Below are 72089 nucleotides of genomic sequence, written 5' to 3'. Positions count from 1 at the left end.
GAGTCTGGATTCAGACTTGATGTGGCATCAACAGACGCTGTTCCCTGGCAGACCTGAGTGTTTGAGAAGGAGCACAGAAGTTCACTAGTGTCTCCATACACAAAGGTGCTGACTCATTGACTACCCTGAAGGCCAGCATCAGGGATTTGAACTTAATGCATGCTGCTACAGTGAGCCAGTGTAGCAACATGAAGAGAGAACTGACGTGCCCGCTTCGGCTGGTTAAATACAAGATGAACCACTGCATTCTGGATCATCTGCTGTGTCTTGATAGCACATGCAGCACATGCTGAGTACTCTTGTCGGGTAGGGTCTGATATTGCGGATGTCGTACAGCGTGAACCTGCATGAATGAGAAACTTTAGAAATGTGGTCAGAATAAGATAGTTGCTCATCAATCACCACCCAAAGGTTACGTACTAACTTGGCAGGTTTTAGCAACAGTGAGCCAAGCTGTACAGAGATGAGAAGTTGAAGAGAATGGCTGGCCAGGATCACCAGAAGCTTAGTGTTTGCCAGGTTGAGCTGTAGGTTGAGGTCCTTCAACCAGGTCGACATATCAGTAAGACATGCAGAGACTCTAGCTGAATCCTCAGAATGAAATGACAGGTATAGCTGTGTATCATTGGCACAGCACTGATACAAAAACACATGGGATTGGATGAATGTGAATGTGCACTATGAATGATAATATGATCATTGTGGGTTAATTGTTATGAATGATTTTTTTTTTTTTTTTTACCTTTTCATGGGTTTTCCATGTGGTATATCTAGTCATTAAGATGATCTAGGTGTCACTTCTGGGTGTTTTATACTAGGAGAATTTAATGCTATAGAATTTTCTGGATTGGAGAGCTCATTTAAAAGTTGACAAGTTGTTAATATTGTATTGCCATTCTTTGCAAAGGATATTATTCAATAAATTTTTAATGTAAATGAAAACATTTTTATCAACATCTTTTACTGTGGTCTCTAAAGTCAGATAAGTTACCTTCTTGCCTAAAGCTGTTGGAGCTAGAAATTCAAATTTCAATGAAGTGATTGCAGAAATTTTTTTTTCGAGCATTTACCTTCAAGGTAAGGTAGTTATTTCAGATAATGGAAACTTACGTTTTGAGGTAAGGTAGTAGTTGTACCTTAGTAGTAGTAGTAATCGTATTAGTAATCGTGTTGCTGGAGAGTAGTGACATGGTGTATGTTCATTACTACATGCATGTAAAAATTTCACTGATCTGTTCACATAGGACAATACTAGCCCCATGAATATCTTTATAAATGGTATGTTCTATAAACTAAACTCATTTCTGTCTAATTAAGAAGCCGATCAGAACAAAAGCTTGCAGCAGCCACAGCCCATGCTCTCTGTAGGGCTGAATTAACCATTAAGTAAAATAAACACCTGTTTTGGGCATCAAGAGGATGGGTGGTAGCACAGAAATTTTCCATTACCAGATTTATCATGGACCATATGATGCAAAACTGCAGATGGTGCAGCTGACCCAGGTTCCACAAAAAGGAGCTTCCACATTAAATGAAAAAATTACCTAAATATATACACAATTATAAAAATAAAATAGTAATAACAGAAATTGATGACATACTGTAAATTAACCTTGAGAATATAACAAAATATGGATCTGGAACTGCAACACTGTCCACCAATGCTCACGTGATCGCTCTTGTCATGGTCATGTTGGCTGTCCCGTTCAGTCAGCCACTGAGAGTGAGTGCAGCAGAGCGTTGCCAGATGTACAATAATTATCGTACATGTATGATCATTTTTATGGCATGTATGATAATACATACCATTATTGTATACATTTTGTATGATACTTTGAAAGTATTTTAATTTTGTACAATTTTATATGAAAATAAAATACATTTTTAATGCCATGTGTTTTGAATTTACACAGAGATTCCCCTTATTAATGTACACACGTGACGCATGTGGTGCCATCGATAGATTGAGCCATGTATAAACAAGCATGGGCTGGTGCACTGACTATGAATTTTATAATAATGTGTAATAATAAATATAGATAAGTGGTCGAGATGATTATAAATTTATGTAGGGCAATGTTTGATTGTTTATTCTGATTTTTTGCTATTTATGAGTATTTTTAGGTATTGATGTAAATATAAAACACTTAACTAAATGTAAGGATTTACTCTATGAACTCTAGCTCTGCACACTCATTATTAATAAAGTTGTTCATTTAAATAACACATTTTAGTTTTTATATATACAATGATTTATTTTTATAATATAATTTATAATTTAGTTTCCAGAGGAGTTGAACACGAATGTCTCAGCTGAGCTTCAGCAGTTTCACTCATATGTGTGTCATAAGTTCAGGGTAAAAAAAAGATTCAGTCGTGCTGAACTTTATAAAATAACTGTAGAAGACAATATTGGGTGTGTCTTTCCAAATGATGACATTTGCTTTCGTATATTTTTAACATTAATGGTCACAAAATTGCTCAGCTGAGCGTTCATTTTCTCAGTTGAAGTATATTAATAATCCCAACTATGTAACAAGACAGGCTGGATGCCTTATCTCCACTAAGTATAGAAGCAGATGTGTTATGTAAGGTTAATTTTGAGAATCTGATCAAAGACTTTGCAATTAGGAAAAGTAAGAGAAAACTTTTCAAATATAAATAAAGTGGAGGTATACAAAAATAAACAGCATTTTCCATCTTACTGTAAGTTTTATTTCATTTTGAAAAATTAACATTTTATTTTCTGCTTTATTATTGTTTACATTTTGAATTAGATATATATGGGGTCACCAAAATCTTTTAAGTGCTTATGGCCTCCAAAGGTCTTAACCCGGCCTTGACCATCTGCCCCGAAAACAAAACAAGAGCAGGCTGCTTGCATGGTAAATCAAAATATTGAGTATGGAAAGTCAGTCAGTCTGTCATTATCCAACCCTCTATATCCTAACATAGGATCACGGGGGTCTGCTGATGCCAGCCCACCGCAGGGCACACACAAACACTAGGGACAATTTAGGATCGCCAATGCATGTAACCTGCATGTCTTTGGACTGTGGGAGGAAACCCACGCAGACATGGGGAGAACATGCAAACTCCACGCAGGGAGGATCCTGGACGCGAACCCAGGTCTCCTAACTGTGAGGCAGTAGTGCTACCACTGCGCCACGGTGACGCCCAGTATGGAAAGTACTATACAGTACACTTTACCTAACCATAATATTACTCCAAAATCTATCATCCTACCATCAATGTTCTTAGCCCACTTATTGAAATCAGTGTCACGGGGAAGCTGGAGCTTATCCCAGAAATCATCGTGGACAATGCAGGACCAAGAGCTTAGGTCTCATTTATAAAACTTAGTGTGGAATCGAGCATGAAAATATGTATACATCAAAAGACAGGGAAATGTGCCAAAAAGTTTTGATTTACACAACCTGACGTACACAAATTTGTATGCAATTTAGCTTTATAAATCACAGTCATCATGTGCTTCAAACCCCACCCAGTTACCACCCTATAAAACCACATATGGGGCAGGCTAATCAACCTTGTACTTACATAATCAACAGATTTACATGGTAGGTGAAACAATGGCAACAAGAGAACAAAGGCAAAAAGCAAAATTTTGAAGAGTGCGAGATAAAAGTTCTCAACTCTGAAGTAGAGGCTTGCAAAGAACCTTGATCAGGTGGCCTAAATACAGACATCACCAACAGGTGCAAATAACTTGAATGACAACATGTTATTGCTGACATTAATGTTGTGCGCTCTACCAGCACCACTATGTCTGAAATAAAAAAATAAGAAATCTAAGACAAAGAAGAAAATCTCTCCTCACCGGCAGAGCATGAGTACAATGGGAAGAGGAAAAAACAGATCCACCCTGTCTAATTTCAATCTGTGAATCGCATTTGTAACTGGAGATGTCTTATTAATAATGATGACAGAGCAGTCCTGACATCTGCCAGTCTCATCGTGGCATAACAGATGACTTGTGCAACAATGGAATGTCACTGCTAATGGTCAACAAAGCAGCTTCATTCTCACTGCAACCCTTTATTCCAGTACTAGACATTGGGTGCTTGAACAGTAGTGCATAAACATTAGTAGGAACAGTCTATATTAAATGGCAATGGACCTTGACCTCATTCTGTTTCTTGTAAGACAGTAATACTGGCTTTGATGTCTGTAATATGCCTTTAATTTTCTGTCACAACAGTGGGCAATCAGCAGAGTCTCCGCAGCAACTGATGTAATGTGTGGCGTGCAGCTGATAATCGTGCCTGTGGCGTCTCCCCAGCAAGTACTGTGCAGTTCCCCAGCAAGTATTTTAATCTGTGCTGGCGTGCAGCTGATTATTGTATGTGTGGTATCTCCCGATGTGTGGCCCCGCGCATGCGCACTTCACCAGAAGACACACACACAGACACCCTGGATGCGCACAGGGGTTTTATTAAAGAGGATGAGTGTAGTCAGTTGCTCCAGTTACGTTACTGACCTGTTGGCCAATTCCCTCTGGTAAGTGTCTGCTGCTGTTGTTAAAACCTGGATATGAACAGGTGTAGTCCCAATTTCAGACAACCTGTCTTCCTAATGCCACGCTCAGTTCAGTATGCTGTTCCAACAGAGTGGTTCTTGGGAGCCTAAATTGGCCCATAAATAAGTCAGTCATCGTCACGGACAAATGAAATCCTGCCGGTCTCTCAAAGCTTGTTTTTTTCATATATGACCATTTGCATAGTCTTCAAGCACTGCCAAACAAGCCATGCTGTGTCAAACCATTAGGCTATATGGTTTATCAGGGTGGCAACTGGACAGGGTTTAATGTAAGCACATTTACAAGATGACATTATGCAATCAATAGTGCTTCAACGATCGGCCTCGATTACCCCGCACCTCCAAGATGATCCAGGCATTTAACGAGGAATGGGCACTAAAAAAGGCAAGAATGGGTCGTGATAAAAATATGTCTAAGAAACCCTGTTCTTGTGGAATTACCCTCTCTACTGTTGCAATGCATTTGAAGAAAAGTCTCCACCTCATTCTAATTCACAAAATTTGCATGGAAGTGTGCGGAGGTGTATGGGATTGTACCTAGAAATATGGTCATTGCGCCATTTTAGCAGTAAACAAAGTAAAAAAATTACTAACAAAACTGAAGTATTCCACTCACGATTAGTTTTCCTTTTACACCATTTACAAATAGTTTAACCCAATGTAAAAATCCAGAAACCCGTTAATCAGTAAAAACTCCAATTTCCGCTCGCGACCATTCTAGCGGAAGTAGGCCTCTAGAGAGCGAACACGGAAGTAGACGCGGGAGTGTCCCGGACGCTTTCACTCGAGTGCAGGCTTTTCAACTGAAATCAACACTCAAGCCGGAGCCTCCATCCCAAGAAACAAGAATGACTTATGAGATTTTCTCTGCTGCCTTTAAAGCGCATCTGGCTGTTACTATCGAGCGTGAGACGAGAGCGACTTCACAGGCTGTGCTGCTTAGAATATCCGACTTCATGGACGGAGGATTAGAAGCCCAGCTTGAAAAGCTTCGGGGGAAATTTGTAAAAAGCGGGGCTGAGATAGAACACCACCTCCGACTCACCATCGAGGAGGTGGTGCTGGCGGCGATGGAGGCGATCGTGACGGAGTTTACAAATCACGTAGAGCAAAGGTTCAGCGCCTTCCAGTCAGAGATGGCTGCGAAGAAAATGAAGAAGGATGTCGAAGGCCTGAAGCTGCAGCCGAACGCCTGTCGGAGTAGCCCGATCACTGGGAGAGCTAATGGCGCAGCCAACACACCTCAAACGCAGCGCTTAGGGGCAACGGAAACAGGTGAGAGGGGGCGGCTGGGGCGCCTATCTTGTCTTACTGGTGTTGTGTTCATCGGAGCGAAATAAAATGCCCAGTTAGTATCTAGTATGGCAAATAAGACGGTGATACGAAGAGCCATGCCACAGACTGGAGTTTTATTGTTAATGCATTATTTAAAAGCGCCTTTCAAAGTACCCACGAAACCTGTACAGAATTTTAATAAAGGATAAAATAAAGCACCTGAAACTACAAGACAAAATAAAAATACAACAATAATAACATGAGCAGTAATACCGTAAACTACACATGAACAAAAATATACTATATGACTGTTGAGACAGGAATAATTCTTGCCAAAAAATTGATGTTTTGAGCTGTTCTTAAAACAAGTCTTGTTTTTCCTATTACAAATCTGTATTGATATAATATCCAGTACAAAGTGTCAGAAAAAATTTCAAATAAGAAAACAAACTACAGATTTTTGTAAAATATGTACTTTTACACAATATTTAATAGTAAATATAAATTAAACTGTCTTTAGATGAAATAATTTACTATAGTTTGTAGATTTTTTCCTTAGCATTTTTCAATCGTTCCAATGTATTAATATAATGAATACAATCAATTTTAACTTCAAAAAACGCATTACAAATGCATATGTACTTAAAGTTGATGTGTTCCATGACTTGGGGCTTACAAGTCTGGAAAGGACAAAGTGAAGATGGGACTTTGAGGATCCCAGCAAATGAGATGCCTGATTGAATGAGACTGCAAAGATTACTTGTTTAATTTAATACATAGTTTTGTACTTTGATACAAATTTTACATATTTACAGAATAAAAAAATCCATACTTTGTTTTGACAAACTGATCAGAAGAATGCGTGAGGCAAGATTAATTTCATCTTGAAATAACCATGATTGTTTTGGATATTGTGCCTTTCATAAAGAACATGACCACTTTCCTTTTAGTTACTGTACATTACAGTATAGCCAAAGATCCAACAGAATCTATTTTTGGGGAATAGATTATACATCAGGTTTATCAGTTTAAAAAGGTCCAGTATACGCTGAAATTCAAGTCCCATCTTTCATAGCATTGTCGAGCATTTCACAAGTCTGATTCAATCCACACGTCAGTTATCCAGTTGAATATTGTTAAATATATGCTTCAGGAATTCTCACAGTGCATCACTGGAAAACTGAAGCCTCATGGGGATGACATTTTCAGTTAAAGACAGGACTTCTCACCTCATTCATTGGTCAAGAGTTTTGTGCTCTGATAATTTCCAGGATCATATAATTAGCAATATTTTAGCAAAGACGCATCACCATCCACTTAGTTTTGTTAAATATCATCAAGTTAAGATTCATCTTGTTCAATGTATCTGCAAAGTTTCTGTATGGGCTCTTCAATGGACTGGTGGTATGGCCATTTCCTCCCTTGCTTGCAGTGCTGTTGGGGCTGGCTCGCCCCACACAAACCTGAATTAGATTTGGCAGATTTTAGACTGTTGTGTCCTGTACCCATTTTATTTTTTTTTTCTTTTGTAATTAGCTAGCTTTACAATCAGTCACACTTACCAGGGCTTTTTTGTTCAGTTATAATGGTCTGTTATAAGTCCAAACTTATGATTCATTGATGTACTTAGTCAATAAGTTTAAAAATCCTAAAGACATATGTTAATTGTTGCACTTTTCTGTTCTAAGAATGCCTTCTGTAAAGTATTTGCAGCATTTTAATGGGTTTGCACCTTGTCATCTTTGTACAGGGAGAGTAGAAGATTCTCCTTGCTCTACTGAAGATTCCCACGATGAAATGTTTGACATGGACCAGGAACCGTGTGACCAAGAACAGCAGGGTAACAATGTTGTCAGTAAGGTTCATCAGCGGTGTGTCCAGACTGACATAACAAGTTGTGATTTGGGGGCAGAGCCAAAGACAGAACCAAAGGTAGAACCGGAGACTATTGAACTACAGTTTTTCCCAGAAAATGAACAAGAAGCTGTCCAGGACACACAGATACCCTCTGATTCTGTAGAACTAAGTGCTGACGCTGTACTCTGTGAAAAATTGAGAGGTGAGAAAAACACTCCTGGCAGACAACAGAAGGACCAATCAACTTCTACATCATTTCCACCTGTAACAAGTAAGAATAAACTGAATGTTTCCAAATTAGATACCTCCTACATTTATCAGTTTACGAGGAGCATTGTTTCCAGTAAGTGGGACTGAGGCATAACCTGGCATCAGTTTTCACAAGACAGAAACCAACCCTAGAGGAAGTCCTTATACTCTCACACTCTTGTCAGACCTGCATGTTTTCTAGCATAGGGTGGAATCTGGAATTCCAGGCAGAAATGTACAAGAAATGGTACTGTACCTAGCAATTAAAGTGAGGCCCAAATGCTGTGACAGGGTAGCACTAACCACTGTGCTATCAAGCTGCATGGATAATTTTCAGTACTATTCATTTTTGTCAGTGTAGATTACAGTTCAGTGAAAATTGTTTCTTACTAGTCGTACTGGTTCAGAAATAAAAATTCTGTGACAATTCAGTTCAAACGTGTAGTGCATCAGATTTGGGTCATTAAAGACAGCCAATGATTTCAGTAAATGTGTAAAACTGTCATATTAAAATATAAATACAGAAACATTCAACATGTATCAGACAGAACAGGCGCCAAGCAAATAATTCAAGTTCATAATTGTGTGGAACAACAGAAATTTGTTTCCATCATATAACCCACAAAATAGTAAAATGGCACACCTTTGTCTTATATTTCGTAGATTATGCTTCTATCCCTATATTCCAAAGCCTACATGCTAGTGTAATGGATTACTGGAAGAGTGTGAATGTACATTCTATATTGGACCACCATCCACTCATGATATTGAAACTGACTTGGCTCAATGCTGTCAGTGTAAGCCACAGGTCTCCACAACATAGCAATGGGGTAAAAGAAAAAACAATTAGTGCACACATGAATAGATTCAACTATTAATTTAAAATATATTTTTTTAACCTCTCCTCCTCTCGATTTACTGAAGAAGCCTGTGATTACTGCATTAAAAGCTGGAGTAGGATGAGGAAAGTCACACTATTTTTTGGCATTCATTTCCCTGTGGAAGAAAGCTGTGCATGATTACTGGCTCTGCTTCACACGTTACAGTTTGAAGTGAGGTCTATCATACTTTGCTTCATCGTTCTTTACACTGAAATATTAGGCGACTTATTATGCCACCTACACCCTACATTTTCTGTCTTGTTTTGCCTGATGTGGTTAACTAAACTTCTTAAAGAATGGAAGGGTTTGGATAGATAGGTGTACTGTATGTGATAAAGGCAGATGGTACTTTATTGGCCTTAAAGGGAAATATTATTTTTTACAAGAATTAATATACAAATATTTTAACAAACAAGAAAATCAACAACAACTCCCCTGAAACCGAGATAAGATTAGGGTTTTTGGATTTTAATGTTTATCACTGTATCACAAATCTGTTAAGTAGCTGAAGCAATTTTATCCTTACCTTACGAGTACAGGGTTATGTACAGGTATAATATAAGACATAACATAGATAAGAAATTTTGAATATGTATGATTATATACACACTACATGCTTTTATTCTAGTTGTAATTTATAATCTCTCTTTCCTTCCCCATTTCTGTCTCTCCCTCCTGGTGTCAGTAGCAGATAATATTCAAGATAGTGGAATCTCTTTTTTGTCTTCAGGTGATGTTACCTCTCCTCATGGCAGATCTAGCCACATGAAACAAGAGACCACACCACAGGATAAAAACACTAAAAAATCAACATCTCAGATGAATATATTAAATTGTTTGCAAGGCAGAGTTCAGCCTCTTGTGAAGCTCAGCAGAATAGATGCTGATGAAAACATGATGAACGCCCAAGGAAGCTGTTATTCCCGTACAGACTATGGGAAACGATTCAGAGATAAAGAGATTCAGCAGGTACACAGTAAAGAACACAAAACAAAGTCATCGTATATTTGTTCCCTTTGTAATAAGACATTTGACTGGAAACATCACCTTAAAAATCACATGAGAACTCACTCTGGAGAAAAACCATTTTCTTGTGATTTGTGTGGGAAAATGTTTGCACAGGCTGCTAATCTTTACCATCATTTAACAACTCATACCACAGAAAGGCCACATACCTGTACTGTGTGTGGGAAACATTTCAAACAGAAGCATTATTTGGAGCAGCACAAGAAATGTCACACTGGAGAAAAACGGTTTGCTTGTAGTGACTGTGGGAAGAGATTCACACAAAAATATTACCTTGTACAGCACCAGAAAATTCATGCTGGAGATGCACCACATTGCGATATCTGTGGGAAGAACTTTTCCAATATAAAATACTTTGCACAACACCAGAGAATTCACACTGGTGAACAGCCATTTTTTTGTCAGGAATGTGGGAAAGGCTTCTCATTGAGGCAGTCTTTTCACAGGCACCTGCAGTATCATTCTAATAAGGTATTTGTCTGTACAGAATGTGGGAAAAGTTTCACCCACAAAGACAGTCTTCAAAAACATCACCTAATACACACTGGCGAGAAGCCATTTTGTTGTAGTACATGTGGGAAATGTTTTGCTCAAAAAGTAAATCTTCGAAAACATGAAAAAGTTCATGCAAAAGAAGACTACAGTGGTGATCTGGATTGAAATGCTCACAGTGAACCGAATCATACTTCTCCAAAATTTGCATAAAAGTATCAGACTTTATAAGTCAATAAAATATGGAGAAATGTGAGGTTATTCACTGTTAAAAATAACCCTAAAACTACATTAGACCTGCTTGCACTCTCAGGATATTTATAGTTCTCTCTTACATGGGGGGAAAAAGCTGAAATGTAGGATATCCGCATTATTGTATCATTAGGCAACACACAAAAAAAAAATAAATCTTAGAAAAGATTTTGCACTATGCCATCCTATTAATTTAGTTGTTATGTTTGTAGTAGATGCCAATGAAGCCTTTTTATTGAATTGTTGTCTTCACCATAAGTAACTACTAATCCTTTTCATTTGATAGTTTGTCCACCCTTCCTTTTTTCAATGTGGAATTTATCTTGGCATCATCCGGTGCATGGTGGGCACCAACACAGGCTGGTAGACTGGTTCTTTTATTATTAACAAGTCGAAACATGTGCCTGTCATGCCAAAGTGTTCCTATGTTTTGTATTTTGTAATTTGTTTGAATGGGTTACAAAACCAACAAGAAGAGAATATGTGTCGACTTTTTATCATTATTTTAAACCATATATTGATTTCGAGCACTGGTAATTTTGCTTTGTGTTCGTTATCATCTTATACTTACTAGCAGGCATCTTTGTAGAAAGTTGACCTGCTTTTAACTGCATAGACTTGCATATTTAGTTATAGTAATTTTGATCAATGTACAAAATTGACTTCCTTAATAGCAGCATCTAATAGCTAATACAAAATTCCAGTTCTGTTCCTGTAATGCCTGAATTTTATTTTGTTATCAAACTCTAATTATATGTTTTAAGTTACTACCGATTTAAAAATAGACAAGGGAAGAGGCTAACTGACTTGATACGACACTAAATTACACTGAAAGGCACATGGGGTACGTTTGGGAACCCGAAAGATGAAAGGTAGGGTTATCTGTATCCTTTATGCTGTCTGTAAGGTTATTAATGGCTCCTGCCACAAAGGATTCATTTACTCAGTTGCTTTTTTTTATATAGTAATCTAATCTACATTAACAACTTCTCACATAACATAACCCACACATCCCTGTTAAGAAAAAGAAACTTGGCAAACTTTAAAAGAATTCACATCCTCCCACCCTTCTCATACTTTTTCTATTATAGTTTCTCAAGGACGCACCCAGTCATAATCAAGGCACCAGACTATCTCGGGGCACACTGACATTCACTTATGCCATGCATGATTTTAACTGGCATGCCTTAGGTATGTGGGTCATAACCAAAATACCTAGAGAAAACTCCAGAAGCTATGGAGGGAAAGCATAAACTCACAGAGAGTGCCCAACAGGGCAGGACACCTGCAGCTTTGAAGCATGAATTGCTTGTCCACTGTACTTGATTTTCAGTTTTTTGTAATTCATCACATTGAGCTGTTGGCTTACTTAAAAGTGTAAGTTTGTATTCTTTTTACCATACCTTTAGCATTAGATATTGTCTCCTAATGTTTGATCTCTACATTTTAATATGTCCTCTTTTGAACGCCTTCAGTAAAAGTATTGTTGAGCAGCTCAAACTAACAGCATACCAAAACAATGCAAAGCAAAACATGGGGAGCCTTGCCTTGGTTTTTGTTAAATTCCCTTGTTAAAACAGAAAAGGTAAGTAATTAAAAGAGAATTAATTAGCAGTCATAGTTGTAAGAATAGATCCTGCTATCATCCATCCTACAATACTATTTACTGTCAAGACAAACATACAATTTTTTTTAATTTAGCAAAGCTGTCACTAGTGTTTGTACTTGTTGTCATTCATTCAAAGGGCGATGTTGTGAAATTGTTCACCATGCTGTTCCTGTTGTTGGACAGGCACACAACGTGCAACAGCTTCATTCTTCTTAAAACTGTTCATATGCCCTGCAGGTCTTGCTTCACATTTTGTTGCAAATAGTTTGCTGTCCGGGACGTTAGAAATCTGGTGGTCACACTGGGTCTTGTGAGGAGCAGTTTTCTGTGTTTCAGGCTCCTTTTCAGTTTCTTTGTGATTTGGACTTCTCAGGCCTGCCTTATTTTTTTATTTTCTCTGCTTCTGGCCTAGTTTGACTTGGAGGGATGGAAGTTCCTGTCAGACTAGGCAGTGAATGTGATTGATGAAATGTGTCCCATGTTCACCAATCGTCCAAAGCAAAGAAAATGGAGTGGATGTAAGGAATCCCTGCCCAAGCATTTGTATTTGTTCTGTTTTTCACCCCCCAAGAATGTCTACATCTCAACACATTAAAGCTTCATTTACTGAAGTGCCAACTTGTACGTTCTTCAAGTTGAATGATGAATTTTGATTTATTTGACTCTTATTCCAATTAAACGCTTGTTCATTTCTTTCTTCATTTAAGTACCCCATAAAGGGTTTAAACCAAGCTTATAAAGCCCAATTTCAGGACTTTTGTTTTTGTAATAAAAATGTAAAGTTGCAGGACTTCTGTGTCATTTCAACAACCATACAACATTGGTTTTAGATTAATTTGTGACATTTAACTAAGTATTCCATTGTTGCTCTAAAACAGTTTGAATATGGTTGGAATGAAGGATCTTACCATTTGAAGTGATTGTAACAAGTATTTTTGTAATACTTTATTTGATTACATCTCAGATAGAGATGTGCTTCTTTCTTGCTTTAATGTTTTAAATAAATCATAATTTTGTATTGCAATGCTCGTATGCATTTATTATTTTCGACACTGAAAATGCACCACCAGACATATGCAAAACCATTATGGTCCATACAACTGTGCAGCACATCAGGACATTACTTAGAGAATCTGCTGTTGAAATCACTGGCCTCCTTTATACAGGACAAGGTTCTGGCACTTCTTTCACTATGGGATGTAATTGGTATTGGCCAAGCCAAGTGTGTGGAATTTGCCTGCCCAGAGTGTATTCTCCAACTTATATGTACGGGGCAAATATTAGCATCTCTTTAGCCATATGTGGACTTTTCCATACCTGAGCACTATAAAATGCATTTGTCTACAAGAAGGGAAGATAAAGTTTCTGTTAAACTTGCTAAGTCTAATGCAAAGTCTTTGGGAGCCAAATTCCATCCCAGGAAAAAAAGCAGGTACCAGCATTGGATCAGAATTCCTGCTTCCAACAAAGACATGCCTTATTTCTCTTGTGCTAAAGGATCGATAACGAATCCTTTGAAAGGGAACAGAAGAAGAGACGTGTTGATAAACAAATCTAGGATCATAACTGGGAATTCTAAAGCCTTACATTACAACCCAAGACCTGAATCAATCGAAGTCAAAGAAATTGAGCCTAAAGAAGAGTAACCAGTGAAAAATATTTTAAGAAGGAATTGGTAAGCAAATGTGGAAAATAAAACACCTTTTAACTTCTTGGATCAATGACGTCAGATGTTGTGATCTCAGAGAATACACTTCGGCAACCAGGAGCTACATCTTATCAGCAGGATTCCCAAACTCACCACATTCATAATCACAAAAAATGTTGACAGAAATATTGAAAAATAATTTTTCGTAACTAATAATACTTCCTGAAATCCAAAATTGAAGTCAGAATTGCATTCCTTGCATAATTTATAGTAGATAATATAAATATAACTCAAAGCCTTACAAAAATGAATAATGATCCATTTCTTAGTACATTACAAGTCTGGGCGCACAAGATAAGTCTCACCCTAGGCAGCCTAGCCCTAAACTTAACACAGGGCTAAGGCTTACAAATATCAAAAGTACAAAAATGTCCAGAAAGGAGGAGGGGAAAACTGAACCTCTGGTACCAAGGACAACAAAAACAAAGTTCTTTTTTATTTACAGATGTATTTACAGAAATAGGAATAATGAAAAGACAGGAAAAAGCAAGCAAATCCAAATCAGAAACCAATGGAGAGTGCCTTATAGTGAGTGCAGGAGTGAAAAGCCAGAGAATCAAGAACGGAAATAAATAATCATAAAACACATTGCTGAATCACCAATGTAACTGTAGCGGTGTCTTAAATACAGTTATGGCCGAAATTATCGGCACCCCTGGAATTTTCCCAGAAAATGCACCATTTCTCCCAGAAAATTGTTGCAATTACAAATGTTTTGGTATACATGTTTATTTCCTTTATGTGCATTGGAACAACACAAAAAAACAGAAAAAAAGCCAAATCTGACATCATTTCACACAAAACTCAAACACCGGGCTGGACAAAATTACTGGCACCCTCAACTTAATATCTGGTTGCACGCCCTTTGGAAAAAATAACTTGAAATCAAGCGCTTCCTATAACCATCAACAGGCTTGTTACTGTTACACCTCTCAACTGGAATTTCCGACCACTCTTCTTTTGCAAACTGCTCAAGGTCTCTCAGATTTGAAGGGCGCCTTCTCCCAACAGCAATTTTGAGATCTCTCCATAAGTGTTCAGTTGGATTTAGATCCGGACTCATTGCTGGCCACTTCAGAACTCTCCAGCGCTTTGTCTTCAACCATTTCTGCGTGCTTTTAGAAGTATGTTTTGGGTCATTGTCCTGCTGGAACACCCATGACCTCTGACGCAGACCCAGCTTTCTGACACTGCGCCCCAATATCTTTTGGTAGTCTTTAGATTTCATGATGCCTTGCACACAGTCAAGGCATCCAGTGCCAGAGACAGCAAAACATCCCCAAAACATCTTAGAACCTCCACCTTGTTTGACTGTAGGTACTGTGTTCTTTTCTTCCTAGGCCTCATTCTGTTTTCTGTAAACAGTAGAATGATGAGCTTTACCAAAAAGCTCTACCTTGGTCTCATCTGTCCACAAGACGTTCGCTCAGAAGGATTTTGGCTTCCTCAAGTACATTTTGGCAAACTCCAGTCTGGCTTTTTTATGTTTCTGTGTCAGTAGTGGGGTCCTCCTGGCTCTCCTGCCATGGCGTTTCATTTTGTTCAGATGTCGACGGATAGTTTGAGCTGACACTGTTGCACCCTGAGTCTGCAGAACAGCTTGAATATGTTTTGAAGTTGATTGCGGCTGTTTATCCACTATTCGGACTATCCTTCATTGCAGTCTTTTTATCAGTTTTTCTCTTCCGTCCACGTCCAGGGAGATTAGCTACAGTGCCATGCGTTGTGAACTTCTTGATTATGTTGCACACAGTAGACAAAGGAACATGAAGATCTTTGGAGATAGACTTGTAGCCTTGAGATTGTTGATGTTTTTCCACAATTTTTGTTTTCAAGTCCTCAGACAATTCTCTGCTCTTCTTTCTGTTCTCCATGTTTAGTGTGGCACACTCAGACACACAACAGAAAGGATGAGTCAAATTTTCTCCATTTTAACTGGCTTCAGGTGTGATTGCTGTATTGCCAGCACCTGTTTCTTGCCACAGATGAGTTCAAACAAGCATCATATGCTTGAAATAAAACAATCTACCCACAATTTTGAAAAGGTGCCAATAATTTTGTCCGGCCCATTTTTGGAGTTCTTTGTGACATGATGTCAGATTTGGTATTTTTTTCTGTTTTTTTGTGTTGCTCCAATGCACATAAAGGAAATAAACGTGTGTATACCAAAACATTTGTAATTGCAACAATTTTCTGGGAGAAATGGTGCATTTTCTGGGAAAATTCCAAGGGTGCCAATAATTTCGGCCATGATTGTACTAGATGGGGCTCTGCACATTTGGCTCAACATGAAGGAAACAGGGCAGATAACTGACAAAAATAAAACTTTCAAACATTACATAATAGAAAATTTAAAAATCAATGAACAGCTTAAAATCAAATAAATGAAACCCAGAAAAAAAACTAAAATAGAACTAATACCATCCATCCATCCATTTTCCCACTTTAATCAAATCTATATTTAAAAAACAACAACATGCTTACACAAGAATTAAATTTGAGTGAAGGCAGCTGTAATTGTAACTCTGTTGTGGGCTGGCGAGTTTCATCCCTGGCTTTAGTCTTTTTAATCTTTGTGCGCTCTTTTATCTGTTTTTGAGTGTTTTTTGATATATTGTATTAATTAAAGCATTTTTACTAATTTTTTTATATGTTTGTTTTTTTTTAAATTAAGTAATGTTCTGTTTATCAACAATTTTGTGATAATTGCCTTTTCTTCAGTACTGTGTCTCTTTGGAGAAGCCTTGGGTACCGCTGGTTTGACTTTGTGTTGAATAAGCGGTTGCTCACAGAGTCCTGAATGAGGCACAATACCTGTACTGTGAGGGAGCGTCATTTACAACACTACGGCCATCTGGCGTGATTCCCAGAGGGTGATCTGACTTGCAGGATTCTTATTGCTGAGGACTCGAGTGGCTGGACCAGGCCAAGGGGACACCCACGTAACACGTGGCTGCAGCAAATAGAGAGTCATTACTGGAGGGTGGGACTAGACTGCCTGTCTGCCTGGGGTGTTGCCAACCAGGATCCTGAGTTGTTTTGTCGTGTGTTGGGAGCGGCAAAGCACTGTACCAGTGCATGCTCCCCAACCTGACCTGATCTTTGTAATTGATAACATGTCCTGTCCTTATGTAGAACCAAACAGGATGGGGCATCCAGTGGCGCTCACCCTCTGCCATTTGAAACGTCTGTGAAGCTTCAGATCTTGTTCTTGTTGTTTGGTTTCCCATCTTTGAATTCCTTCCAGATATTGAAAATTATGTTTTTGGTTTTTCCTGTTTTTGTTTCTCTTTTTGATATGATTCTACCAGGCTCTCACAACTTAAAATGAGGCCTTAATGAATAATTAGGCCTCCGGGATCCAGTTGACATCAAAAATCAGTCCAGCCCAAAATTTGAGAAGCAGTCTTCATGGCCTGCACAGGTCAAAATGAAATGAAGCCAAGGTACCTGTATGTACAGTGCATCCAGAAAGTATTCACAGTGCATCACTTTTTCCACATTTTATTATGTTACAGCCTTATTCCAAAATGGATTAAATTAATTTTTTTCCTCAGAATTCTACACACAACACCCCATAATTACAATGTGAAAAAAGTTTACTTGAAGTTTTTGCAAATTTATTAAAAATAAAAAAAACTGAGAAATCCCATGTACATAAGTATTCACAGCCTTTGCTCAATACTTTGTCGATGCACCTTTGGCAGCAATTACAGCCTCAAGTCTTTTTGAATATGATGCCACAAGCTTGGCACACCTATCCTTGGCCAGTTTCGCCCATTCCTCTTTGCAGCACCTCTCAAGCTCCATCAGGTTGGATGGGAAGCATCGGTGCACAGCCATTTTAAGATCTCTCCAGAGATGTTCAATCGGATTCAAGACTGGGCTCTGGCTGGGCCACTCAAGGACATTCACAGAGTTGTCCTGAAGCCACTCCTTTGATATCTTGGCTGTGTGCTTAGGGTTATTGTCCTGCTGAAAGATGAATGGTGCCTGGTTTCCTCCAAAACGTGATGCCTGGCATTCACACCAAAGAGTTCAATCTTTGTCTCATCAGACCAGAGAGTTTTCTTTCTCATGGTCTGAGAGTCCTTCAGGTGCCTTTTGGCAAACTCCAGGCGGGCTGCCATGTGCCTTTTACTAAGGAGTGGCTTCCGTCTGGCCACTCTACCATACAGGCCTGATTGGTGGATTGCTGCAGAGATGGTTGTCCTTCTGGAAGGTTCTCCTCTCTCCACAGAGGACCTCTGGAGCTCTGACAGAGTGACCATCGGGTTCTTGGTCACCTCCCTGACTAAGGCCCTTCTCCCCCGATCGCTCAGTTTAGATGGCCAGCCAGTTCTAGGAAGAGTCCTGGTGGTTTCGAACTTCTTCCACTTACGGATGATGGAGGCCACTGTGCTCATTGGGACCTTCAAAGCAGCAGACATTTTTCTGTAACCTTCCACAGATTTGTGCCTTGAGACAATCCTGTCTCGGAGGTCTACAGACTTGACTTCATGCTTGGTTTGTGTTCTGATATGAACTGTCAACTGTAGGACCTTATAATAGACAAGTGTGTGCCTTTCCAAATCATATCCAATCAACTGAATTTACCGCAGGTGGACTCCAATGAAGCTGCAGAAACATCTCAAGGATGATCAGGGGAATCAGGATGCACCTGAGCTCAATTTTGAGCTTCATGGCAAAGGCTGTGAATACTTATGTACATGTGCTTTCTCAGTTTTTTTATTTTTAATAAATTTGCAAAAATCTCAAGTAAACTTTTTTCACATTGTCATTATGGGGTATTGTGTGTAGAATTCCGAGGAAAAAAATGAATTTAATCCATTTTGGAATAAGGCTGTAACATAACAAAATATGGAAAAAGTAATGCGCTGTGAATACTTTCCGGATGCATTGTATTTAAAAAAAAAACTTAAATGGGGACGGAGAGGGGAACTGTAATTACTCTTTGGCCATGACAAAAATGTCCCTTATGTCCCATATTAAGATTTATTTTACAAAATTTCGAAAGCAAGAACTCAAAAAAGGACTATCATAATGTGTGTCTAAAAGGATAGCCAAAGGCAACTAATACCAATCCCAACATGCAGAACTTGTAGTCTAAAAACAAAGCGACTGTAAAATTCATAAGCTAGAAATCAACAGATAGCTAAGCACTCACGATTTGCAAAATTCAAAAATCCAAAACACAAAAGAATAGCTAAGTTTAGGGCTCTAACACAACAGTGACATCAGGGTGCCAGCCTCCTTGGGCTCAACATATACAAGAGAAGGAAAATAAAGCAAAAATAATTGACACAATAATAATAACTAAGTCTGTGAAACTTAATGTGGTAATGCATGTAATTCATCTTGAAGGGTATAGTGTGTTACTTTCCCTTAATCACATTGTTCAACAACCCTTGTTATCTAAGCCAATGGTTTTCAAACTTGAGGCTCTGGGCCCAGTGGGACTGACATTATTAAACAAAAATCAGTTACAATTTCTAAGATTCTCTTTAAATCCCCTTGTTTTTCAGTAAACACAATGGCAACTGAAAATGTTCTTCAGTTGTTACTGAAAAGTAGTTATACGGTAATCCGTCGCTATATCGCGCTTCGACATTCACGGCTTCACTCTATCCCGGATTTTATATGTAGGCATATTTAAATATATATCGTGGATTTTTTGCTGGTTCGCGGATTTCTGCGGACAATGGGTCTTTTAATTTCTGGTACATGCTTCCTCAGTTGGTTTGCCCAGTTGATTTCATACAAGGGACGCTATTGGCCGATGGCTGAGAAGCTACCCAACCAGAGCGATTACGTATTAAATAAAACTCCTCAAATATATTGTGAGCACAGGGGCTGTTCGCACCCCTAGAGGATACAGCCGCTTCTCAAAAAACGCTGAAAGATTACCTTCACATTGCTGCCATCCTTGCTGGGCTTACATATGACTGCTTTGTCAAGCGACATGCTTCCTGCATGGTGCTTCGCATACTTAAAAAAAGATCAAACAGCACGTATTGATTTTTGATTGTTTACTGTTCTCTCTCTCTTGCTCTGACATTCTCAGCTCCTGACGGAGGGGGTGTGAGCAGGGGGACTGTTTGCACCCCTAGACGATACGGACGTTCGTCTAAAAATGCTGAAAGATTATCTTCACATTGCTCCCTTCCGGCTTTGTCAAGCGACATGCTTCCCGCACGGTGCTTCGCATACTTCAAAGCTTGAACGGCACGTATTGATTTTTGATTGTTTTTCTTTGTCTCTCTCACTCTCTCTGACATTCTCTGCTCCTGACGGAGGGGGTGTGAGCAGAGGGGCTGTTCGCACACTGGCCTAGAGGATATGGATGTTCCTCTAAAAAATGCTGAAAGACTACTTTCACATTGCTCTCTTCCTTGCAGCTGCTTTATACGGCGGTGCTTTGCATACTTAAAAGCCAAACAGCCCTAGTGATTTTTGATTGTTTGCTTTTCTCTCTCTCTCTCTGACATTCTCTGCTCCTGATGCGCACTCCTTTGAAGAGGAAGATATGTTTGCATTCTTTTAATTGTGAGACGGAACTGTTATCTCTGTCTTGTCATGGAGCACAGTTTAAACTTTTGAAAGAGAGACAAATGTTTGTTTGCAGTGTTTGAATAACGTTCCTGTCTCTCTACAACCTCCTGTGTTTCTGTGCAAATCTGTGACCCAAGCATGACAATATAAAAATAACCATATAAACCAGATGGTTTTTACTTTGCGGATTTTCACCTTTCGTGGGGGGTTCTGGAACACAACCCCTGCGATCGAGGAGGGATTACTGTACATCAATGTAGGTATACTTGAAAGCAGCAGTTCTCGGCCTGTGTGGCCCAGGTGGTACACGAGGAAACGAAAAAATGGGTAAAAAGTGGCACTTAAAAACAACACCCAACGATCAAACTTGAGTCTTCATGCTCAGCCGTGTTTCAATTTCACCACTTTGGCTCACAGTGCTCCTGCTGCAAGACTGCACTCCTTTCTCTCCCACCCCTGTTCTCCTCTTCTATGTGCAATGCCTGTGCCAAATAAGAGTCTTCCAATGCACACGTTGGCTCTGAGAGAACATATCTCTCTCTTGCATGAGCCAAACCTTGCCAGGATGGAGACTGCTCAGGAATCACACACCAAGACTGAAGGATTTTTGTAAAGGAGAGCATTTTAACAGGTGAGTGCTGTCTCTCTTAGCCTCTCCTTTGCATGAGCATGTGACACAGGATCTCTCTGTCTCAGGGCCGCTCCTTCAATATTTCAATGTTATTGTTCTAATTTTGGTGACCTTATTTTTGTGCCAATGTTTTATAACCTTAATCCTTCCTTTAAAATAAATCCAGGAATAGGTTAAAGTTAGAAGGCGCTTAAAGTTATCAAAACTGAAACCCAATATGGACAGTAGCGGCCGTATATTATATATAAACATCTACACGTAGAAGAGTGTGTGTCTGTCTGGCCTGGAAGTGAGAGGTGGAGTCGAGGTAAGGGCTTTACCTCTGAGGATACACAAGCAAGGTCAGCACACCGGCAAAATGAAACCTCAGAAGAAAGAGTCACTCGCTTAGTGGCTAATACAGAAGCAAGGCGAGCACATCGGCAAAACGGTATTCATTTTTCTTTTCCTCCCGCTGCTAATACACAAGTGAGGCAAGCACGTTGGCAACATGAATCCTCCTAGGAGAGAGATGCTCCGAGTAGTTCCTTTCAATTACCTGACATCTCTACATTTCAGTTTTTTTTCTGATGATTTCAATAGTTTCTAGGATCCCGGGCTTTTTACAGCAAGGGCTGACACAGCTAATAAAATATAAAGACACTCAATCTTTACAACTGACTTGAGTTATTTGCCTCTTTGTTTTTTGACCTGTAGTTATATGTAACTTGAGTTATTTTTCTGCTTCTTTGGATTTGGATTCTTATGTAACTGTATACTTTTTGTCAATTAAAAAATGTGAACATATTAGGTGTTCTAATTGTATTCCCTATTAAACCATGCTTCTGTTCTTACATTAAAAAATAATTTAAAAAGTATTAGACGTACATAAAAAAAAACTAAAAGACACACAATTACACAAAAGTCTCTCTGTAACCATTTTGTTGAAATCACCAAATGCAATGCAAGTGGGAACGGTGGGAGTTAAGACATCTCACTTTCGGTTTTGCCTAGTAAGACTTCAGTACTTAACAACTTAGAACTGATAGAAAATGGGGGTACTTCCAAATATAACAATCCCTGGATTTGCTACATCAAGAAAGAGGATTGAAAACTCTTGGCCTGGAGATACCATGTGACACTTAATAATCCCACAGGTATCCACAGTCTTCTGTAGTCAAACATTTGCTTTGATGAATAAGTCTACTGTTATACAAAATCAGGCGGCGTGGCTACGGTTAGCAGTAACTGAGATCTAAGGTCATGCTCCATTTCATCAAGTGGGGTATATTTTGTGTGTGTGTGTGGGGGGGTGTTTCTGAATCAAATTATGCAACATTTTGGAGGGCCTTAATTTTAAAGTTTAGAAATCCCTGAACTAAGCTAATCCATTGATGATGGTCAAGAAAGATGAAATTTATGATGCTTGCTTTTGATATAAAACTCTCCAAGATGGTTCAAAGGACAAAATTATCGATACCTGTAAAGTTTATTGTGGGCAAAAAAAAATCATATCACAGAAGCACACCATCCTTGGTGTATCACTTAAGAGCAGAATATGCATGATGCCGCTGTTAAAAATTCTTCATGTCATGCAACAAAATCTGTGGCAGACTACAATCCATGAAAGTACAACTTGATTTGTGCCCATGAATTAGATAGATAGATAGATAGATAGATAGATAGATAGATAGATAGATTGCATCTGGAAAGTATTCACAGCGCATCACTTTTTCCACATTTTGTTATGTTACAGCCTTATTCCAAAATGGATTAAATTCATTTTTTTCCCTCAGAATTCTGCACACAACACCCCATAATGACAACGTGAAAAAAGTTTACTTGAGGTTTTTGCAAATGTATTAAAAATTAAAAAACTGAGAAATCCCATGTACATAAGTATTCACAGCCTTTGCTCAATACTTTGTTAATGCACCTTTGGCAGCAATTCCAGCCTCAAGTCTTTTTGAATACAATGCCACAAGCTTGGCACACCTATCCTTGGCCAGTTTCGCCCATTCCTCTTTGCAGCACCTCTCAAGCTCCATCAGGTTGGATGGGAAGCGTCGGTGCACAGCCATTTTAAGATCTCTCCAGAGATGTTCAATCGGATTCAAGTCTGGGCTCTGGCTGGGCCACTCAAGGACATTCACAGAGTTGTCCTGAAGCCACTCCTTTGATATCTTGGCTGTGTGCTTAGGGTTATTGTCCTGCTGAAAGATGAACCGTCGCCCCAGTCTGAGGTTAAGAGCACTCTGGAGCAGGTTTTCATCCAGGATGTCTCTGTAAATTGCTGCAGTCATGTTTCCCTTTATCCTGACTAGTCTCCCAGTCCCTGCCACTGAAAAACATCCCCACAGCATGATGCTGCCACCACCATGCTTCACTGTAGGGATGGTATTGGCCTGGTGATGAGCGGTGCCTGGTTTCCTCCAAACGTGATGCCTGGCATTCACACCAAAAAGTTCAATCTTTGTCTCATCAGACCAGAGAGTTTTCTTTCTCATGGTCTGAGAGTCCTTCAGGTGCCTTTTGGCAAACTCCAGGCGGGCAGCCATGTGCCTTCTACTAAGGAGTGACTTCTGTCTGGCCACTCTACCATACAGGCCTGATTGGTGGATTGCTGCAGAGATGGTTGTCCTTCTGGAAGGTTCTCCTCTCTCCACAGAGGACCTCTGGAGCTCTGACAGAGTGACCATCGGGTTCTTGGTCATCTCCCTGACTAAGGCCCTTCTCCCCAGATCACTCAGTTTAGATGGCCGGCCAGCTCTAGGAAGAGTCCTGGTGGTTTCGAACTTCTTCCACTTACAGATGATGGAGGCCACTGTGCTCATTGGGACCTTCAAAGCAGCAGACATTTTTCTGTAACCTTCCCCAGATTTGTGCCTCGAGACAATCCTGTCTCGGAGGTCTACAGACAATTCCTTTGACTTCATGCTTGGTTTGTGCTCTGACATGAACTGTCAACTGTGGGACCTTATATAGACAGGTGTGTGCCTTTCCAAATCATGTCCAATCAACTGAATTTACCACAGGTGGACTCCAATGAAGCTGCAGAAACATCTCAAGGATGATCAGGGGAAACAGGATGCACCTCAGCTCCATTTTGAGCTTCATGGCAAAGGCTGTGAATACTTATGTACATGTGCTTTCTCAGTTTTTTTATTTTTAATAAATTTGCAAAAACCTCAAGTAAACTTTTTTCACGTTGTCATTATAGGGTGTTGTGTGTAGAATTCTGAGGAAAAAAATGAATTTAATCCATTATGGAATAAGGCTGTAACATAACAAAATGTGGAAAAAGTGATGCGCTGTGAATATTTTCTGGATGCTCTGTAGACAGATAGATAGATAGATAGATCTAAAGCATTTCATGAATTACCTCATGTGAATTTCCCCCTGGGATTAATAAAGTATCTATCTATCTATCTATCTATCTATCTATCTATCTATCTATCTATCTATCTATCTATCTATCTATCTATCTATCTATCTATCTAGACTGCAGACCTTTAAATATAGCTGAAGATACAGGGCTGAAAGACATCATCGTCATAAATTGTAACACTAGATGGCGCTATACCAGCGCTTACCCCAACACACAGACACTGACAACACAAGTTAAAAGCACCAAGAAGTTGTCTAATTTTCTTTTGCCTTCTTATACAGTGCCCAAAGCACCTCCACCACAATAAACAGGTAATAAGAACAATAATACACACACATTAAGCACAATATTTTCTCCTCCACTTCTCCCCGCAAGCTCTGTCACACACCTTCTGACTCTGGCTCCCTTGCTGGGTCTGCCATGTAACAGCGCCGACACTTCCGGGTCAAATGGAGGGCTTGAGTTTTCTTCAGCCCAGAAGTTCTTCAGGGCTTCCGTCCCCGTGACTTGGGAGTACTTCTGGGCCCCTGTCTCCCTGCAGCGTCTCCTGGCGGCAACCACAGTTCCCAGCATGGCTGTGAAGCCGAACTCCATATCCCATGGTGCCCTGCGGGTATCCGGGTCATCACTATGCTGCAAGAAAATCACCATCTAGCATCCTGGGGGAGGCAGTGTCCCAAATTAGCTTCCTTTCCCCATCTTTCTGATCTTTGGATATTCTGGCAGGGTTGAGCTGCTGGCCGTCCATCACAAAATACAAGTTAGATCTAATTACTATGTAGAGAGTTGAAATTCAGAATTTAAATTTTAAATAAATCAAGTTTTTTTCTGATCACTGCTTAATAACATTTGATGTCTTTTTGCCCTTATCAGTGCACTTGCAGATCACTACAAGGACAATGTGACATCTAGATTATAACTCTGCAACAAAATTTGAAAATATTTTTAAAAACGAAAGCATAACTGTAGGAAACAACCCAGATCAGTTAACATAAAATTATAATGTGTCTTTCCTACCTTGAAAGGCTTTGGATACAGCATCTCCCATTAAAATAAAAGTGATTAAAGTGCATAGAAAGTCACTGCTTAAAACTGGAGTGCTCAAGCTTGAAAGGTGGAGTGTAGATGAAGTTGTACACTGAGACAACAGACAAGACACCCAGAGAGTGCCGTAATAATACATTAATTGAAAGGAGTGACAACAGACATCATTGGAAAGAGCCGATCTGCCACAGCAACAGCTACTCCCTGAATATGACAGCCATCAGAGCAACTGGACCAATAAAAGGTGTACCCAGCTATAGAGATCTGGCCAGTCACAGGTCTGCGAACCTCAGAGAGTTCCACCACTGAAATGTGGACTTTTCGAAGCTCCTCCAACAACAGAGGAAGATGATAATCATAGTGGAGAGACAAGACGTTCCACGCGCCTACCTGGATGGGCCGCCTCAAATTGGGACCCAAGTGCTGCTGTGCAGTGGGTGACAGCTCAGCACCACACCAGTTTTAACCCCCAGTAGGCCTGACTGGATTTGGCTTTCCAGCAGTTTTGACTCTTCTGGGGATGAGGCTTCCGAGGGTATCTGTGACATCTGGAGTGAACTTCTCCAGGCTGTTGGTAAGGCTGTTCTTCTTGCATTGCAAGCAATCTTTGCTTCCATTTGGGAGATAGGCATTGTCCCAACTCACTGGAAAAAGGGACTTGTCATCCCTAACTGGAAAGGGAAGGGTGATCGCCTGGACAGCGGCAACTACAGGGGGATAACACTGTTCTCAGTGTCGGGTAAGCTCCTTGTTAGGGTTATCCTCAATAGGATCTGTGATCACTTGCTCACCAGCGACCAGAGCACTCTGGTTTTATGCCTAAGAAGTCTACCATCGACCGCATCTTGGCACTGAGGGTTCTCATGGAGTGCAAACACAAATATCGGCAGAGTTTCTTTGCAGCCCTTTGTTGATTTTCGTAAAGTGTTCAACTTAGTTGATCGAGCTGCCCTGTGGGACACCCTGAGGCTCTGTCTCTTCAGAGAATCCTTGGGTATCGCTGGTTTGAATTTGTGTCACACAAGTGGTTACTCACAGTGCCCCGATTGAGGCATATTACCTGGATTGTGAGGGGGTGTCAGTTTATGGCACTACAGCCATGTGGCGCGATTCCCAGAGGGTGATCCGGCTCGCAGGATCTTTATTGTTGAGGACCCAAGCTACTGGGCCAGGCCAAGGGGACGCCCATGTAACACCTGGCTGCTGCAGATAGATGGTTATTTCAGAGGGGTGGGACTGGACCATGTGTCTGCCTGGGGGGTTGCCAACGGAGGTCCCGAGTGTTTCATCATGTGATGGGTGTGGCAACGTGCTGTACCTGTGCAAGCTCCCCAACTTGACCTGAACTTTCTTTACTGGTATGCTACTGACTGCTTATAGTGACAATCTATGTGGATATGGTGATAAAAACAAAAATGGAATGTCCTATACCTGTTTGAAATGTAGAATTTTTATATTTTAAATGAGGATTTGAACCTAGGATGCTGGAGTTTTGGGGCAGCGGAACTAACGAATGTCATTTTTGGGTGCAATATAACATAATTGCTTCAACATATTTAAAGTATAATTTTTGGTAGGTACTTTAAGTGATTTGCTGAGTGCTATACAGTAAGTATGTAGTGTGGTTAAAGCTTACAACTTGAACCGTTCGTGCACTGAGCAGTACGTGAAGATTGACTGACTGCCCAGGTAAGCCTTTGATCGTCAATTTTACTTTCTTAACATTCATTCATATAACATATATAATATACACCTATGTATGTATGTGTGTGTGTGTGTGTATACATACATACATGCACCAAGTTGGTTTATATGCGTTTATAGTTCTTATATTTCGTTAATCGATATTTTTCTGATACCTGTACATTGCAGATCACATCAATAAAGATTTTTAAAAAGTGCTCGAACAAAGTTTTCAAATATCACGCGATACAATAATCGGAAGTAGTTGTTCGTCACTTCCTGGTGTCACACTTCTCCACCTTCCCCTTTGCTGCCCGTCAAGCGGCTGGAAGGAGACGCGAGACTATTGTCGCGGTTTTAACTGACAAAAGATGGCCTGCGAAGTGTTTTCTTCCGCGTTTAAGAAGAAATTTGAGACCACAATCGAGCGCGAGGTACGAAGTGCATCGCGGGCCGTGTTCATAAAATGTTGCGACTACTTGGATGGCGGATTGCCTCCGCAAGCTTCGAAACTTCAGGAGAGTCTTGTGAAGACGGAATCCGAGATGGAAAACCATTTCGCGTTGGTCATCGAGGAGGAAATGCTGTCAGCGGTAGAGGTGATCGTGACCGAATTTACGGATCACGTCGAGGAAAAATTCGCGTTTCTTCAGTTCAAAATGTCGGAGAGAAATAAAGAGATTGCAGATTTGAAACGGCAACTGGGCGACGTGAGCGCGGAGCGGAAAACTCCGTACTCTGCAAGAGAAGTGGCCGCACGGACAGGTAAAGGGGGGTGGGCGTCGTACCTACTTGAAACAGGATTTGGAGAAATGAAGCACCAGTAATCATCTGAATGGTTTGGTAAAGTCCCCGCATCACTGCAACTACTTTGCGACTTGTTTATTAACGGCAGCCCAGTAATGAGCGGCAACTCTTGCATTGCCGTAAACAGTGCAGGACAAGCGACCGCTGCACTTTTGGATGCTTCGGACGCAACATTTTAAAGTTCCTTTATGTTAGCAAATATTATCACGGTTGCTGAGCAGGAACCCCAAGTCGAGTAAGGCCACGCTTCGTGTTTCTAGAATTGTTCCCCTATGGGCACCTTCTTAAAATGTCAGTGTTCGTCCCGCATTGCATAATTTTGGCCAATAACTTTGAATTGGCCAGGTTTGACTGAGTGTGGCCCCGATGGCAGTATCTTCTCTAGGGTTTGTTTCCAGCCTTATACCGTCCGTGCCCGATTTATTACGAAAACGGATGGATGGGTGATTTTTTTCCCAATTTACTTTAAAAGGCCATTTTCTTTACAGCTAAAGTTTACCAAACAGTGTTGTACGTGTGATCCGTTAACATAAAAGTTTTGTGTTTACTGCCGTATTCCTGCACCTGATTTCCTCAGGTGTCTTTCAGTTGCTATCAGGTTCTTGCTTTAAATTCAGGGAGAAGCAAAGATACTGGAATCGTCAGGTATTATGGGTTATTTTTGTTATATATCCGTACAATGTGTATTTGGGGTGAAGAGATGAATATGAGACTAAAATACAGAATGTCAGCTTTCATTTGTTTTGCGGCGTTTTACATATAACATGAACAATATTGGGGAAAAATGACAATTGATGTGTTTATTCCCCCAGTTCCATCTGAATAAAACTATTTGGACAAATGAACCTGAAGCAAAATAAAGTTTACTTAAAGTAGGTATTTGATCAAATGCCCCTTACACACAATAACGTCCTAAATTTGTGACATATTGACATCACCAGACACTTTATAATTGTATTTGGCATGTTCTGCTAGGCGTTTACAACAGCCTCTTTAAGTTGGTGCCTGTTTTTGAGGCTTTTTTGATTTTAGTTTCCTCTTCAATGTGTGCAATGCATTCTCTGTAGGATTTAAATCAGAAGACTGTTATGGCCAGTCCATAATTTTACTTTTTCTTTCTGGTGAATGCCTTCATTAGATGGGCAGTATGTTCCAACAACGTTTATTTCTATAGCACATTTTCCTGCAAAGGATGTCTCTCAAAGTGCTTTACAAAATGTTAAAGTTACCCAAAAAAAATTTTAAAATAGATACAAATAAGAATGAATAAGCAACATATCAAAAATATTAGGTATAAATAAATCAATATGTACTTGTATAAAGTAAACATATGAATACAGAAAAAGTCATGTCCTAATATATTCAATTTTAAGTCTTTAAAGATGACTCCAGTACAATTGTTAGAGGCTGGAGAGGACAAAAAGAAAAAAAACACTTAGCGGAATAATGCTGGTCAAAAAACAAAATCTGCAGGGGTCCCAAGGCCAAAAGACCACCCAGAATCCACTGGATAGTCTGTGTAACATAGATGTACTTAAAGGATAAGTTATTTCTTCAAAAACATGTTATATATTCATTTGCTATTTGCGGAATTATGTTCTAAAGTTAAACATTTTATTTAAATAAAAAAATCTATAGTACTGTGCAAAAGTTTTAGGCAGGTGTGAAAAAATGCTATAAACAAAGAATGCTTTCAGAAATATAAATAATGATTGTTTATTGTTATCAATTTACAAAATGTAAAGTGAGCGAACAAAAGAAAAATCTAAATCAAATCAATATTTGGTGTTACAGTAATCCCTCCTCCATCGCGGGGGTTGCGTTTCAGAGCCACCCGCGAAATAAGAAAATCCGCGAAGTAGAAACCATATGTTTATATGGTTATTTTTATATTGTCATGCTTGGGTCACAGATTTGCGCAGAAACACAGGAGGTTGTAGAGAGACAGGAACGTTATTCAAACACTGCAAACAAACATTTGTCTCTTTTTCAAAAGTTTAAACTGCTCCATGACAAGACAGAGATGACAGTTCTGTCTCACAATTAAAAGAATGCAAACATATCTTCCTTTTCAAAGGAGTGCGCGTCAGGAGAGAGAGAGAACAAAGCAAGCAGTCAAAAAAAAAATCAATAGGGCTGTTTGGCTTTTAAATATGCGAAGCACCGCCGGTACAAAGCTGTTGAAGGCGGCAGATCACACCCCCTCTTTCAGGAGCAGGGAGAGAAAGAGAGAAAAACAAAACAGTGAAAAATCAATACGTGCCCTTTGAGCTTTTAAGTATGCGAAGCACCATGCAGCATGTCCTTCAGGAAGCAGCTGCACACAGAAGGTAGCAACGTCCCTATCGTCTAGGTGTGTGAACAGCCCCCCTGCTCACACCCCCCTACGTCAGCGCAAGAGAGAGAGCGAGAAAGTAAGTTGGGTAGCTTCTCAGCCATCTGCCAATAGCGTCCCTTGTATGAAATCAACTGGGCAAACCAACTGAGGAAGCATGTACCAGAAATTAAAAGACCCATTGTCCGCAGAAACCCGCTAAGCAGGGAAAAATCCGCGATATATATTTAAATATGCTTACATATAAAATTCGCGATGGAGTGAAGCCGCGAAAGGCGAAGTGCGATATAGCGAGGGATCACTGTACTACCTTTTGCCTTCAAACCAGCATCAATTCTTATAGGTCCACTTGCACAAAGTCAGGGATTTTGTAGGATTCTAGTCAGGTGTATGATCAACCAATCATACCAAACAGGTGCTAATGATCATCAATGTCACACGTAGGTTGAAACACAGTCATTAACTGAAACAGAAACAGCTGTGTAGGAGGCTTAAAACTGGGTGAGGAACAGCCAAACTCTGCTACCAAGGTGAGGTTGTGGAAGACAGTTTCATGTCATGGCAAGATTGAGCACAGCAACAAGACACAAGGTAGTTATACTGCATCAGCAAGGTCTCTCCCAGACAAAGATTTCAAAGCAGACTGGGGTTTCAAGATGTGCTGTTCAAGCTCTTTTGAAGAAGCACAAAGAAACGGGCAACATTGAGGATCGTAGACGCAGTGGTCGGCCAAGGAAACTTAGTGCAGCAGATGAAAGATACATCAAGCTTATTACTCTCAGAAGATGTCCAGCAGTGCCATCAGCTCAGAACTGGCAGACATCAGTGGGACCCAGGTACACCCATCTATTGTCCGGAGAAGTCTGGCCAGAAGTGGTCTTCATGGAAGAGTTGCAGCCAAAAAGCTGTACCTCTGACGTGGAAACAAGGCCAAGTGACTCAAGTATGCACGAAAACATAGGAACTGGAGTGCAGAAAAATGGCAGCAGGTACTCTGGACTGATGAGTCAAAATTTGAAATATTTGGCTGTAGCAGAAGGCAGTTTGTTCGTCGAAGGGCTGGAGAGAGGTACAATAATGAGTGTCTGCAGGCAACAGTGAAGCATGGTGGAGGTTCCTTGAACGTATGGGGCTGCATTTCTGCAAATGGAGTGATTTTCCCGGGTGCTTTTCAGTGGAGACAATGGGTGAATGAAGCACCAATTGAAAACAGGACTCTAAGATCTCTCTTGGCCCAAACACGACAATACGCATTCATATCAATGGACTTTAAAGGGGACTCCCAACCCCCCCCAACGTTCCGACAAACTTACCAACAGTGATTTTCTTCCACTTGAAGCACTAGAAAAAATAAATAAATAGAGAAAACAATTCCAAAAGTAAAAACATTCAGTTAATTCCATGAGATGACTAAATGTGTAGCCTGTGGGCAACATAAACAAGTGAACATTGAATAATGATGATAATATATACTCTGAATTTCACATTATTCCAGCTGGTTACCATATTCAATGCCAAAGAAAAATTGTGTTTTGCAGTAGCCATCAACAGAAGCCAAGTCACTAGGAAAAGTGGTGGAAATGTTTTACTCATGGACAGTTATGTATAGCATGTTCAAGAGTAAGCAGCTTCAGTGACCAAATATATTATTATTACTTATTTGGCAGATGTATTTATCAGGAGTGACTTACAACATTTCAGAAACAATTGGTTACATTTCTTTTGTTTCCCAGTTGGAGTACAGGCAGGTGAATTGACTTACTCACTGTGTCGGTGCCAAGATTTGAATCCACAACTTCAGGGTTTCAAGTCCTGGGTCCAAAGCCTTAACTGATGGCAGTATGACTGTGGCCAGTGGTCTTATGAAATTTCATTGGCGAAGTTAGGAAATACAGCTAAAGACCAGTGAGCAGCCAATTCAGGAAGCTGCCAAGCCTATCCAAACCATGATGCTGCCTCCTCCATACGTCACAGATGGACCGCTTTGCTTAGAGTCATTTGCAGACCCTCTCTTGCTCTACACATTTCCCCTTAAATCTTTCCCCGATCTCTCCATAAAACCTCCAGCCTAACCTTTCTGTTGATGGTGCTGATGAGAGGCTTACCTCTTGGAATGTAGTTTCGGTGTTTCCGGCTGTAATTCTTCAGATGATGTCTCAAAACTGCACCCTGTAGACTGTCTTTTATTTCTTTAGATCTTATTTTTTTGGGTTAATCTACATAGCTCTAACAAATCTCCTGTAATCAGCCGCTTTGGTCTTCCTTGGATAGCCTTCTCATTGCAAATCACTTACAGTTGTGCTTGAAAGTTTATGAACCCTTTAGAATTTTCTATGTTTCTGCATAAATATGACCTAAAACATCATCAGATTTTCACTCAAGTCCTAAAAGTAGATAAAGAGAAGCCAGTTAAACAAATGAGACAAAAATATTATACTTGATCATTTATTTATTGAGGAAAATGATCGAATATTACATATTTGTGAATGGCAAAAGTATGTGAACCTCTAGGATTAGCAGTTAGTTTGAAGGTGAAATTAGAGTCAGGTGTTTTCAATGGCTCTTGGGACGTGGAATGTCACCTCTCTGAAGGGGAAGGAGCCTGAGCTAGTGCGCGAAGTTGAGAGGTTCCGGCTAGATATAGTCGGACTCACCTCGACGCACAACTTGGACTCTGGAACCAATCTCCTTGAGAGGGGCTGGACTCTGTACCACTCTGGAGTTGCCCCCGGTGAGAGGCTCCGAGCGGGTGTGGGTATACTTATTGCCCCCCGACTTGGAGCCTGTACATTGGGGTTTACCCCGGTGGACGAGAGGGTAGCCTCCCTCCGCCTTCGGGTGGGGGGACGGGTCCTAACTGTTGTTTGTGCGTATGCACCGAACAGCAGTTCAGAGTACCCACCCTTTTTGGAGTCCCTGGAGGGGGTGCTAGAGGGCATACCTTCTGGGGACTCCCTCGTTCTGCTGGGAGACTTCAATGCTCACGTGGGCAATGACAGTGAGACCTGGAAGGGCGTGATTGGGAGGAATGGCCCCCCCGATCTGAACCCGAGCGGTGTTTTGTTATTGGACTTCTGTGCTCGTCACGGATTGTCCATAACGAACACCATGTTCAAGCATAGGGGTGTTCATATGTGTACTTGGCACCAGGACACCCTAGGCCTCAGTTCGATGATCGACTTTGTGGTCGTGTCGTCGCGCTTGCGGCCACATGTCTTGGACACTCGGGTGAAGAGAGGGGCGGAGCTGTCAACTGATCACAACCTGGTGGTGAGTTGGCTTCGATGGTGGGGGAGGATGCCGATCAGGCATGGTAGGCCCAAACGTGTTGTGAGGGTCTGCTGGGAACGTCTGGCAGAGCCCCCTGTCAGAAGTAGCTTCAACTCCCACCTCCGGCAGAACTTCGACCACATCCCGAGGGAGGTGGGGGACATTGAGTCCGAATGGGCCATGTTCCGTGCCTCTATTGTTGAGGCAGCTGACCGGAGCTGTGGCCGTAAGGTGGTCGGTGCCTGTCGTGGCGGCAATCCCCGAACCCGTTGGTGGACACCGGCGGTGAAGGATGCCGTCAAGCTGAAGAAGGAGTCCTACAGGACCCTTTTGTCCTGTGGGACCCTGGAGGCAGCTAATAGGTACCGGCAGGCCAAGCGGAATGCGGCTTTGGTGGTTGCTAAGGCAAAAACTCGGGCTTGGGAGGAGTTTGGGGAGGCCATGGAGAACGACTTTCGGACGGCTTCGAGGAGATTCTGGTCCACCATCCGGCGTCTCAGGAAGGGGAAGCAGTGCAGTGTCAACACTGTATATGGTGGGGATGATGCGCTGCTGACCTCGACTCGGGACGTTGTGGGTCGGTGGAGGGAGTACTTCGAAGACCTCCTCAATCCCATTAACATGCCTTCCAATGAGGAAGCAGAGCCTGGGGACTCAGAGGTGGGCTCCCCCATCTCTGGGACTGAGGTCACCGAGGTGGTCAAAAAACTCCTTGGTGGCAGGGCCCCGGGGGTGGATGAGCTACGCCCGGAGTTCCTCAAGGCTCTGGATGTTGTAGGACTGTCTTGGTTGACACGCCTCTGCAACATCGCATGGACATAAGGGACAGTGCCTCTGGATTGGCAGACCGGGGTGGTAGTCCCCCTCTTTAAGAAGGGGGATCGGAGGGTGTGTTCCAACTACAGAGGGATCACACTCCTCAGCCTCCCTGGAAAAGTCTATTCAGGGGTCCTGGAGAGGAGGGTCCGTCGGATAGTCGAGCCTCGGATTCAGGAGGAACAGTGTGGTTTTCGTCCTGGTTGCGGAACAGTGGACCAGCTCTACACCCTTAGCAGGGTCCTGGAGGGTGCATGGGAGTTTGCCCAACCAGTCTACATGTGTTTTGTGGACTTGGAAAAGGCATTCGACCGTGTCCCTCGGGGAATCCTGTGGGGGGTACTCCGAGAGTATAGGGTACCGGCCCCCCTGATAAGGGCTGTTCGGTCCCTGTACGATCGGTGCCAGAGCTTGGTCCGCATTGCCGGCAGTAAGTCGAACCCGTTTCCAGTGAGAGTTGGACTCCGCCAGGACTGCCCTTTGTCACCGATTCTGTTCATAACTTTTATGGACAGAATTTCTAGGCACAGCCAGGGCGTTGAGGGGGGTCTGGTTTGGTGGGCTCAGGATTGGGTCACTGCTTTTTGCAGATGATGTTGTCCTGTTTGCTTCATCAGGCCGTGATCTTCAGCTCTCTCTGGATCGGTTCGCAGCCGAGTGTGAAGCGGCTGGGATGAGAATCAGCACCTCCAAATCCGAGACCATGGTCCTCAGCCGGAAAAGGGTGGAGTGCCCTCTCAGGGTTGGTAGCGAGATCCTGCCCCAAGTGGAGGAGTTCAAGTATCTCGGGGTCTTGTTCATGAGTGAGGGAAGAATGGAGCATGAGATCGATAGGCGGATCGGTGCGGCATCCGCAGTAATGCGGGCTTTGCATCGGTCTGTCGTGGTGAAAAAGGAGCTGAGCCGCAAGGCGAAGCTCTCAATTTACCAGTCGATCTATGTTCCTACCCTCACCTATGGTCATGAACTATGGGTAGTGACCGAAAGAACGAGATCGCGAATACAAGCGGCTGAAATGAGTTTCCTCCACAGGGTGTCTGGGCTCTCCCTTAAAGATAGGGTGAAAAGCTCAGTCATCCGGGAGGGGCTCAGAGTAGAGCCGCTGCTCCTCCGCATCGAGAGGAGTCAGATGAGGTGGCTTGGGCATCTGATCAGGATGCCTCCTGGACGCTTCCCTGGTGAGGTGTTCCGGGCACGTTGGAGGGACTATGTCTCTCGACTGGCCTGGGAACGCCTTGGGATTCTCCCGGAAGAGCTAGAAGAAGTGGCCGGGGAGAGGGAAGTCTGGGCATCTCTGCTCAAGCTGCTGCCCCCGCGACCCGACCTCGGATAAGCGGGAAACAATGGATGGATGAATGTTTTCAATCAATGGGATGACAATCAGGTGTGAGTGGGCACCCTGTGTTATTTAAAGAACAGGGATCTATCAAAGTCTGCTCTTCACAACACATGTTTGTGGAAGTGTATCATGGCACGAACAAAGGACCTCAGAAAAAGAGTTGTTGATGCTCATCAGGCTGGAAAAGGTTACAAAACCATCTCTAAAGAGTTTGCACTCCACAAATCCACAGACAGACAGATTGTGTACAAATGGAGGAAATTCAAGACCATTGTTACCCTCCCCAGGAGTGGTCGACCAACAAAGATCACTCCAAGAGCAAGGCTCTTGTGAACATTGAATAATGAGGATAATATATACTCTGAATTTCACATTATTCCAGCTGGCGTGTAATAGTCAGCGAGGTCACAAAGGACCCCAGGGTAACTTCTAAGCAACTGAAGGCCTCTCTCACATTGGCTAATGTTCATGTTCATGAGTCCACCATCAGGAGAACACTGAACAACAATGGTGTGCATGGCAGGGTTGCAAGGAGAAAGCCACTGCTCTCCAAAAAAAAACAATGCTGCTCGTCTGCAGTTTGCTAAAGATCATGTGGACAAACCAGAAGGCTATTGGAAGAATGTTTTGTGGACGGGTGAGACCAAAATAGAACTTTTTGGTTTAAATGAAAAGCGTTATGTTTGGAGAAAGGAAAACACTGCATTCCAGCATAAAAACCTTATTCCATCTGTGAAACATGGTGGTGGTAGTATCATGGTTTGGGCCTGTTTTACTGCATCTGGGCCAGGACAGCTTGCCTTCATTGATGGAACAATGAATTCTGAATTATATCGGAGAATTCTAAAGGAAAATGTCAGGACATCTGTCCATGAACTGAATCTCAAGAGAAGGTCGGTCATGCAGCAAGACAACGACCCTAAGCACACAAGTCGTTCTACCAAAGAATGGTTAAAGATGAATAAAATTAATGTTTTGGAATGGCCAAGTCAAAGTCCTGACCTTAATCCATTCGAAACATTGTGGAAGAACCTGAAGCGAGCAGTTAATGTGAGGAAACCCAGAGTTGAAGCTGTTCTGTACGGAGGAATGGGCTAAAATTCCTCCAAGCCGATGTGCAGGACTGATCAACAGTTACCGGAAATGTTTAGTTGCAGTTATTGCTGCAAAGGGGGGGTCACACCAGATACTGAAAGCAAAGGTTCACATACTTTTGCCACTCACAAATGTGTAATATTCGATCATTTTCTTTAATAAATAAATGACCAAGTATAATATTTTTGTCTCATTTGTTTAACTGGTTTCTCTTTATCTACTTTTAGGACTTGAGTGAAAATCTGATGATATTTTAGGTCATATTTATGCAGAAATATAGAAAATTCTAAAGGGTTCACAAACTTTTAAGCACAACTGTACATCTCCAGCGGTTGGTTTATTTTTCAAGATATTCCATGCTGTTGATTATTCTCCAAGGGCTGTGATCGGTATTTATTTTGTTGTTCAAAATTGCATACTTTTCGATCATAGTCAGTTCTCTAGTTTTCATCCTGTTTTGTACCTGTGATATCAACACCAGTCCCTAAATGCAAACCAATATTAACACTCATTTTTCATATTATTTATTAATTAATTATCCTAATTAACTATGCTTCAAAAAGTTCTCGCAAAGATCATTGGAATCACAATCCTGCTAGAGGTTGTATGGAGCGACTGTCACAGTTGTAACTGAATAACAACCCTTTGACATATGGACTAACTACAGCTAAAATAGATTCAACGGGATATTGGTGGTTGGCAACATTGAATTTTGTTGTAGCAGCGCAGTTACCAATTTCTTTCGCTACTTCAATGACGTTTAACTTAAAACCAGCTTCATATTTTCTTCTGATTGCACGCTCCATTTTAGATAAGAGATCTAGGTGTATGAGAGTGTGAGATACAAAAAACACAAATCCTTGCAAACATTTCTTTGGAATAGTTTGGGTATTACCGTGTGGTCACGTAGGCTCACTAGAGAGTGAGAGAGAGAGAGAGAGGTTAGGAACACACGCTCATACAGTGTATTACCGCACCCACATAGAAATAAAAAGGCAGTGTGCTCCATTGTTACTCTCTCTGGTGGGCATTAGCATATCATAATCTCTTGTACCAATAGCATGAGTTTTACGCATTTGACATATATGACCGACATTATAAAATACCAGAAATTATACTATGAAATCCTGATTTATCCGCGGTATATACAGTAATCCCGGTCCACCTTAAATCCCTTCGCACCTCTCCATCAGCGTCTTTTGTTTTGTAAATGTGTCGGTTAACACAAGCAGCATACTATCCCATCCCACCACCGCTGCAGGAAGGGCAAAAAGCTCTCCCAGCTGATGCCTTGTTTAACTGGGAATGAGGTGCCTGGAGCTGTATGGGGTAAATAATATATCGTTATTTGGAACACATACATTTCATGAATTTCTATGTATGTGTAGGATGACAGGAAATGCAAGAAATGTTGAACGCATACCTAAAAGACAAATGGTTTTCATATTTTAGTACTAAAGACAATATTTTGATATGAAGTGTATTATGTGTGAAGTCCAACTATCAAATAAGCATTTTCACAAAAGTGTCGCTTCAGGATGCTTTTGCATTAGGGGTACCTTCTCAAGTCTTGGAGAGGTGAGATGTTTGATATCCAATCCAAAGTATTTTCTAAACTTTTTATCACTCGTTTTTGTCTCCTGGGCTAATTTGTGACAGTCACCCAGCTGCATTCACTGCTGAAAGGGTGGGATGTGATGAACCAACATGTGTGTGTGTTTTTTTTTTTTTTTTTTAAACTCTTCTGTCATTTTTTTCCTTGCAAGTATATGAGTGTGTATTTCGTTTTTCCCTTATACATGATTTTACAGCCAGATCATTATAGTAGTGTTGGCAGTATGTATACCATTTTGCTATGTTAGCCTCCAGCTACTGGCAATGTAACAATGCACTAGAAGTTTACAGCAGAGAAAGAATTTTTCCATCTATGTCAGTGTGACTTTGTTTTTTAAAAAATAATTAAAATGAATGTGATTGTTAATGTCTGCATTTTGTGGTTGGAAAGTTTATTTTATAATTTAAATGCTCATCTATTTTTGAGCAATGTCTAGATGAACTGCATATATCCACCAAGTGATACTCCATGTATTTGCAGTCTTATATATTTGTTATCTGATTATTATTGTGTATTCTGTTTTATCTGTGCTTTGTTAGCATTGATGTTGTTTTTTTTTTTCTATTTTTATATGTCAGCTATGGAGTGTAAGGATGGGCTGCCACCCAAAGTGTTAGGCTAGATTTCTGTCTTTATACCAAAGTGTTTGGTTTCTCCTTGTGTCTGTTACTGATAGGACAGAGTCAGGCTTCTCCTGACCCACTAGTATATGAAGTATGGTAGGTTCAGAAGATGATGGGTGGATGAATGTATTTTCTGAATATAGTATTGTGCTGACTTGTGTAGTATCATCATCAACTAAAAAGCTTTCAAGATTGATGTGACTGAATCCTTTTTGTTTCACACAGATAAAGAGGAGGATGAGTTTCTCTATGCAGACCCACACAGTGCATTGGATCACTTGACAGAGAATTTTTGTGACGTTAACCAGGAGTCTTCAGGGCTAGTCATATCTAGAGTTGAAGGCGGGTTTTGTGGGCCAACTACAGAGCCTATTGAAGAAGAGAGTGTGCAGCCAGGTACCTCTTCTCAAGGAGATGATCATGAGGATGTCAAATCTGTCTATATTAGTAAAAGTTCTAGTAGCCAAGCCCACTCTGAAACACCCGATTCTACTGTGCCAGAGTGCAATCAAAAGCCAGAGGTGAAAGTGACTGAAGTTCAATTTGATTGTGGACGCTCCTGTCTTGTTTTGGATCAGACACAGATTCCATGTAGGTCCCCGGTTTCAGTTTGTGACCCTCTACTGCCAACTTCAGATAAAGAACACAGCACATCTTTGTCTGTCCAGTGTGTGAGGGAGATTCCAGAAGAAGGCTTTGCTGTAGAAGAGGAGAGACAAGACACCATGCTTACAGATAACCAACCTCAATCAGGTAACCTACACTGAAGTTAAAGATTTAACAACATTCTAATTGTGGGCAGTGTTTCGGTGCATTGGTTAGTGTGGCTGTTTCAGAGCTCCAGATGACCTCTTTGTCTGATTATCCAGAAGGAGAAACAGTAAGTCATTGTAGTTAGTTATTTAGTAGTAAAGTGGTGTAAGTAATTAAAAATATACTAAATTTAAAATCGTCCAAAGATTTGATGATTCACAGAGTAGACTGTTTTACTAGCATAGATTTTTATTGGAAAACAAAAAGAATCTTGGCCCATTTCCCTGACTGTATGGATATTGGAATTTCTGTGTGCAGTAGTTCTTCATATGTTCTGGTTTTGCTCCCTTATCCTGCCTGTTTTGTATGTACTGTACTTTTTTTTTTTTTTGGAATTAACTCTTTGAATTGGGACAGTATTTCACATTACTTGTATGTTGATTTTTATTTGTCATTACAACCGTGCATCAGAAAATATTTTCAGAGGCAGAAGGTGTAATTGTTGCCAAATTCAACTTCTCTAAATTTTGTTAGGCTTCATAATGTGGTTCTAGAAAGTGAATCTTTTACTCCTAAAACTCAGTCAAGAGAACCAAATTAAACAAATGACTCACACATTATATTAGTTTGTTTATTTATTGAAGAAAATGGTCCAGTGTTACATACTTGCGAGTAAGAAAAGTATCTAAATCTTTGCTTTCAGTAACTATTTTGATCCTCAAACTAAATGTTTTCATCCACTGTTGATCAGCACTGCACATCGGCTCGGAAGAATTTAACTCCATTCCTCCTTGCAGAACTGCTTTAACTATGGGATGTTTGTGGACTTCCCAATAATTACATATATTTTTTAATATTACCCCATTTAGTTTGTTGTGGTGGTTGAGAAAAAAATTTAATGTCATCTCAATAGAGAAATTAAATATCAGCTCAATAGGGTTGATATGTGACCAACACTATACAATGCCAAAAAAGTCCAAGTAAAAAAGAAAAGACTTGTGTTGCATAATCCATATGTATGATATCCATTTGTATGGTTAAAATGTGTATATTTTTGGTAAAATATTATTACTTCCTGAAAAGCCGACATTAAATGTAAACGGGGATGACATCATTCCTCTTATACTGTGCGTTTCAATTAAAGGCAGATTTCTACACCAATGAATGAGGGAGCGAGGCAGGTCTTCAATTTAGTTCAGCTTATACAGTGTTCTCCTGATGATGGACTCTTGAACGATGGCATTAGTCAATGCAGGAGAGGCTTTTAGATTCTCAGATGTTGCAAAAGGTTCTTTATGACCTTCTGAAATATTACATACCTTACTCTTGGAGTCTCATTTGTTGGTTGACCACTTCTGGAAAGTGTACTATTGTGCTGAATTTCCATCATGTGAACACAATCTGCCAGGCGGTGAACTGGTGGACTCCAAACATGAGGTCTTCAGCAATTTCCTTTAATTGAGGAATGACACCCTTTCCCAAGTGAAGATATTAATTTAAATTCTTTGAACATTGCAGGGCCACCCACACTCGCATGTGAATGTCATCCCATTGTTTGAAACACCTGATTCAGATGAATGGATTATTGTAAATGTTCTCACGCGAGGGAGGACTCGCAGCAGTTTCCTTCACTATCAAAATACTCCCCTTGAGATGTAATACACTTGTCTAAGTGCTTCTTCCATTCCAGGACACAGTTCCGATACTCATCTTTTGTAACCTTGTCTAGAGCCTTCTGCAATATTGATTTATTTTTATTTTTCCCTGGTAGCAAATAGTCTTCCCTTTAGTGTCAGTTTTAATTTCACTAACAAAAAGAAGTGACAAGGAGCAAAACTTGGTGAATAGGGATGCACCGATACCGAAACGGGTATCTGGTATCGGCCTCGATACCACATTTTCTAAAGTACTCGTACTCGTTAAAAGTCCCCCGATACCGGGGACCGATACCACGGTCTGAGAAATGTCTATGTTTGAGCGGCGTGTAAGGGGTTAACCACAGGCGCCGAGTGCCCGCCCCCAGGCTCCGGCTGCAGCTCAGAGCGGGGAGAAGGCGAGGCGAGACATGTCAGCCGTGTGGAACTATTTCAAAGTGAATGAAGACGACAAAACAAAGGCGGACTGCAAATTGTGCTCAGCGAAATTGTCCAGAGGAGGCTCAAAAGGTAGCGCATTTAACACAAGTAATTTAATCAAGCACCTAAAATCCCAACACGACAACGAGTACAAAGAGTTTACCCACGCTTCTAAACCAACACAACCCACGCTGCAGCAAACTCTTGCAAGACGAGAGAAAATGTCCAGAGACAATCCACGTGCTGTGAAAATAACACAGGCAATTATCGAGTACATTGCATTGAGTGACCAGCCACTCTCGGAGGTAGAAAATGTGGGATTCCTGCGTCTCCTCCATGTTCTGGAGCCCAGATATGATGTCCCAAGCCACCGCTACATGACTGACACGGAGCTGCCTAAACTACACGACTCCGTGAAAAAACATATCCACAGCCTACTGCAAGCCTCCTCTGCGTTTAGTTTCACCACGGATATTTGGACAAGCAGTGTTAGCCCCGTGTCGCTAATTAGCCTAACCTCCCAGTGGATAGACGAGAGTTTCTTGTTTTTTTTGTTAAATTATATGACTAAAGCTGTTACCTGTAAATTTAAATCATGTTTTTATTAAGTACTCGGTATCGGCGAGTACTGAAATGCAAGTACTCGTACTCGTTTTCCAAAAAAGTGGTATCGGTGCATCCCTATTGGTGAATACAGGAGGTGTGAAGCAATAACTACATTGTTTTTGGTCAAAAACCCTGACTGACAATGCAGTGTGTGCAGGTGAGCTGTCATTGTGTAAAATGCACGTTTTCCTCCTCGTTTTTCCCTGATGCCTTCCCGTAGAAGCCTCAGCAGTTCAGAGTAATGTTGCTGATTAACCGTCTCTTCACAGGGAACAAATTCTTTACTAACAAGCCAGTTAATGTTGAAAAAATGTGACCATTGTTGTCTTGTTGTGCTGCAATTGTTTTCATCAAAGTCACATGCATGATTGTAGAATAAAAGTCTGAAATATGCACTTGATCAGCTTAGCACGAGGCCACACGATAGATGCCTAGTGGCATAGTCTAACTACACCCTACTCACATGCTGTTGACCGATTCTGGGAGTCCTTGGGTTTTCCCTTGTATTTTTTCACAGACTAATATGTAACATGGGATTATTGTCCTCAATAATTGATCAAGGATAATGTTTTTGTCTGTGGTTTCCTCAAAGTGTTTAATAAAAACTCAGTTAGCCGGCTGCAACTCATTCAGAATGCTGCGACCAGAGTCACAGTAACACCAAGAGAGTGGAGTGGCTTCCTGTACTTCAAAGTATTGATTTTAAAATACTATAATTAGTATATAAAGTACTAAATAGGTGTTTCTAATTTGCATACACATTAAGAAATATTTAAAACCCTCAGCTCATCTGTGACAGGTTAACTCGCTGTTCCTAGGATCAAAACCAAGCAAGAGGAAGTAGCCTTTAGTTTCTGCGCCCCTCACCTGTGGAACAAATTTCCTGAAGACCTGAGGTTTGCATCCAGCTATTTATTTAAGTCAGGGCTCAAAACTTACTCATTTGCTGTGGCTGATCAGTCAATTGCATCAATAAGTTTTTTGTTGATCTGTAATAGTAATTTAGCCTTTTAATTTATTTCTGTCTATTATAATAAAAAAAATCCAGGGACAAGACGAGACTTTTTAGCCTGGGACGATATGTGACTTTTTCAGAGAGATACTCCGAGACGAGACTTTGTGCCAAGAGATTTAACCACGCCCAGGGCTGGAAATAAAAGACAAAGAGTAGATGAGAAAGTAGAATGTCGTAAAGAATTCAAAAACGTTGGCGTAATACACATGCGGAGCAGGTTAGAGATGATGAAAGTACTAAAATTCGAAAGTCTCAAACAAATGATAGTAAAGATCGTATTTGCACAAATAAACGGAAACTATTACTCAGTCAATTAATGGAACAGCGAAAAGAGATTGAATATATTGTTCGGATTTAAAATTTAAGGCGGAGACTTGTAAATCGTCTAATTCATGTTGCCATCAGGGAAAGGAAGTGTTTCTTCCCAATGAACAGGCATATCCATGAGAATTAAAAGATTTGTTGTTTGGTGAAAGTGAAATCCACATATGCGAGCAGCAAAGATACGAAATGGCTGGCGTGTAGTACATGCCGTGGGGGTTAGCGAGCGAAGCAAGCAGGTGGCAAATCCCCCTAGTCTTTTATTAATTTTATTGTTTCATTTATAATTTTTTTTAACATCTTAATTTCTTTGTAAAGCACTTGTAAACAGCCTTGTGCCTGTTTTTTTCTCTATAAATGAACTTGTCTTGCCTTTTGTGTCAGCTGTATTTATCTACTTTTAGGACTTCTGTAAAAATCTGATCATGTCTAAGGTCATATGTTTGCAGAAACTGAGAAAATTCTAAGTTGATCCATACACTTTATAGCACCAGTGTATGTCTTTTTATATAACGCCCATGTATTGAATTTGTGTTATAAGTTGAGTGAAATTCATGAATCAGGGATTGTGCCCTGCAATGAATTAGTGTTCCACCCAGTCTTGCTTCTGATTCAGCTGAAAGAGGCTTTGTCCTACTGTAAACCTGTTCTACGAGAATCCTGGGAAATCAGGCTAATAAAAGTAACAAATTGTTTTAAACATTTAACTGTGAAGGAATCCTGGGCTATCTAAAGAATAAGATTAAGTGTCATTAAAGTAAATGATTGCATGTTAGCCTCTTCTTTGAAACTAGCCTCCATGTATGAAGCAAATTCTTCAATAAATAAGAATGTTGTGAACATTATTAAAATATTCTCATTCTAAACTGTTTTTGTATTACAGTAGATCTTCTTGAAGACTCGTCTGATTTGGATGATTATCCTAAAGGAGGTATGTCAGTCTAGTCTGAAATATTTCATTTTACAGTGCTATAATTAAACAGTATTGTACATTTAAAGTTGTATGAAGATTTACACATCCACATGGTAGAACTTTTAAGAGCAAAATTTGCTAGCACAGATTTTATCTTCATTGAGGGAAAAAACATTTCATAAGGTGAGTAATGTGAACTGTCCCAGAATTTACAAATATAAAGAAACCTACTGTTGGTTAAGTTTCCAGATCCTGTCACTCAGTGCCTACCCTTTTAAAAATTCAGATGTTCCTGTTTCATAGAAAACTGTGCCACAGTAGAACTTGGTGCTAATTTCTTATAAATGTATGTAATACTTTGCTCTAAACAGATGCCATCTGGAAGATTGGTATTTTCACACAAATGGTCAACCTGTATAATAATAATAATAATAATAATAATAATTCCTTACATTTATAGAGCACTTTTCTCACTACTCAGACTGCTTTTTCATAGTGAGTGAAGAGCCGCTTCAACCACCACTAATGTGCAGGATCCACCTTGATGATGCGACAGCAGTCATTTTTGTGGCAATACACTCATCACACATGAGCTATGAGATGGTGAAGTGGTGTGAGAGAGAGAACATTAGAGAGAGAGGATGATTAGGTGGCCAGAATGATTAGGCCGTGGAAGGCAATTTAGCTTGGAGATCAGGATACACCCTACTCTTTACAAAGGATGCCCAGAGATCTCTTATGACCATAGAGAGTCAAGTCCTCGGTTTTACATCTCATCCAAGAGACCGCACCATTTTTATAGCACCGTATGTCCGTCACTGCACTGGGGCATTAGGATCCACATTCAGACCACAGGATTAGTGCCCCCTGCTTGCTTCACCAACATTTCTTCCAACAGAAACCTGTCCCAAGTACTGGCTGGGCCCGAACATGTTTACTTTCAGGTGGATGACCTGTACTGAAGTGCATGTGGTATGGCTGCTGGAATAAACCTTGGTTGTAGTCCTTAAACTTGGATTTGAAACCTTCAATCCTCAAACTCTACTGTGCATGCTGTTGTTGTCTTAGTGTTTCCATTGCTTCATACATATTGGCTTTTAAGTTATTGTCTCTCTCATTGTGAGAGACAATGTTGATGACTGATTTTAAATACCAGGAAAATACTGTTAGAGAGTGGAGAGGAATAATAATGAATTAATCAATATTCTTCACTTTCTTGAAGGTGCTGGAAAATGAAAATGTTTTGAAAAATGAAATACCATTAGATCAAAATCTTGTATACATTAGGAAAATGTTTTAAAAGGTAGCTTTTTTAATGTTATAGCCAAGATATACCATATTCTAAGAATCACAATTATCTGTGGCACAGATATATATATATATATATACAGAATAAAAATATGGCAGGTATGATGAGCAATGACAATATTAAAAAAGTCCTTTTTAGTTTACAGTCGATTTACTTGAAAATACTGATTAATGCAATTTTCCAGCACATATGTAAAAAATTGCCTGAAAGTCTCCATGGGTTAGTGGAAGAAGTGCAAAAATCAGCAAATTTTATCAATGATGTTCCAATCAGTTGGCTGCTGATCTAAACTGGCAAATTTCTTCACTCCAGATAAGTCAATCCTCAAAAAATGATTATTTTTCAGTATCTTTTTGGAAAATTGAGTTGTACAGCTTCTTTACTCAAAGTTTATGGTATTTAAAGAATTGTACATGTAGTTTTTCTGCTGGGACTTTCTGTAAACGGTGAGCATCCCAGCAGAATTTAGAAGAGGGAGAAGATGAGAATGCTTGCCTTTACATTAAAGAAAGCTGGTTAATAAAATCTGAGGGATTGTTTCATGCATGGAGAAGAACAGTAGATGTATTTCTTGTCCAGTTGAACTTTGTGAAAGAGAAGAGAAATGCGTCTTTGGCAGAAATTAAAAGAGAAGCTGCTTTAATGAGTTTAATAGCTTTTAATTCTGTTTTTTATTAAAATGGAAACTGCTTCTCTGAATGTGGGTAGTGAGCAAATTTCTGTTTAGCACACCATCTCATTTTTATTTAGAAAAATAATCAAATTAGAAGCTCAAATGAAAATATGTCTTTGAGGGTCATCTAAAATGCGTCATTACAGTGAATGGTTTACAACTTCTACCTTTTGGTTTTACTTTATTTTTCATGTGAACCTTGCATTTCTTGCATATTACCTTTTCTTTTCTAATAACAGATGCTCGCAAGCATAGTCGGCATTCTTTATCGTTGCCTGGAGAAGCCTGTGCTGAGGACACACCAAATCGGAAGAAACAGAAGGAAGCAGCAATAGAAAATGAAAGCGAGGACAGATCAAGTGGTGTGCAAGAAGCCGAGTCATCTCTGCACTGCAGCCCTCAGCCTATAGTGAAGCTGACAAGAATCGATGCTTCTCAGAAAGTTGAGGCTAATGTGGTTCTGTATCTCTGCACAATATGTGGGAGACAATTCAAGAATAAAATCATTCTTCAAATGCACCTGCTGATTCATGGTAAGAAGAGGCAATATGGTTGTTCTGAATGTGAAAAAAAATTTGTGTATAAAACATCACTTGAAGTACATAAAAGGACTCACACTGGGAAGCATTTAAATGTCTGTAATGAGTGTGGAATGAAATTCATCAAGATAAGTCATTTACAGAGGCATCAGAAAATTCACACTGGAGAGAAACCTTATATTTGTGATGAATGTGGGAAGCATTTCAGGGCCAAAGACAACCTAGTGCAGCACCAGAGGACTCATATCAGCAAGGTCACCAAACCATACAATTGTACTGAATGCGGGAAGAAGTTCAGTAGGAGAGATAACCTTTACCTTCACCAAAGAATTCACACTGGAGACAAGCCGTTTGTTTGTGCTCTGTGTGATAAAAGGTTCTTGTCGAGCACTCATCTTTATTCACACATAAGAAGTCACACTGGTGCAAAACCATACTGCTGTCCAGAATGTGGGAAAACCTTTTCTGGTGTAAGCAACCTGTATAGACACCAGATAACCCACAGAGATGAAAGAGCAAAGCGCTTCAATTGTAGCGTATGTGGGAAAGGCTTCAACAGGACTGATTACCTACGCAGACACGAGAGGATTCACTCTGGAGAGAAATTATTCCCTTGCCCCGAATGTGACAAGTCATTTGCACAGAAAAGTAATCTTGAATCGCACAGAAGAACTCACACTGGAGAGAAGCCCTTTCCTTGTCCTCAGTGCGGCAGGAGATTTTCACAGAAAACAAACCTGAAAACACACTATAAAGTTCATACTGGCGAAAGATTTAAGAAATATAAATAAGAAAACCGAGAAGAACCCAAACATATGAAACAGAGCAAGAAGGAACACAAACTGATTTTGACAAAAAACTCTGAGACCAGAACCCACATCTGCTAATAGTACTTCAGTCTTAAAATCCATTAACTGTTTCAGTGATGAGTAGAAGCATGTTATAAGAGTTCATCGCTCAAAAAAATAATGTGCAAAGAAACATAATCGAAAACGATTTTGGACTTCCTCACTTGAAGATATCGTGGGGAAAAACCCGTAAATAGCAATTTGTCTTCAAGTATTCTGTGACGTGTAATTTGCTGTCTTGGCTAAACCAGCTAAGTTGTGCTCAGACTGAGTAAACTAAAAAGCTTGTGCTATCAGCAGGACAGAACTCTCATTATAAGGTAAACGCTGCCTGAAAAAGCTGTGCTGAGAAATCAGCTCAATAATGCACATCCTTCAAAGACTTTGTGCTCCTGCGTCTTGGAACTGCCTTGATTTCTGTTGTCCTGTTCACAGTTTTAAAAAGGAAAGAAAACTTTGGAGGTTAACCCTAATCCCTCCAACGGGACTTGGAGTCTCTTTCTTTCAAAGTATATTTTAAAACTGATGGACTTTAGGGATGCATCCAGAATCCCCCAAAATGACACCGTGGTACCAGCATGAGCAGCATCACAGAACTTTAACTTGCAGTCATTGCCAAACTGGAATGCAGTAGTCCATGACTGATATTGGGGTGGACACATGAAAGCAGTATGACACAAAACTGATGGCTCAATAGTTGAGCACTTACGAAATAAAGTGCTTAAAGTGCACTTTTAAAACAGGTTCTTTTTATATACAGGCAGTATTTGGCTGGCTCGCTGCACTTGCTGGATGTAAATATGATTGTGCATCAAAGCCCCCTACACAAAGAAATGCTTTTCCTACTTTGTTGAAATTTTGATTTTTGGGCTCAATACATAACAAGAAGTTCATAAAAGAATTGTTTAGAATTTTAAATAATAAAATATGTTGATGTGACTAACATTTTTTACTTTTTGTTTTGTCCTAGAACACACAGTGGGGACTTAAGCCTGCAAAAGATTTCCACCCAAATTTTACATTTACATTTATTTGTTAAACAGACACTTTTCTCCAAAGCAACTTACAAAAGATGTCAACATAATTGGGTAAACATCAGTCTGGGGGACTGCCAGGGAACAAGTCTGACAGGACGAGGTAACAAAAATAATCATCACAAGTGAAGCGCTCAGAACAATAATACCAGCAAGATACACTTCCAAGGTTACAAAACATAACAGCTAATACCAGTTAGACAGAAATTCACCAGGCGAGAGTCTTCAGACACTTCTTACACATACTGCGGGAATCAGAATTTCAAATGGATGTGAGCAGCTCCTTCCACCAACTAGCAGTTACCTGTGAAAAGAACCTGGATTGAGATTTGATACCACTCAGAGGTGGCATCAACACTCGAACAGACCTGAATGGGCCTTACAAGAGCCTCCATTAGTGCACAAACAGTAGCCAGCTTGAGGTCATTTTGTAGAGCTCTGGCAGTGCTTGTCCTTTTCCTCCTCGCACACGGGAGCGAATATTGGTCCTGCTACTGGGCTGATGCCCTTCTACAGGCCGGTCCAGCTCTCTTCATGTTAAGGCTCATCTCCTGGTATCTGCTGTTCAGACTGTGCTGGGAGGGATAGCAAACCTTATAGCAGTGGCACATATGGATGTGCCATCCTGGAGGAATTGGACTACCTGAATTGGCTGCAGGTACAGCCTCATGCTACCAGTAGTGACGAGGACACTAGAAAAACTAGAGAAGAATGAGACAGGAAGGATAAGGCGAGAACAATTGTCTGTGGCCACCACTTGCAAAACCATTTCCTGTTGAGAGTTGTCTTGCTGTTGCTTGTCCAGTGTACCAGTTGTCCCTTTCATTTGTACCAAGGCAGGTGAAGCTGATTGCCATCACTTAAGCTTCCTAACTGGACAGATCGATATCCACGAGGCTTAATTGACTTGGTGTTAAGACTATGATGATTAAGTGTTCCCTTAATTTTTTTGAGCAAAATAAATATTTGATTAAAAATTTTAATTGCAATTAATTGAACAATTAAATTTTCATCAAAATTAACTTCATATAAATTGCAATTTATCATATTTCCTTCAAGCATTTTAATATGTTTCTATAAAGCAGAAATAACTCATTCATTTCTAATAAAAAAAAGTATTAATAATCACTTGCCTATGCATATTAAATTATTTTATTAATTTATTGAACAATTTTTTGTAACAGAAACAACGACCACCAAACACCACCCTGGGGTTTACGAAAACCAATACATATGCTTTGGACTATTGTGTTGCAAGACAAAATACCAAAGCACTAACAATTTACATAATTATATTTTAAAAAACTAGGGGTCTCCACCCCCTGCTCGCTTTGCTCGCCCACCCCCGGGTTTGGTTTACCGGATATACAATTTAAATAGATTTGTTATTTTCATATGCATTATTTTCACTTTTATTTTAAAACTTTTGTAAAAACAATACTGGTCCTTTATTTCCGGCCCCAGGCGTGGTTAAATCTCTTTCTCGCAGGACGTATAACGCTGTACATGTTGTGGGGGGGGGTGTGGGCCGCCGAATGCACGTTAAGGATCATCTGCTGTCTTTCTGCTGCTGCTGGCGAGCTGCGTGTTCTTTTTGTTACGCTGCATGTCGATCATTTAAAAGCCTGTACAGCAGCTGTCCTTTTGCCCCTTCATGTCTCTGCCGCTCGCGTTGTGAAGGGGGGGGCTGAACGCACGCAAAGGAGTTGCAGTCGGATCATCTGCTAGCTTGTTGCTGCTGGCGAGCTGCGTTTTCTGCTTGTCGCGCTTTCCGTCGATCATTTCAAAGCCTGTACAGCAGCTGTCCTTTTGCCACCTCGCGTCTCTGCAGCTCACGTTGTGAAAGGGGGGTGGAGGGGCTGAACGCACGCTAAGGAGAAGTGGTCGGATCGTCTGCAGGCTTCCTGCTGCTGGCAAGCTGTGTGTTCTGCTTGTGTTGCTTGTTGTTGTTTGAAGAGCTGGGAGCACATAATGTCTGTCTGCCAAAAGCATTCCAACAACTGCTTGGTTAGATGCCTGTGAACTTGTTGTAAATGTTGTCTCACTGCCTTGTCTCGTGTGACGTTAAACTGTCTCTCGCGGGACGTCACGAGAAGATCACATCTCGTCTCCCTAGTCTCCCTCCCAGGATTTTTTATTTTTATAATAGAGAGACAAACATCAAATCCTGGTTCAGCTTTTGTGCACAATCAGCACTGTTATAGCGCAGTTTGTGTTTCACTGCTGTTACTGGAGAGAAAAGTGGTTAATTAGATTAGGCTTTTAAATAGCAAAAGAATAGACTGAGAAACACTTCTAAATATTTAATTTGAGAAGATTATTTATATATTAAATTGTATATTGTCATATAATGCATCATTTATGAATTAGAAAGCAAGTCTAACTAACTTGACTTTTAGCCTAATTGGATGTAAGTATTAGCATGATTAATATGGACTGGTCATTGCCTACTTTTATTGGCTACAGTGTAATACAGGCCAATGTAGGTTATAAAGTAGGCTGCTGAAGGTAACATACAATTAATTAAACATTAACTACATACCATGAATGAGGGAAGTGTGAGTAAGATGTAAGGAATCGAGCGATTCTTCACTGTGTCGTCTTCTCTTTAGCTGCACCGTGCTGTTTCAGGTCAGATATCCCTCCATGGCAAGTGTATTTGTCACAAGGGATAGGGCTTATCCACTGACAGTACCTCAACATCCTGTCACATTTCAAAGGTGAACTTGCATTAGCAGACATCCTTTGTGTCGTGTCTTGATCTAGAACAGGGGTGGGCAGTGCCGGTCCTGGAGAGCCGCATTGGCTACAGGTTTTCATTCCAATCCAATTGCTTAATTAGAAACCCATCCTTGCCAGTCTCAGACCTTATTTAATTTTATGGCTTGTTAGTCTGCACAATGTAAACCTCTTAAGTCGTAGGTTTTTTTCCAAATGATTTGAAGCTTAAAACGGATAATTTTCAGTCTGTCACTTTTTTCAATTAAGAGTATTATTAAATCAAACCGTGCATGATGAACACACACAGATTCAATTGGAAAAGTGGTAGCTGGAGAACTGCTGGCTGCTTTGTCTTTTAAATCTTATTGCTAATAAGGAGCCATTAAAACACTGAATGCAGCAGTTTAAGATTGAAATAAGCAAGTAAGGGTGGAGAACTTTAACAAGCGAGACCACTAAAATGAAGCATCAAAATGTCACTTAAGCAATAAGAGCTTCATCAGCAGTAATTGACTTCTCATTAAGAAACTGGGCTGGAACATAAACCTCCAGCCATTGCGGCTCTCCAGGGCCGACATTGCCCACCCCTGATGTTAATGTTCCAATATACTAAGCCACGTGACTTGTTTTTTTTTTTATTTGTCAGTATATCAATTCAGCCTAATTGCAATAATCTTGTCAGTCTCACTCAGCAAGCAGTGCTTGTCCGTCTGCACTGTTAGCACATCACAAAAATGAAATTTGTTCACCTCATGAATAATTAATTTGATTTGTTCTCATGTTTTGCTCTGCACTTTGAAGAGCTAGTGTATATATAGAACAATGTGTAGGAAAATTTGGATCAAATCATATCCCTTAGTGATTCAATGCAATATGCCATCTTTATGTTACAAGGGATGAGTGGTGACTCTAGTTGTGTGTGTGTGAATGAAGGCAGCTACAGGAAACCAATGTAGTAACCAGAAAAGAGGAGTGGTGTGTGCAGACCTTGGCTGGTTAAACACCAGACGTGCCACTGCATTTTCAATCATCTGCAGTGGATTTTGACCAAATTTGACAAAACCAAAGCCTAGTTGTGATGCATACTCCATCAAATGCAGTCTAATCTTGTGGGTGTTGAATAGAGGAAATCTGGAAGGCGGAGAGACTTTGTCAGTGAAGAAGAACAGCTCGTCATCGACCATCACTCCAAGGTTGCTTGCAGACTTGGCAGCTCTTAGTGATAGTGAGCCGAGCTCAACAGAGACGGGGTACTGAATAAAAGATTGGGCTGGGATAGCAAAAAGGTCCATCTTTCCCAGGCCGAACTGGAGATGGTGTTTGTTCCTTCATCCAGGTTGCAATATCAGGCATCAATGATTATAGCTGATACTGTGTGATTCTGTTAGTATTTGGATGATACCTTTATTCAAAGTGGCTTACAGCATTTGAAATACAATTGGTTACATGTGGTCTGTTTTTTCTAATTGTAGCGCAGGCCTCAGGGTTTTTAACCACTACAACACATTGCCTTCCTGAATCTAGAAGCCTTCCCTTAAAATAACTTGGACAGCACTTGTGTTGACCAAATGCACAATCATGACAGTGTAGGCTGAAAGGACTCTAAACCAAGCGTGTCACACTGTAATATGAGTGTTAAAAAGAGCAAGACAAGACCAGCATCTCGGTTTCAATTGGACCCTGTGTATTCAGCAGGGGGCGCTAGCTCCCTTGTTGGAATGAGTTCCTTTGAAATTGCGGCATGTTACATAACCCGAATCTATATAGATATGATATTAAAAGGCGATACCCCTCTCTTAGTGATATGGCGGTAAGAAATCACTTAGGAGAAATAACTTAGCTTTCTTTAATGACGGCTTACGCTGCATAACAGACGAAGGAAGCCAATGGCAAGAACCCAGTTCGGGAGTGGGGGCCCGATGTGTAGAGTCTGATATTTTCATCATTGCGTTAGAAGAGTTTTCAGGATTGGATGACGTTATCACACATCAGTCCGTCGGCTTCAAAGGTGTGCCAGGCAATGTTCCAAGTCTTTATACTCTTTGTTCATGTGCAGGCCCCCACTTAGGTGAATCATGCCATTCCAAACGAGGCAGAGGATACAATTTCATGCTGAGTTTGACACACAGAAATGGTATACAATGGTCCTCAGTGTGACTGCCTATTTCGCAGTTTTCCCTAACTGTCTTGTCTTATAATGCTTGCCTAGCAGTTCTTACATGGTGAACTCCTGTGCTAAATCTGGCTCTGTGTCAACTGTTCATGCGAGTAGAAAAAGGCAGATTTATAAAATATATTTGCACAGAGCACAGTGACATATTAAACTTGTACATTTATTACACCCTGTGTCTGTGAGTATGTGTATGTGTGTGGAAAGCCCTCAAAGCTTGGTAATTTTCATTTCTAAATGTACATTTGGAATATGATATAATCCATCCTGACCTAGAAAGGACTAATAAGCTAGAAGAGTTCTTCTCAGCGTGAGTGTAGCAGACCGGGTGTATCTGTATATGTCTGACAGACCACCCTACTGATCTCACACCACACAATTTGTTGTTGTAAAGCATGGCAAACATCATGACTGCAGTTACTGGGTAGCATCATATTTAGGATGTCGGATTCCACAATGGCCTGGAACGTTAACATCATTTTAGAACTGCAGACACCTCTCTATTATAAAAGAAAATCCTTTGGGATGGAATGACTAGGAGACGATACGTGATCATGATGGGAGACAAAAGACCCGCGAGACGAAAGAGAATGGCCACGGAGCGTCTCGCGGGGATATGGAACATGAGATTCTTGCAAGACACGACGAGACAGTAGCTGCCCACCCGCCTCCCCCCCTTCACAAAGGGAGCAGCGTTATACGTCCTGCAAGAAAGAGATTTAACCACGCCAGGGGCCAGAAATAAAAGACAATTATTGTTTTTACAACGTCATGCAAGATAAGGCAGTGAGCCATCATTTAAAACAAGTCCACAGACATCTAACCAAGCAGTTGTTGGATTGCTTTTGGCAGACATGCATCCTGTGCTCCCAGCTCTTAAAACAACGACATGCGACAAGCAGAACAGGCAGCTAATGATCCGACGCTTAGCGTGCGTTCAGCCGACTGCACCCCCCACCGCGAGGAGTGTTATACGTCTTGCGAGAAAGAGATGTAACCATGCATGGGGCCAGAAATAAAGGACAAGTATTGTTTTTACAAAAGTTTTTAATGTAAAAGTGAAAATAGTGCATATGTAACAATTCCCATGAAAATAATCTCTTTAAATTGTAAATCCGTAGCACACAGATCATGTGCACTCAGCACATGTAAAGCGTATAAGGACAATACGTTCTAGATGAAACAACGCAAAGAAGAAAGAGCAGCGTGGAGAAAAATTTTAACAAGCGACAAGAAAGGTGATGTATATATTCCGCAAATAACATTAGACACCAAAGGAGATCGTGATATGCCATTCGTATTAAAATGTTTACAGTTTACCGTGAGAATAGCTTTTGCTATGACAATTAACAAATCACAGGGACAACCATTAGAAAAAGTTGGATTATTTATTAGAGAAACGGAAACAGTATTCACTCACGGGCGATTATACGTTGCGTTGTCACAATGTGTCTCCAAAAACGGATTCGAAATTCTATGCTATCTTGAAGAAAAGGTAATTCCAAATATTGTTTTTAATAAACCTTTAAAGTAAAAATGCAACTAATGAAATTGAAACAATTCCAAAGAAAAAAAAAGCTTTTAAAATTGTATATCTGATTAACCAAACAGCGGTCTGGTGGCGCAATGGGTAGAGCTGCTACCTCGCAGTTAGGAGATCTGGGTTTGCTTCCCGGGCCTTCCCTGCGTGGAGTTTGCATGTTCTCCCCGTGTCTGCGTGGCTTTCCTCCGGGTGCTTCTTCCCACAGTCCAAAGACATGCAGGTTGGGTGGAGTGGCGATTCTAAATTGTCCCTAGTGTGTGCTTGGTGTGTGTGTCTACGCCTGTACATACTCTTGGATTGTTACCCAAGATGATATGCTAACATTGACCAAACAATTTACATTTTTTTCAGTAAATGGAACAGGAGACAGCAAGATATTACACAGAACTACCGAGATCAAAACTTACAGGTAGAGCTCTCCATTACCACACTAAGTCATCTTTGTATAAGATAACAAGGTCCAGAACCTTAAGTTGCTTATTGACATGAAGACCCGAGAAAGAAAGACTCCCTTCACCTAGACACTGAAGGTGCCATTCATGCATTATCTAAACGGCTGAATCTAAAGTCCACTCCAAGGAAGCTCCTTCTCTGAAGCTGATGTTTTCTTTTGCTGCTAATCTTCAGTGAGCTTTCTTAAGACCATAATACATTTGACAGATAAGTTGAGGCCATTGAGTCAATCAAGCTTGTTGGGTTAGATAATACCTAAACTGTCCCATATCTTTTAGGTTGACAAGGTTGCCTCTTTAAGTACGTGACACGGTAGTTTATTCGCACAACTGTTTGTGGATTGCTGCAATTCACTACTAGCAGGTGAAGACCAGCTTGTGACATCAAGCAACTTCAGATGGTCCAAAATTATTGCATTCTACCAGTCAAGATGAATGCATGTTGCTCCTCTCTTCAGGTCGCTACATTGGCTTCCTGTAGCAGCACACATTAAGTTCAAATTCCTTGATGCTTACCTGAAGGGTAGTCAATGTGTCAGCGCATGCGTATAAGGAGACCTCCTTCTCGTCCATTCAGGTCTGCCAGTGAAGAGTGTCTGATGATGCCACCTCTGCATGGTATCAAATCTCAATCCAGATTCTCTTCATCTGTAGCTCCAAGTCAGTTCAACGAGCCTCCAACTGAATGGCTGACTCCCTCAATGTGTTTTAAGTTGCGATTGAAAACCCTACTGTTCTGTAAAAACCTGTCATATTGCTTAATGAATCCCTGGATGTCTGTCATATTGATAATTGCTCATTTTTTGTTATGATAGCTTTATAGCTCCTCACTTGTAACCTGTCCTGCTGCACTTGTTCCAAACAGTCCTTAGCCTGTTGTTACTCGATTATGTTGATCTCCCTTTAAGTCACATTAGATAAAAGCATCTGATGAACAAGTAAATGTAAATATAACATAACTAAGTTAACCTTCAGCTTAAGTGGATGCAAATATTAGCATGACAAGTTTGCACTGATTATTGCCTAGTTTTCTTGATTACAGTATATTACAGGCTAATGTAGGCTACAGTGGGTAACGTGCAATTAATTAAACAATAACAACATACCATGTCTGCTTGAGTGAAGTATAACGAATCATGTGATTCTACACTGTGTCTTCTGCTGTTTAGCTGGTTGTGCATGAGTAGCATCTCTCCATGGTTGACAGAAAAATTTGATGGCACTTACAGTGCATCCGGAAAGTATTCACAGCGCATCACTTTTTTCACATTTTATGTTACAGCTTTATTCCAAAATAGATTAAATTCATTTTTTCCTCAGAATTCTACACATAACACCCCATAATGACAACGTGAAAAACGTTTACTTAAGATTTTTGCAAATTTATTAAAAATAAAAAAACTGAGAAATCCCATGTCCATAAGTATTCACAGCCTTTGCTCAATACTTTGTCGATGCACCTTTGGCATCAATTCCAGCCTCAAGTCTTTTTGAATATGATGCCACAAGTTTGGCACACCTATCCTTGGCCAGTTTCACCCATTCCTCTTTGCAGCACCTTTCAAGCTCCATCAGGTTGGTGCACAGCCATTTTAAGATCTCTCCAGAGATGTTCAATCGGATTCAAGTCTGGGCTCTGGCTGGGCCACTCAAGGACATTCACAGAGTTGTCCTGAAGCCACTTCTTTGATATCTTGGCTGTGTGCTTAGGGTCGTTGTCCTGCTGAAAGATGAACCGTCGCCCCAGTCTGAGGTCAAGAGCGCTCTGGAGCAGGTTTTCATCCAGGATGTCTCTGTACATTGCTGCAGTCATCTTTCCCTTTATCCTGACTAGTCTCCCAGTCCCTGCCACTGAAAAACATCCCCACAGCATGATGGTGCCACCACCATGCTTCACTGTAGGGATGGTATTGGCCTGATAATGAGCGGTGCCCGATTTCCTCCAAACGTGACGCCTGGCAGTCACACCAAAGAGTTCAATCATTGTCTCATCAGACCAGAGAATTTTCTTTCTCATGGTCTGAGAGTCCTTCAGGTGCCTTTTGGCAAACTCCAGGCGGGCTGCCATGTGCCTTTTACTAAGAAGTGGCTTCCGTCTGGCCACTCTACCATACAGGCCTGATTGGTGGATTGCTGCAGAGATGGTTGTCCTTCTGGAAGGTTCTCCTCTCTCCACAGAGGACCTCTGGAGCTCTGACAGAGTGACCATCGGGTTCTTGGTCACCTCCCTGACTAAGGCCCTTCTCCCCCGATCGCTCAGTTTAGATGGCCAGCCAGCTCTAGGAAGAGTCCTGGTGGTTTTGAACTTCTTCCACTTACGGATGATGGAGGCCACTGTGCTCATTGGGACCTTCAAAGCAGCAGAAATTTTTCTGTAACCTTCCCCAGATTTGTGCCTCGAGACAATCCTGTCTCGGAGGTCTACAGACAATTCCTTTGACTTCATGCTTGGTTTGTGCTCTGACATAAACTGTCAACTGTGGGACCTTATATAGACAGGTGTGTGCCTTTCCAAATCATGTCCAGTCAACTGAATTTACCACAGGTGGACTCCAATGAAGCTGCAGAAACATCTCAAGGATGATCAGGGGAAACAGGATGCACCTGAGCTCAATTTTGAGCTTCACGGCAAAGGCTGTGAATACTTATGTACATGTGCTTTCTCAATTTTTTTATTTTTAATAAATTTGCAAAAACCACAAGTAAACTTTTTTCACGTTGTCATTATGGGGTGTTGTGTGTAGAATTCTGAGGAAAAAAATGAATTTAATCCATTTTGGAATAAGGCTGTAACATAACAAAATGTGGAAAAAGTGATGCGCTGTGAATACTTTCCGGATGCACTGTATATTCATCGCCCCACTGACGTTTTGTCCCCCACTCAGACCTATTCCTCGACAGTCTGTTGCACTTCATGGGTGGACTTGCATTAGCAGACATCGCTACCTGTAGTGTCTTGTTCCACTATACTGCATGATTTTTTTTCCCGTTAATGTAGCTTAATGGCAAGGGTGACGTTGACATGCAGTCTCGCTCAGTGTGCAGTGCTTGTCTGTCCGCAATGTTAGCATGATATGAAAATGAAATTAATTTACTCTGCTTATACAACCGGTTTGATTTTAATTGTTCTCATGTTATTCTCTGCACCTTGAAGAGCTAGTGTATATTTGAAATGGGATGAATTGCATGCCTTATTGGTTCTGTACAGGAGGCAGCACCTTTTTATGTTCCAGTATGGAATGATCGTGTATTGCAGGGGATGAGTGGCAACCCTATTGGTGTTTGTGTGTGGGGGTGAAGCTCATTATCAAGACACAACGATTGAGCGGCAGTGACCCGCTGCTGCTTTTAATAGACTTGATTAATTTACTGGTGCTTCATTAATAATGTGTGAAACACGGTACAATTAACCATATTAAATTAGCGCATTTAGGGGTTGCATTAAAGAACTGCAGAATTTTTTAGCTCTTTAATTGCACACTTTAACGGTGATTAATCAGCAACTTTAGCTCTTTACTGTTACATTTCTTTCATATCGTGGATGATATAGGGCAGGGGTGCCCAACTCCAGTCCTGGAGGGCTGCAGTGGCTGCAGGTTTTCATTCTCTTTTCTTAATTAGTGACCTGTTTTTGCTGCTCATTAACTTCTTTTGAATTCATTTTATTTGACTTGCTTTTGAAGACTTAGACCCCTCAATTGTTTCTTTTTCCTTAATTAGCAGCCAAACAATAATGAGATACAAAATGAGCCAAAACAGGACCAGCAAACTGTGACCATCATACAATATCTGAAAATAAAGAAAGGTGAAGGTCTCAGGAATGAAATGTCTGCTATTGCCCAATAAGAGGAGCAACAAGCCATGGAATTAAAGAACGGGTTTAATTAATGACAAGAATCAGAGCCTCATTAAGCAACTGGGTGGAGTGAAATTGGTTGGAGTTTGAGGCCCTGACTTAGTTGGTCTCCTGTTGGCTCACTCACTTCACATTTCACTTCTGTTTGGGTGTCATTTAAGGAAAGAAATGAAACAATTCAGAGGAATGATGAAGAAATTCAGGGAACATTTCTTAAAAACCAAGTCAATTAAAATTAATTCAAAAGAAGTTAATTAGCAGCAAAAACAGATCACGAATTAAGAAAAGGGTTAGCATGAAAACCTGCAGCCACTGCGGCCCTCAAGGACTGGAGTTGGGCACCCCTGATATTGGGTATCCGGTATGGGGACTTTGCCAGTTCTTTCTTACATGGCTCACAGGCTGAGGAGAGATATGCCAGGCAGAGAATCTCACGGTAGGAGTAGCACATTGTTGGTTAGTAAGTGACATTAACCAAGGTGATTTCAGCCTCTTTGCGTCCGAGTTATTCTCAGGGACCAAGAAATTCCAGCCTTCAGATTTGGGTTATATCTGGGAACCTTGCATATATTTCATTCCAAAGCTAGTGAGACCCTGTGTGGAGTACCACTTATGTGGATAAAGTCTGTGTGGGTGTGTGTGTTGAAACTTCAGGTGCAAGAGTATGTCAATCCAAAAATAATTATCTTGGTGAGTCCCTTGCACTTCACACACGATTAGGAATTGCAGGAGTGACAGATTCCATGTCAGCCTCACAAGTTTTCAGCACGTGTTTCAAATTTAAAAACCATCATGAGATTCTAGCATTTTGAGAGCCTGACATCACTTGGGCCTGTGCAAATTCTTTCCAGGTATGATGAGTTCAGCCACGATATTTGCCCGATCTTTTTCCATTCTGTCAAGGTTTGACAAACACAACCTATTGGACAGGCAAACAGAAGGCCCTTATTCCTTTTTTTCCTTGCAGCTGTATTATATGTGCAGTACTTTCAACTAAGCCTCACTGTTTGTCAACAGTCTCTCTCACACACACACACACACACATTCAGGAGTCCACCCTATGACTTCAAGCTTGTGCTGGGTCATAGACTGGTATGACTGAGTTGCTGGATGCCACAGTACATGACTGGTGGTCCCAGGAGCACAGCGACTACCCTGGACACATTAAGATTATGTAAATGAAGGCTACAACTGAAAATCATTACAGATGTTGTGTAGTCTGCTAACGGCTGTTCAACCAAGCATTTAACAGAGTGTCCAATCAGATGTTCCGTACATGTCTTTGTAATGTTGGCTAATGGGTGATTTATGTGACTTAAACTATTAACACCCAATACAGAGCTCACCTGTGGACTTTATAAGCCAGATGAGCCACCATAAGCGCTGTTTGCTAGTGGGTTTCTTTAAGTGGTCCTATCGTTCAATACACCTCTCTATTTAGTATTCTTAGTGTCTATTTAGTGTCATATCCTCAATTATCTGGGTGGCTGCCATTACTGGCTTAGTCGTCCTTTCTCCAAGACTAGTATTATGATAGACGAGATGACCAGGGTGAAATTAGGCTTTGGGAATAAAAACACAAACAACAGAAGAACATGGCTTTGATGATAGAAGCCACTTTCAGGAATCTCTAACCTACTTTAATTTCAGGGCCTCCAGCTGCCACTCAGGTCTGGTCTCAAGCCTGCTTACCCTCGGAAACGAACTAGAGTCCTCACTAAAACATTGCCTTCATAAACTTCCATTGATTGCAGTCATTTGTTGAGGATCAGTAAGACTAGGAGAAGAATAGAAGCAGATAAAACACACGCCAGGCTCCAAAATACTCAAGAAAATCCAATCCTCTTTAATAAAATCCCTGTGTGCGTCCAGTGTCCGTGTGTGTGTGTCTTCTGGTGAAGTGCGCATGCGTGGGGCACGGTGCGATGCTTCAAAGCAGATGCTTCAAAGGCCGCCTGACGTATCACACAAGACAGAGAGGGCGGGACCTATAAAATATCGCGTGGCTGATCCAATCGGATTTCGGTAAATGAGGTAAGACCTAAAACATAAAACACGAAAAATCCAATCGGGTACTGAGACGCGGAGACCAGCTTCCCCAAAGAGGTGGGATTAGTGTGTGTTGTTGTGCAAGTGTTCACTCTGAGGATGTCAGATTTGCAATGAAGAAGCTTCGCCCGGTAAAGTGTCAGTCGTTGAAGGGGTTTTCCTAAATATACGAATTTTCATGATATTACAATAGGATGACTTTTAAAAGTAGATTTATATTCGTGCACATAAAATCTGTTGCTGGGGAGACGCCACACATACAATAATCAGCTGCGCGCCAGCACGGATTAAAATACTTGCTGGAGAAACGCCACAATCACGATTGTCAGCTGCACGCCACACATTACATCAGTTGCTGGGGAGAATCTGCTGATTGCCCACTGTTGTGACGGAAAATTAAACGCATATTACGGACATCATAGCCAGTATTACTGTCAGAGAGAATTACAGGCAATTTACGGAAATACAAACCAGTATTACTGCGAGAGAAAATTAAAGGCACACAATACAGTGACGCATATTACAGCCACATACAAGCCAGTATTACTGTAAGAGAAAATATTATGGACGTACAAGCCTATATTACTGTGACTATCTACTAACAGCATGCCACCCAACAAAAAAGGATATCTTCTTCAGATATTGTGTATTACAGATTATTACAAAGTTTTACACTAAGGCAATATTAATTATATTTACTGTATTGTCATATACATTTCTATTTTATTTTTATTATTATTTTACTTTAGGCTTCTTGCAAAAATATTTTTGACAAAAAAAAAATTAAGACAAGAAACAGAATGAGGTCAAGGTCCCTTTCCATTTAATATAGACTGTTCCTACTAATGTTTATGCACTACTGTTCTAGCGCTCGTTATTGAAACGGGCTTAATGTCTAGTAAGAAATAAGTGAAGTCCACCACAAAATGTTATGTTTAAGCTGTAGAATACATTGGTGAGGCTTTATCTGGACTACTGTGTACAGCTTTGGTCTCCATATTACAAAATGATGCAGCTGCACTAGAGAAAGTCCAGAGAAGAGCGACTGACTTATGAGGAGAGATTGAAGGAACTGACCCAGGTAAGGCAAAATGAAGAGTAGCCTCCTTAGTGTTATTTCTTCAACAAGAAGAAACGTTATGTGTAACCAAAAACATCAGCATATCTACAGTAAGAAAAGTCTGTCTAGTGTCCACTGCTGGACTGGTGCAGATTTAGCACACATTCTTTTTGTGATATGTTTTCAGATGGTTACCAACACACATCCCAGTGTTGCAATCAGGACAGTAGAAGCTTGTTTCTTCTCGCACTTTTCTTGTATTTGTTCAGTTGCTTTCACATGAAAGGGTGGAATGTCAGTGGCTGACCCACCTGATGGATGCTGCCCCTTCTGTTATTGCAGGCTACCAAAGTGCAAGGCCTACTGACTTCCACATTTCCCCTGAAATGAACACTAACAATTGCTGCATTGTGAACAATGCTTAGGGGTCTAACCTCTTGCTTGTCGTTTTACTCGATAGCAGTTATTTTGCCCTTTTGTCATGCAGCTGCTGTCACACCATGTTGAAATGTGACCAAATTCACCAGGTATACCATGGCGGTTTGGTCGTGCAGTGCCTTATCATCTATCAGTTTGACTTTCTATGTCAACATCTGATGACCAATTCATATTAACATTCCTATCACTCGATTCGAGCAATAATTATTCAGTTTCGGTTTGTCTTAAAATTGCCTTTATGACTTCTTGTTTCTCATTGTGTTAATAGTTTGAAGCTCCACCCGATTCATGAATATTGATGAGTCAACTTAGAGCAGTAACACATGCAAAATATTCCTGATGTTTCACAGCATTATGCTATTTCATCCACTAGATGGCAGCAGAATAATGCCTTGAGTGCTATCAAGTTTAAAAATATAATGCAGATCATTACATGTCACTCCGACTCATAGTTATCTGTAATTGCAAAAAATTCTAAGCCTGAGTCACGTTTGGGGTTAATGCCAAAAAGGTTAAAAATGTACAACCTATGGACAACTCATACTTAAGAGCGGATTACCATAAAGCCTATTATATTAAATATTTTAATTAAATACAATGGTTCTTGCCTCGCTGTTCGCTTCCCGGGTCCTCCCTGCGTGGAGTTTGCATGTTCTCCCCATGTCTGTGTGGGTTTCATCCGGGTACTCTGGTTTCCTCCCACAGTCCAAAGACATGCAGGTTAGGTGCATTGGCGATTCTAAATTGGCCTTGGTGTGTGTGTGTGTGTGTGCGCCCTAAGGTGGGCTGGCGCCCTGCCCAGGGTTTGTTTCTACCTTGCGCCCAGTGTTGGCTGGGATTGGCTCCAGCAGACCCCTGTGACCCTATGTTCGGATTCAGCAGGTTGGAGAATGGTATGGTATGGTACAATGGTTCTTAAATACAAACACATGCACTACAGTACTTTGTGATGCTCATGAAAACATTGTGCAGCTTCAGCAGGTCATCAGGTCATCAGCTGAGAAGAGAGAATTTGGATCGTGTTGCTGTTAACACTGTCTTGAGTTTGCATATTTGTAATTGACATCATTTTTTCTCTTTATTTACGCTTGTAACCATGGCTCCAAAGTGTAAATCAGATGCAAGTTCAACGATCATGCTTGAAAATAAAGTGGAAATAATGAAATGGTCAGAAAGACGTGAAATGCCATCGGTCATTGGAAAAGGGTCAACAACCAGAACAATTTTAAAGGATACAGATTCTCTCCAGTACAGTAATACATGTAGCAATTTTTGTTATTACTGCATTATTATTATGTTTAAGATGTTTTAGTATATTTGGACTTATTTCGAAATGTTTTATATGCACAGAATGGTCAAATCTTCTTATATAATACGCTACCGTGGCTGTTCGTTTGTCTGTCCAGGATTTTAAATCACCTGTAGCTCGCAAACTGTTTGAACTATTGTCCTGAAATTTTGTACACATATACTATGTGACGTCTACTGTCCAATTTCGGGGTGATGATTGACCTCCAAGATTATTCCTCTTTTTATTTTTATTTTATTTTATTGTAGAATCAATTCTCAGAAGCGGCCAGCAGGACGACCATGTGGCGCTTGTGTACAGGCGCCGTTCTCATTCCCTACCACCTTCGCCATCACTACCCCTATTTCTTCATATCTTAAACCATTCTTGAGACAGATTGAGAAAAATTAAGGAAAACATACCAAATAATTGCAACACAAATACTGACAATCAGTTTTAATGTGAAAAGATGCTGACGAAAGAAGAGAAGAAGCGGGCCGCTAGGGTGGAGAAAAGAAGAGCTGCTCAGGAAGCAGCAAGCGCATCAACCTCTGAGCAAACGAATGGTAAACATACAGAGAAAGAGTCTGAAAACTAGGATTGGTCAAGTCAAGTGTATTCACTGCACGTTATCATGCAGTTCTCCATTACTGGTATATAATATATACCAAGACAAACATTTGAGTAACTGACGCTGGATAAGAACCGTATGTACCTTTTACGATTCCCTACAAATTTGACTTAGACATACTTGGAAACCCATCTCATTTGTAAGCTGAAGACTGTCTGCAATTTATCATAATGTTAAAATGAACTCAACTTAGTCATCATTATCAATTTTTTCTAATTTTCCGTGATGTACTCAGTGCAATTCTTTATCTATAAAGCGATTTCTTTTTGCAGTATGTGGCTTTTTTCTTTGTGCCTGGTGCCACTAGCCTGTTTCTGGGCTGATCAGGCAGCTCCCTGAACCCCGCAGTGCTCTTGTCATTCTTTTGCTCAATTCTCTGCAGGTGCAGCCTCAACTTTTCAGTTCAGTTGTGAGGTTTTTGAAGGGAAGAGTGGAGGGCCCCAAAGACACTGGGGTCTTATTGGAGCAGAACAGGAGACTTCGCCGGTAGCAGTATCTGGTAATGTTATAAAGCTGATTTAATCAAATGCTCAAAGGACCACATCCTATAAATGGCCACACTTCACAGCAGTCTGTAAATGACCGCTTTCATTTAAAATTTAAAACTGCATTAAATCGCAATACTGTGTTGACATCAAAGACTAAAATTAGAACTGTCACATCATACAATGCATTTAAATAAGTGTCTTATGATTTACTTATTCAGAATTGCCGTCTTCAGTTGTTCTCTTTTGGCCATATTCTCAGCGTCTCAGCATAGAGTTTAGAAAAAAATTGTGCTTGTTTCAGTTTAGTCATGGCTTATCTCCATCACATAATTTATGGGGTTTTCTTAATTTTCTAAAAAGTGTAACATCCATCCATTTTCCAACCCGCTGAATCCGAACACAGGGTCACGGGGGTCTGCTGGAGCCAATCCCAGCCAACACAGGGCACAAGGCAGGAACCAGTCCTGGGCAGGGTGCCAACCCACAGCAGAAAGTGTAACATAATCTGTTCATTTCAGATTTGTTACATGAACACTCAGAATTAAATTCTTATTTGCAGACATGTGGTTTCACAAAAATGATAGGTATGATGATAAGGGCAACACAGTGTAAACCGCTTTTGGAAATGCAACATGGCTGAAGACAGAACTATGAGACAAGAAGTACTGCAAGTAAATGAGTACTGCATTTGTGTGTGCTATTCACTCTTCCTGCCCGGGCCTGCCAGAAACTCATTTTGGCGAGTTTTATACTTCACAATTGTAAAATCACAAAAAAAGCAATTTTAGTGCCAGTTTTGCAAAACAAAATTGGCCACTTGCGGTGATTCTCAGCTTATGCTTTAGGCTTTGTCAGATTGACTTCCAGGTTTTCACTTTCCTCGTTCCTTGGTTTACAAGTTTTCCAATCCATCTCCTAGGGCCTCATGTGTAACACCTTGCATAGAATTCACACTAAAACATGGTGTACGAACAAAACTAGAAATGTGCATACGCACAAAAAAATTCAGATGCATAAAACTGCAAAGCTCTCCGCACTTTCCCTTTATAAAGTACTGAGCAGACGCCTGCAGCCCCACCACAACTCCTCCTAGAATTTTGCACATTTGAATATGCAAATCAATTTAAATAGCCCCTTCCATTCAGTGTTTTGTTAAAAGACAATGGCAAAAGCACGTGTAGGAAACAGACGAATTTCAGTGAATGTGAAATAGGAGGCAAAGAAAATGTACCATTTGATGGCTTAAGCAGTGGTATAAGCAATAAAAGGAAATTGATAGAGTGGCACAGTGTTGTGAATACACTCAACAGTTCAAGTTCAGAAAGTCGCACAGTGCTTAAAAGTGGTCTGATTTAACAGTTGACATTAAAAGGCGAGTGGCAGCTCACCGTCTTGAGTGTCAACACCACTGGAGGAGGTTGTGGAATTCCGGGGCTCACACAGTTTGAGCAGTGAGCTAGTATCTCACCCCAACATTAATGAGACACATTTTTGAATCACAGGTAATTTTCACATTAATAGAGTTGAAATGCTTTCTATTTACATAAGCAAATTCATTCTCTGAATAGCAACCTGCATGCAGCTGATTGCTCAGATTACGTTTGGAAAACTGGACGTTGCTGAGAAGTGCGCTTTGATGTTGGCTCATTCAACCATTCTTATCTATGTGGATGACACACGGATAATACCGTCCTATACAGCTGGCATGGTGTGAGTCAGTGATGACTGAGAAATATCTGATCGGTCAGCCAGTTCAGTTTTTACAGATTGATTACAATCAACTGAATTAAATTTGTAAATGATGTGCAATTAATTTCAGTGTATTTGGTAAAGCCCACGAACAGAACAGTACCACTGCTTTGGCTCTGGGTGTCACCCGTTTACCAAATCGAGCAGAAACGTGCATATATGCAAGTGCTGAGGCTACCATGAAAATGTGCGTAGTTTTACAGCAAATGTAGTTTTTCTACATCTCGATGTGAGCACGGAAACCAGCTTATGCAACATTTTTATGCATACACACCGTTTATACATGAGGCCCCTGGTCCTTTTAGACATTTGCCATTTGGCTTGGCAATTTTCACCTTGGCAGAGCAAAGACACACGAAGTTGTCTTCTTTCCCAAGACTTTTCTCCCCAATAAATATCAAGCAAAAATGGTAGCATTTACATCCTGCTCAGATTTTTAAATCTGTTTTTTGTGTCTGACACAGGGTACCAGAGTACACACCCTAATGGCAGTGGCAAACCACAGATAGGAGCGCAGGCGCACCTCAGTCACACCTCTGACACGCTCACTAATGTCAGGACCTGTAAATCTGCCAGTTGGCCTACAGTGGCATGAAGGCACATGTGAATAACCACACTTATGGATAAATTTGCCTTAAAATATGGCCTGATCTTCATGTAGGTAACAACAAATAACAAACACAGTTGTTTTTAACCCTTATAAACATGGAACTTTCAACATAACTAAAGATAGGGGTCTTTAGGGACCTGGCATATATTTATATTTGAATCAAGCCACAAATAACTAACTGTCCAAACATTTATTGTAAACTTTTCCCTGAACACTTCTTTCTAAACTAACTTTTAATACTTAAATTTAAGTTTTAATATTCATATATAATTACTAGAGATGCTCCAATCAATCAGCCACCGATCTAAATCTGCTGATATTCAGTAAAAGAGACTCAATTGGTAAAAAGGCCAATCACAAAAACCTGCTTTTCTGAGCTTTATGGTAGTTTAGTTGCAGTGCTCCTTAATGCAAGTTATTATGGTAATTGAGCAGCGAGCACAGAAAGACGACTGGAACATTAGTGATTACGTTAAAGAAAGTGGAGTAATAAACTGAGAAAAAGGAATCGGAGAAGTCATCCTGTGCAATTAGACAAACAGCAAGAAACGCTTCTTTAATGAATTCAGACCTTTATTTTGTCCTTTAAATTAAAACGGGTACCATTTGACTTTGGACCACCAGCCTATTTGGAAAAAGAAAAGATAAAGATGAATGTGAAATTACTGCTTAGTAAACAACAGGCTTGTTGGCTTTACAGAAAAAAATGCCTTTTACTTATTTACTTGTTAAAGCATGTTAGCTTTGTATCTTCTTGATAAACAACTTATGAACAGCAGATACAGTTGTGGCTTTTTAAAGATTTGTACGGTGTTTATTATTTTTGCTGTGTGTCATACAGTATAAGCTTTGGGAAGAAACAAGTGCTGCTTTATTAAAATTGTAATCCATATTTATAATTACATCTCAAGAATTACGAATGTCTAGCTGATGCACTGGAGAAAAAAAACACACCTGTATAAATATAGTAAATGTATACTTTAACAGTAAAAAAGCTGTAGTGCAATTCATGATTAAAACCTATAACCTATATATATATACATACTTGTATATATAACATATATATACATATATATACTGTATATAATTTTTTTGTTTGTTAGAGAAATGGTGAAAACTACTTTTTTAATAAGCCTTATTTCAGATAGGCACATTACAGGAAACAAAAAAATCAGCATTTTATTTTCTTTAATACCATATGTATTATGGATAAATATTTTTGTACATATTTTATTAGTATATATTTTAAGGAAATTTTATTTCTTTTAGTATTTTTAAGGTCACTGAACAAGAAGCCTACAGGATTTCATTTTGTTAATAAAAATGAACAGTTAACACCTATTAGTCCATAGTTTAATTTTAAAAATACACTTGTATTTTAGGACATAAGGCTTCTATACATCTGGTTATGTAGGAGCTTTGTCTAAAGTTTTTTAAAGGGCTAAAGAAAAAAATAGGAATCAGTATTGGAATCGGATGATCAAGTAACTTGGAATTGATGATTGGTATCGGCCTGGAAAAAAAACTGATTGGGGCATCCCTAAAAATTACAAAATTATAGTCTGCTATGGTTACATTTTTGTGATCATTACAGAATGGCTTCTGGCATATACGTTTTGTAGTCTAGTGATACTGGACATTTGTCTCACCGTTTGTGTTTTTTGCCCACTTTTGTTTCTGTAAGAAGCTGTCTCAGGTGATGAGACTTGTGGAGTTTCACTCTATACAGCTGCTATGGTGGCCTGCTTCCTTCACTTGCACCCTTCTCATTGGCTGATCTTTTTCCCCTTGGGGATTAATAAAGAGTATGTATATAAGAGTATGTATATATATATATATATATATATTTATAGCTATATATTTGTAGCTGGAGATCCACAAAGGGAGAAATGAATCACATATCATAAAGTAGTTTTTATTCCTGAGCTTTCAGCTCCTGCCAGGGACCTTCATCAGAGGATAATAATTAGACAAACAAGAATCAAAGGCAAATATAGCAAAATAAGGTGGGGGGGTAGGTTGAGTGTTGGGGGGGGGGGGCAGGTAATGAGGTGGGGCTTGGGAGGGGTATTGGTTGTAAAGTTTTATTTATTATGAGGATGTTCTTCTCAACCTACCTAACGCCCCAACATTCATGCTGTAATGCCATCAGAAGTGTCACTCTGCACTTCCTTATTCTGTTGTTCATCGTTGGTCTCCCTGCTGCTGACTCGTCATCTACCATCAACAACAGGGACTCTTTTAAGGGTTTCCTATGCTGACAAGCATCACAGGCATTTCTTTTCTTATCTCTCCAAACTCAAAAATGCCTAAATAATGAGCACCGTGATAGAAACACAGCTGTAATAACACATTCTGTGGTGTTTTTTTTTTTTGGTCCACTTTTGCTTCTGTAAGAAGTTGTTTCTGTGATGCTACTTGTGCTGTTTTACTCTGCACAGTTGTTTTCCCCCTTCATCTTCATCCTTCTCCTCATTTGTGCTCTGCCCCTCAACAATTTCCTCCCCACAACATTCATGATCTGATGGCATCAGTCGTATCCCTCTGCATTGCGTCTCTCATACTTGTTGTTTGCTATCAATGACAGGGCTTGTTGTGCTGATAAGCGCTCTGCATTTCCTTTCTTCTATCATACCAGTCTAAACTCGTAAATGCCTGTGTAAAAAATAACAAGATAGAAATGCACCTGTAATGTCCATATACAGATACAAAGAAATCCTGAAAAAGTATATTTGTTCAAGTTCTGTTTACAAACACAGCACTTAAAAATGCTCATGTAAAAAAATTGACACTTCACCGCATCTAGGGTTGTTAGCAACTTTACATTTTCAGCAAATTAGTAATCATAATAAAATAATTTTAAACTACTAAAGGTGTATGTTTGGTATTACAAGAGTTAGATAAAAATACACATTATTGCATTGTTCTTATAGATTTGAAATACATCATTGAAGCAGTCAAAGGTGTAGGTAGGAAAAAATAAGTGAACCCCTAAGTGGTGGGACCTACATTTCTGGGACTCTGAAGCTTGAGGTATTATGGGGGCCCCTTCACAAACAGCAATGATGTCTGGGTAATCGCTGTTATCTTCTTCAATGGGGATTTTCCATGACAGATCACCAAAAATTTTTTTTACAAGTACAATTACAATTGCTGTTCTCATACAGCTGTACATTTCCTACATGTCAGAGTCACTGGTGTGAATACAAATCTCCTATGCCTTATAGATTTCAAATTAATTAGGGAGATGATATATACATGCATGATATATTATACTGTAGAATGATGATCTCATGATAACCACATGAAATTTAACACACATTCACCCTATTACTTTTTCATAAATACTTGTAATACAGTACTAGCCCATAGCTATGTTATTGTAGCCTACCTTATGTTCCCCTCTTTATAAAAACAATAGGCTTAGGCTAATCAAACACTATTTCACCTTTTATTACACACCTTACTTTTTTAATATATAATTTATTTTTGATTAGGGGTAGTTAAAATATTATATACTTATGAACACTTTATGGAAAACCATACTTTTCTAGATCACCATCATGTGAGCCATCACTTTGAAAAGGCCATCAGAAAGCTGTTTTGATTCACCTTAGCATTGTGATGGTCTTTTCTACAACTCCCCTGTCTTGTTACTTATCATCTGCTTTTTGTATCAAAGACAATATTTTTATTAACCTTTAAATTTTACTGTTTTTTAATTGTAGAGAGGTAAAGTTGTTACTATTGTAATAGTATCATAGTATATACTTACTATATTTTAAGGTATTATTACATTATTTCTGTAAACAAAAGTTACCAAAATGTTGTCCTTTACAATAACCGCAAGCAATGAACTATA

General features: G+C 40.3%; 2 protein-coding genes across 4 annotated transcripts; both read left to right on the top strand.

Moving 5' to 3' along the window:
* The first annotated feature begins 5276 nt into the window (after positions 1 to 5276).
* Positions 5277 to 13221, top strand: LOC114662028 (zinc finger protein interacting with ribonucleoprotein K-like). 3 transcript variants are annotated; one of them, XM_028815311.2, is made up of 3 exons: positions 5277 to 5835; positions 7586 to 7963; positions 9511 to 13221. In XM_028815311.2, exons 1-3 carry the CDS (start codon positions 5409 to 5411, stop codon positions 10506 to 10508), a joined length of 1803 nt encoding a protein of 600 aa, XP_028671144.1. In that variant the 5' UTR covers positions 5277 to 5408; the 3' UTR covers positions 10509 to 13221. The 3 variants fall into 3 exon arrangements, with proteins under 3 accessions (XP_028671144.1, XP_028671142.1, XP_028671145.1); XM_028815309.2 differs by having other exon boundaries at positions 9508 to 13221; XM_028815312.2 differs by having other exon boundaries at positions 5279 to 5835; positions 9553 to 13221.
* A 14245-nt stretch (positions 13222 to 27466) lies between these two features.
* Positions 27467 to 49079, top strand: LOC114662026 (zinc finger protein 484-like). Its single transcript, XM_028815307.2, has 4 exons — positions 27467 to 27951; positions 39312 to 39839; positions 44740 to 44787; positions 46991 to 49079. The coding sequence occupies exons 1-4, from the start codon at positions 27558 to 27560 to the stop codon at positions 48079 to 48081; spliced, it is 2061 nt and encodes a 686-aa protein (XP_028671140.1). The 5' UTR covers positions 27467 to 27557; the 3' UTR covers positions 48082 to 49079.
* The last annotated feature ends 23010 nt before the right edge of the window (positions 49080 to 72089 follow it).

Source organism: Erpetoichthys calabaricus, chromosome 12 (genome assembly GCF_900747795.2).
Source record: "Erpetoichthys calabaricus chromosome 12, fErpCal1.3, whole genome shotgun sequence".
Lineage (NCBI taxonomy): Eukaryota > Metazoa > Chordata > Cladistia > Polypteriformes > Polypteridae > Erpetoichthys > Erpetoichthys calabaricus.
Note: the sequence above shows the minus strand (reverse complement) of the source record. Positions and strands in the feature narration are given on the sequence as shown.

Coding starts and splice junctions, on each gene's coding strand:
- LOC114662028 (XM_028815309.2), top strand. CDS start 5,409: ATGACTTATGAGATTTTCTCTGCTGCCTTTAAAGCGCATCTGGCTGTT. Junction 5,836..7,585: donor CTTAGGGGCAACGGAAACAG/GTGAGAGGGGGC, acceptor ATCTTTGTACAG/GGAGAGTAGAAGATTCTCCT. Junction 7,964..9,507: donor ATCATTTCCACCTGTAACAA/GTAAGAATAAAC, acceptor TCCTGGTGTCAG/TAGCAGATAATATTCAAGAT.
- LOC114662026 (XM_028815307.2), top strand. CDS start 27,558: ATGGCCTGCGAAGTGTTTTCTTCCGCGTTTAAGAAGAAATTTGAGACC. Junction 27,952..39,311: donor AGAAGTGGCCGCACGGACAG/GTAAAGGGGGGT, acceptor TGTTTCACACAG/ATAAAGAGGAGGATGAGTTT. Junction 44,788..46,990: donor GGATGATTATCCTAAAGGAG/GTATGTCAGTCT, acceptor TTCTAATAACAG/ATGCTCGCAAGCATAGTCGG.